The sequence below is a fragment of the Sorex fumeus genome, unplaced genomic scaffold (assembly GCF_029834395.1).
Source record: "Sorex fumeus unplaced genomic scaffold, SorFum_2.1 ptg000003l, whole genome shotgun sequence".
In the NCBI taxonomy this organism is placed as follows: domain Eukaryota; kingdom Metazoa; phylum Chordata; class Mammalia; order Eulipotyphla; family Soricidae; genus Sorex; species Sorex fumeus.
In genome coordinates, this window is record NW_026606060.1 from 44,196,218 (window position 1) to 44,268,306 (window position 72,089).

The following is a 72,089-nucleotide window of genomic DNA, read 5'->3' on the forward strand; positions in this document are numbered from 1 at the left end:
GATCTGCATTCAGGAATCACTCCTGGTGGGCTCAGAGACCATGTAGGTTACCATGGATTGAACCTAGGTTGGCTGTGTTCAAGACAAATACCCTAACCACCGTACTATCTTTCTGGCTCAAAAACTTTTCTATTTTCTAACTCTGGGTCTGAGCATCCTTATTACTCAATGTTTTCATTCTTGGAAATATTGGAGAACCTGGGAACCATGGACATACAGACATCTGTTTTCACTGCTCCTGTATCACCATTGAAGTAAAGAATTGTGTCCCTCAGAGGCTAATTCTTTAAAAATATTTATTTTTGGAGGAGGCTTCCCAAATATGCTCAGGGGATAAGGTGGCCACACCAAGAGATGCTCCACACCAGGAGAACTGGGATGGACTATTCAATATTTGAGTCTCCAGATATAGTGCTGCTAAGACCGTGGTGCTGTGGAGCAGCAGAGTCACACTTGGCAGTGCACAGGGGTATAAGACATAGAAGTTGGAAACAAAGTGTGAAGAAGACAAAGAAAAGGTTTTGTCAGGTATGTTTGGGCTGGATTGATAGCACAGCTGAGATGGCATTTGCCTTGCATGGGGTGAATCCAGGTTTGATGCCTGGCATCCCATATGGTCCCCTGAGCACCTGCAGGAGTAATTCGTGAGTACAGAGCCAGGACTGATCCCTAAGCATTGCTCGATATGACCCAAAAATCAGCCCTCTCCCCTCCTGCCCCCCAAAACCTTGTGGGCTTGGTGTGATCTCTTTTTGAAAAAACAATGGTATAAGGATGTAAAATTCTGAAAAATATCTTAAAAGAGAGATTGAAAGAAATGAATAGTCTTCTTTGGGAAGAGTCATGGTTATAGGAGAAATGAAACCTTTGGATTAATCAATATGGAGGACTAAATCCTCAAGGACAGAGGAGTAACCCAAATGGCTAGCCTAATCCCAATGAACTAGTTTACCAAGTGTTCTCCTTTGTTACTAAATACTTAGAGAAAGAAAAAAAACAATCTTACCACATCTTGACCCAGCACTTCAGATACAAAGATTCTGACTTGATCAGAAGTTGCAGCTTGTTTTGCTGATTCTTAAAAGACTTTCCTAGCAGATTCCTGCTATCTGGCTCTTCTTGGGATGGAAGAATTCATACAAGCTCATATAGACTAGCAAAGGGGGAAAAGTGGATGTGAGAAGATACGCATGGAGAATCACATGCCTGTGAATTTTAAAGAAAAATAGGGGAAACTAGGGAAATGTGTCCTGTGAAAAGATGACTATCTTATGGAGACAATATACCCATCAACATACTCATTCTGATGATACCCCACAGTTTACTCTGACTTAAAAGCTGGGAGTTGGGTGTCAGCAATTATTTCTCTGATTAGGAAAAGAGTTAAGGACTAAGGTAAGGAAAAGAGCTTCTGAGTCTCTTTGGTCTTCATTACTTTTAGTTTACAATAATCTGAATTTTTAAAATCATGGTGACCAATACCCAAGACCTGTAGAGTTTCTATTGACTGAGCTCCCCTAACTAACTTGAAATACCCACCCCAGAGCATGCCTACCCTGGGTATAACGAGAGAAGCCCAGCTGACTCAGGAAGATCAACCACATATATTCAGAGAGCAAACAGTCTGTGTGAAGGACATAGACCATTAAGTAAGGCAAGGGAGTAAATTATGCAGTGTTTCATATATACATCATATTTTGTTGAATTATTCAGAATGTGGAAAGTGCAAGGAGAGAAAAATATAGGAAGGGATTTGAAATAAGGTGATAGGGGAAGGTCTTGATGAGAAGATGATGTTGTATAGCCAGGAGGATATAAGAAGGGAGAACATTTTGAGAAGGAGGATTAGGAAGTACAAAGGTTTGCAGGTCATAAAAAGTGAGATTAGATAAGAATGGAGAAGGGTTGCAGATCATAAAGTCTCTTTGTGACCAATATTTAGATCAATGTAGAGTTAGCTGTTTGAGGTGGAAACCAGTGGAAGGTTTTGAGTGACATAATCTGATATATCTTAAGAGGATTATTCTGGCTCTTCTGTTGAAGATAAAGTGTAAAGGGATAAGGGTAGAGGCACCATGGCCAGGAGGGAGGTCATTCAAGACAGGTATGACTATAGTTTGGAGCCAGGAAGGTGAACGGGTGCTAAAATAGTGATGGGTACAGTGTTGTACGTGAGTCAATTTAGTTATAAAACAGTCTTGATATTTACCAGTTTTCTTGCTAGGAACTGGAAAGACCATTATGTAAGATGGATTCCTAACTCTGAGGAGCCCAACTATATAGGAAATACAACTATTAACGGCACTTATTGGTAACTAATACTAAATACCAGAGATAGTACAGTGAGTACAGTGCTTGCTTGCCTACATGTCACCAATCTGAGTTTGATCCACTTTACCACATATGGTTCCCCCAGGTTCTCCTAGGAGTGATTCCTGAGCAGAACTAAGTGTGTTCCAAGAAACAAAAATGAAAACCACAACAATATGTTAGAGTGAACACAATAGAAATATGTTCAAAGTGCAGACCTGAGTCCCAAATGGAACTGGTAGTAGCAGAAGCTCCGTCAGAGTTGTATTTTGACAGAGGAGAGCTTCATTGGTTCCTTTGTTCCCATGGAGAAAGACATTTTCTGTGTAGAGACAACAAGATGTAGGGGGTAGTGTAAGCTGCTTAGTTGTTTGTCTCTATATTACTGTTAGCGGTACAATAGTCTTCTTGTATTAAAAAGTCACTCTCTGTCCCCTGAGTCCTTTTGGTTTAGTTCTGTCTTTGGTGGACTGGGTCTTAGGCAGGGCAGGGAGTTTCAGGCAAAGTAAAGAGCCAGGTAAACACCTAAAATTTAAACTGATTTTGTGATAAGGAACCTTGGAGGAAACTGGTCTAAAGGTAAAGGGAGCACAGGATGCAGAGATCCAAGATGCTCAGAGGGGTTAACTAGCTACTTAGAGTTGACACAAAGATAAGGACAGGATATTTCCTGCACTATAAGATTATTTGCTTGTAAGTAGGTGGTCATGGAGAGTATCATGCTAAGTGAAATGAATCAGAAAGAGAGGGACAGACATAGAATGACTGCACTAATTTGTGAAATACAAAATAACACAATATGAGACTAACACCCAAGGACAGTAGAGACAAGGGACAGGAAGATTGCTCCATAGTTGGTAGCCTGCCTTATGAACGGGGGGAGAATGAAGCTGGAAGAGAGAAGGGATCACTAAGTCAGTGATGGTTGGAGGGATTGCTTGGGATGGAATATGTGTGCTGAAAGTAGATAAAGGACCAAAGTTGATGGTTTCTCATTATCTGTATTGAAAATCATAATAATCATAAGTAGAGAGAGAGTTAAGTGCCACAGTCCAGCTGAGGCAAAGTTTCAGGACCCCTGAAGATGGACTGGTAGAATCAGCGAGAGAACACGAACAAACTTTTTCAGGTATTGAAGGAGATATCTGCTTTATTCCATTCTGTGCCTATATTTATATTCACTTTCTATGTATGTATTTAACTTATGACTTTATTACAGCAGGAGATTAGGCAAGAAGTTTTATGTCTCACTTGCTATGGTTGCACAGAATTAAAATAAGTTTCTCAAGCATAGCATGCAGGATTCACAAATACAACTCATAAATTGCATCAGCTTAGCACAAAGGGTTCATCAGACATTGATTTATACCTAATTATATTTTGAATAATATTTTTCATTCCATATCCTAGGACTTCACTCATGAATGAGGCTTTGCTTGAGCTTGTGGAAAGTGGCCTGGAGTGTGGCAGCGGTTGGGTAGTGGAGGTTGGCATGAGTGAAATCCCATAGAACCCAGGTAATGCGGAACTTTGTGACCTTGGACTCTGGGCCCAACGGGACCCCGGAGCAGAGATCCTTTGCCTGTTTCCCCCAGTCTCAGGTGACTCAGGGATTATACCCATATGTCACCTCCTGACGATGCCAGATAATCTCATCGGCCACCCTTCAGAACTCACAGCTGCTTCTCATGGAAGGGAGCATAAAACAAGGCCCCCATAATATGCCACCAGTCTCCACACCAGGCTGTTTTCACTTGGGGCGCCCCAGAGGGGTCGGGTGAGAGCCCTCCCTGCACCAAGGAACCCAACCCTGACAGCCAACCTCCACTACCCAACTGCTGCCACGCTCTAGGCTGCTTTTCACATGCTTAGGCAGAGCCTCACATATGAGTGAACATATTCCTGGACACATCATAAGACACTCCCTACCCATTTTCCATAATTACCACACCATAGGCTGGAGCAATAGCACAGCAGGTTGGGTGTTTGCCTTGCACGTGACCAACCCAGGTTTGATTCTGTCCCTCTCAGAGAGCCCTGCAAGCTACCGAGAGTATTCCACCCACACATAGAGCCTGGCAAGCTCCCCGTGGCGTATTTGATAAGCCAAAAACAGTAACAACAAGCCTCACAATGGAGATATTACTGGTGCCCGCTTGAGCAAATCAATGGGCAAATGGGAGGACAGTGCTACAGTGAACAATACTACCACACCATATTTGATGGGGTTCAGACAGTAGACAACAAATCATCACTGTATCACGGTCATACCATTGTTCGTCAATTTACTCGAGTGGGCATCTGTAATGTCTCTATTCCTTCCGGCCTGATATTTTAGCAGCCTCTCCTTACTCGTCTTTCCCAATGCTACCATATTGGAAGCTCTTTCAGGCTCAGGGGAATGAGAGCTGTTATCATTACAGTTTTTGGCATATCAAATACACCATGGGGAGCTTGCCAGGCTCTGCCGTGCAGGTGGGATACTCTCAGTAGCTTGCCGGTATCTCTGAGAGGCATATATATTTCTCTCTATGATTTTGTTGCCTACTGTCTGAACCCCATCAAATATGGCATGGTAATTATGAAAAATGGGCAGGAGGTGTCTTATGATGTGTCTGAAAAGTGACCTGGAGTATGGCGGAGGTTAGGTAGTGGAGATTGGCTGCTGGGGCTGGGTCCCTGGGAGGGTTCTCACCTGCCCCACTCTGGGATGCCCTGAGTTAAAATAGCCCAGAGTGGAGTGTCTTATATACATAAGAAATGAGAAACAGTGGGTTGTGGCAAAGGCAGGCCCACGTGCAGGCTGGGAATGGCCTCTCCAGGCTCTTTCGGGACAACAGGCGAAGGATATTCCATCATTCTAGTCTCCTTGAGAACCTTAAAGTCTCCGAAATCTCAGTTTTCCTCCTCGTCTTCTTGTTGTCTTCTCTTTGTTGCTGTGCATTCTTTCTATCTTCTTCCTTTGTGCTCTGCTTCTATGTGTGCCGTTGTGCTCTTTTCTCTGTCTTCCGTCAGTGCTGGCTTTGTAATCATCTGACTTCTCCCAATCTTCTAAACTCGTAATCAATATAAACTTCTCACCTCATAACTTTGTAACCTTCTCTCTTTGTTACTCTCTCTGTCTCCTGCTCTCTAGTCTGCTACTGTTACCTTCTTCTTCAGTCACTGGTCTCTTCTTCTTCTGACCACTTCTAATCCTGTGACCGTGTAACCTTCTGACGACCTTCTGATAACGACCTTCTCACCTAACTATCTGACTTCTTGGCCTTCTCACCTGGTAACAAATAAAAAAGGGAAATATATATGCCTCTCGAGAGCCCGGCAAGATACCGAGAGTATCTCGCCAGCATGGCAGAGCCTGGCAAGCTACCCATGAGGTATTTGTATGCCAAAAACAGTAACAATAATGGGTCTCATTCCCCTGCCTTTGAAAGAGCCTCCAATATGGCAGCATTGGGAAAGATGAGTAAGGAGAGGCTGCTAAAATCTTAGAGCTGGGACGAATGGAGACATTACTGGCACCCTCTTGAGTAAATCATGAGCAATGGGATGACAGTGATACAGTGATCCTAGGATGCTTTTTAAGGCTTTCAGGATATCCAGGTCCTTTCATTCTTTCTTGTTAAACTGTAACCAACTCTTTTTCCACCAATGATTCCAGGTTCTAATTTGCCTTATAAGATCAATCTTTCGTTTTATGTTTAACAAACACCACAATAGCATGCTGTGCCTTATTTTTTGCCAAAGGTTCAATGTGTTATATATTTAGCATTATGGTGAGCATTACACTCCTCCTAATTTGGGGCTCATACGGGGCATTTTAGTTTCTATTTTATCTTCCCCTTTCTGGGTGCCTAACACATATTTTAGGTGTTTGTGTAAATGTTAATTCACATTTCTGTAAGCCATTCATAGGTTTCTTCACAGGCCCATCTAGTTTATATATCATATCACATATTTTTCAAGGGAAAAATCTCCAATTATCATTTTTCTGTAACTTTCAGGGCTAAAATATACAGATCAATCATAATGCATATATATAAATACATTGATTAAAGAATTGGGGGGGTGGCGAGAGGTCGTTCTCTTGTTCCAGGAAGAAACATTCCTTGAATGTCCTTCCACCATGCATGGATCTTGTCACACTGCAGGGGTGGTGGATATGGCAAGTAAGAGGGCAATTGTCTGCTGTAGAGGCAGGGGGAGGAATGAGATGGGGGGAGGGAGGGATACCAAGAACATTGGTGGTGGAAAATATACACTGGTGGAGGGATGGGTGTTCGATCATTATATGACTGAAATGCAAACTTAAAAGTTTTGTAACTGTAGCTCACAGGTGATTCAGTAGCAATAATAGAAGAAAGATTATAAAGGTATCACATTATCACACAGGAAGGGAGGGTACATGTTTTCCTGGGGGTAGTAAAGAAACCATGGGGAACAATGCAACTTTTTAGGCCCAGAGGGCTGCTCTGTGAAAGAATTATGAGCAGGAATTAAGAGTTTTAGGCCCCAAATCCCAGCCACCATGAGCTGTAGAGAAATTTCTTTTTGTGCCCTTTAGGGAGCCTCCCAGATATGCTCAGGGGACCCAGCTCAATGCAAGGGCCCAATACTGTAGCACTGAGGTGCCAGGGATTTCCTGGGCCACCCCAGTGGTGCTCAGGGCCCTCCAAAACGTCATCCTTTGATGCTTGGGGAACCATGCAGTGCCTGGGATCAAACAGGAGTTGGACACAAGCAAGATATGTGCATCTTTCAGGCTCTAACAACTCTCATACTTTTCCCACCTGCAAAATGTGGCTGATAAAAATAGTATCCAGGGCTGGTGAGATATGGAAGGAAAGGATTTGTTTTACCTGTAGCTAATCCCTGTTCAATCCCATCATGGCATGGTTCCCCAAGCCAAGCCACAGGTGCCTGATTCCAGAGTCATTCATAGCCCCTGAGCGCAACCAGAACATCCTAAATTCTCTGACCCACCCCACCTCATAAATGAAGAATTCTTCCTAAAATTTCTCTGAAGAATATTACAAGTGAATATATGCAAAATTCTTAGAACAGTCTCAGGCCACAGTAAGCACAGCATAAGAACATGCTGCTATTATTTTCCTTTGGGGGTAAGCAGGTGTACCTGGCCTTTGGTAGACTTGACAAAGGTGTTAAAAAGCAGGAGGAAAAGTAGCAATCAGGCAACTCCAGAGACCTGAGCAGGGTCTCTTTGTGTGTTCAATTTTGACAGAACTCAGTGGTGAAAAAGGACTGAGGATTAGGTTTAGAATTTCTGGCAACACTGGGAAAGGAAGCCTAGAGCAGTTTCAATTTTATTCTGAAAATAAAAAAAAAGAATGAAATGTGATGTTTCTCAAGAGTGTCATGAAAGCAAATTCTTACTGGTTACATCTGCTTTGGGAACTAAAAGCAGCTATAAATTGTTGAAAGATAGATTCTAAGGTGGGAATAGGTAATGAGCAGAAGGTGATCAGGGTTCAAATCAGGATATCAGATGGTCTTCAAGTGACCTTGACCTTTATGTCACAGACACTGGCGACTCAGAGAAAGAATTTATGTAAAGGGTACAAAAAACAATTTGATCGTTAATATCTTTGTCAATGGCAGCAGCTCACATGTAAAACTGTAAAGATAAGAGATAAATTAAAAGACTTGCAACAAGTCTAAGGAGGAACTCTAAAAGCCGGAATTAATAGGATCAAAGAAGGTGCAAGTGGACTGAGAAATATTTTGAAGATGTGGATCTGATGTTGGCTGCGTGCAAGGCAAACGCCCTACCACTGTGAGCGATAGCAGGTAGGGCGTTTGCCTTGCATGCAGCCAACATGGCCGACCCGAGTTCGATTCCTCCGCCCCTCTCGGAGAGCCCAGCAAGCTGCCGAGAGTATCTCGCCCGCACGGCAGAGCCTGGCAAGCTACCTGTGACGTACTCGATATGCCAAACACAGTAACAACAAGTCTCACGATGGAGACATTACTGGGCCCGCTCGAGCAAAATCAATGAACAACGGGAGGACCATGACCGTGACCGTGGATCTGATATTAGCTACAGACCAACCAAGCTTCTGGGTTTGGGTAAGGAAGAACAGGAGAGCAAATAGATTTGGGGAAGACAGTGAGTTGTTAAATTGGATCCTGCTAGCTTGAGATGCCCACGTTCAAGGGGAGGTGCCAAAATTGGGCTAAGGTAGAGAGGTCTGGAATTATGAGCATAGATATGGTTAGAGAGAGAATGGGATTTCATCCCTCCCTCCCACACAATCTTTTTTTTTTTTTGCCACATCCTATGTCATATTTCATCCCTCCCTCCCACACAATCTTTTTTTTTTTTTTTGCCACATCCTATGTCATTCAGGACTTACTCCTGTTCTCAGGGATCATTCCTCAGGGGCCATATATGATCTCAGGGATTGAATATGAATTGACCATGATAAGGCCTTAGACTACATAGTATATCTCTAGTCCTGGAGTGGGATTTCTTTTATTTTTTTAAATTTCCTTTAATAGTAAGTTTTGAAAGTCACTGAGCTGCTACAGGCACAATTAGAAAGCATAAGAAAAAAAAGTACATGAGAAACAGCAAGAAACAGATATATCCTTCACTCTACAATAAGTACAGAGTTTTAATAGTGTCTTCCCAATAGGGAAGGCCTAGCTCACCATGGGGTAAGGAATGCTCTTTATTATGCAGAGGGATCAGACAGCATCCCCCATATAGTGATGTCAAATTAAGTGTGTTCAGAGACTTTTGAGATCAAGGTCTATTGTTCGGGACCTTAAATTGAGAGGGGGTTGGTCACTCTTGCCCTCGTCAAGGCTGTGCTGCATCCCACAGCCGAAGTAGATAGCATAACCAATTAGCATCCAGATCACAAATCAGGCCCGGGTACCAGTTGTCATCTACATCATAAGGTAAATATTCACAAACATGCTCACTACTGGGAGGAAAGGCAAGGCAGGTACCTTAAAGTGCAGGGGAGTAGAGTTCTGTGACTGTCTGTAGATGACTCCAGTGAACCCAGTAATGAGCATCAGTAGCAGCACCATCACTACAATCCATATTGGGTCTCCAGAAAGCAGCGGAGCTGACCACTGCGCCAGCACAAGGCCAAGCATAGTCAGCACTAGAGCAAGCAGTGAGGAACAAACATAGACAACTTGGCCAGAGAGTGGAAGTAGGAGTGGAGTTGAGTGGACAAAATAGTGCTTCCAGGGTCAGCTTCTCTGCTTCACATAGGTTCTCATCCTGTGACTCTGTATCATCTTCTCCATTCTTCATCTCCTGGTCAGGCTGATATCTGAGGATAAGAACACAAATAGCTACCAGAGAGTAACCAAGCAGGGTCCCAATTGACATCAGGTCCACAGGACCTATTAGTTCAAAGAGGAATGCCATGAGTGTTGTGAGAATGCCAAAGACAATAGTGGCCACAATGGGGGTGCGTGTACCAGTGTGGATGGATCTGGCAAGGGCACTAAACAGGAGGCCATATTATGCCATTGCATAGATCACTCGAGGCATAGGGAACATAGAGCCCAAGAGACTAGTAGAAAGTGCACAAAGCAAGTCAATAGCCACAATGTATCAGGCAGAGGACCACCCAACATAGATAAATGCTGCAGGCAGGGGGCTCTCCGGTTGAAGCAGGTAGTATGGCATCATGAGCGTGAGTGCTGATGAGACACCAACATATATGAAAAAAGCAGACTGACAGTGAAATCACAATGCCATGGGGATGGAACGCTGAGAATTCTGGGCCTCTTCCCCAGTAGTAGCAATACAGTCGAAACCAACAAATGCATAGAAACAGGTTACTATTCCTCAGAGAAGCCCCTCGAAGCCAAAAGGTAGAAATCCTCCAGAGCCCAAAGTTCCCAAGCTATCAGTGTCATTGAGTCCAGCCTTAGCCACTTCACAGTCCTCTTCTGTGAGCGTCCAGTTGTTCAAGTCTCCTTTGATGATGCCAGGGATAATGATGAAACCAAAAACCAAAAGGTTCACCACTGTGAAAACTTTGGTAACCAGGGCCGACTCCCTAACCCCCAGAGCAAGCAATCCAGTGAATAGCAACACAAGGCCCAGGGCAAAGAAGTTTGGATATTTTGCAAGGACTTGGGGTGCATTAAGTGAGATGCTCCCTGCAGGGCCCGAGATATGTGGTTGCCAATCAAATTATCAAAAGCTGAACTCCAGGCCTTGGCCACTTTGGCTGTACCTATGACGTAGGAAAGGATGAGGTCTCAACCAGTGGTAAAGGCCCACAGTGACATAACATAACTGTAGAGATACGCAGAACTAGAGTGGGGAAGGCACTCTAGGCACTAGCAGGCACCAAACTCTGCTTAGCACAGTGCAGCCAGCATAGAAGATAGGGCAGCTACCAAAAAGCAGATCACAATGCATGGTCCTGCTTTATCTTTGGAACCTCACCAGCCAAAACATGCACGCCTGAACCCAATGTGCTGCCCACACCCAAGGCAACCAAATCCAGAGTGCTCAGGCATCTGGCAAGGTGAGTCTCAGCCAAGCCTGACTCCAGTTTGCGTCTGCCTACCAGTCTTCGACCAAATCTGCTGAGTGCCTGCCACGGCATTCGGGCAGGAATTGAAGAGGATGTTAAGATCTGGTGAAAAACAAGAAAAAAGACCTTCCTTCAATGGAGCTCATTATCCCTGGAGTGGGTTTTCTTAAGGCAAGGCAGTATGATCAGAAATGAACTTTAAAACACTGTGGACCTTGCTGAGGAGGACTTTTGTAAAGTTCAAAGGGAATAAATGCTAAAATTGATAAAGACAACAAGGAGATGGTAGTTACTCAGCACTAGAGGAGTGGTTACTGGGCAACCTGGTGATTAAATAAAGATCAAGAACAGAGGCACATGTCAGTAGACTGGTAGAAATAGTCTTCAGGATGAACGAGAACAAGACTGTATTTGTGGTGGACATGAACTCCACTTTGAAGAAACAAAATACCAAATATAGATTTACTCTTACCCACACAAGGTTCAGTTGAGATTATTGCCCATACAGTCTTCCAGTTTTAGAGCTTTCTACCCAAGCCATGGAGACGTTCTTAGCAGAGAGGCCCTATTGTGTATTCATGAACACAAACCACACACGCACACACACACACACACACACATACACAATGTTTAAAAATTCTTTCTCTAAAAACAAATATTAAAAACACTGTGTGGGGGTCAATACTGGTTAAACTCCTCAAGAAGAAAACATCCAACCCCGTCCAAAAATGGGGCAATGAAATGAACAGAAACTTTCTCAAAGAAGAAATCCGAATGGCAAAAAAGCACATGAGAAAATGCTCTACATCATTAATCATCAGGGAGATGCAGATCAAAACCACAATGAGATACCATCTCACACCTCAGAGACTGGCCCACATTCAAAAGAACAAAAGCAACCGATGCTGGCGTGGATGTGGTGAGAAAGGGACACTCCTTCACTGTTGGTGGGAATGTCCACTGGTTCAGCCCTTCTGGAAAACAGTATGGACGATTCTCAAAAAATTAGAAATTGAGCTCCCATTTGACCCAGTAATACCACTCCTGGGAATATATCCCAGAGAGGCAAAAATGTATAGTCGAAGTGACATCTGCACTTGTTTGTTCATTGCAGCACTCTTTACAATAGCCAGAAACTGGAAGAAACCTGAATGCCCAAGAACAGATGACTGGTTAAAGAAACTTTGGTACATCTACACAATGGAGTACTATGTAGCTGTTAGAAAAGATGAAGTCATGAAATTTACATACAAGTGGTACAATATGGAAAGTATCATGCTAAGCGAAATGAGTCAGAAAGAGAGGGATAGACATAGAAAGATTGCATTCATCTGGGGGATATAAAGTAACAAAGTATGAGATTAATACCCAAGAATAGCTGAGATCAGCACCAGGAGGATTACTCCATAACTTAGAGGCCAGCCGGGTATCCTAGAGGAAAGGGCAGCTCAGATAGAGAAGGGAGCACCAAATAAAGGATGTTTGGAGGATCCTCCCAGGAGGGGAGATGCATGTCGAAAGTAGACTATGGACTGAACATGTTTGCCACTCAATGCCTCTTTTGCAGACCACAACACCCAAAAGGAGAGAGAGAACACAGGGGATTGCTCTGCCACAGAGACGGGGGGGATGGGGGGATGGGGGTGGGGTGATATTATCCATGGTGGTGGAAAATGGGCACTGGTGGAGGGATGGGTATCTGATCATTGTATAATCGAAACCCAAGCACAAAAAATTGTAAATCTACAACTGTAAAAAAAAATAAATAAAAAATAAAGGGAAAAAAACACTGTGTGGGGGTCAGAGTGATAGTACAGTGGGTGGGACATTGTCTTGTACATGGCTCTCTGGGTTCCATCCCTGATTCCCTATACGGTCCTCTGAGTCTGACAAGAGTAAGCCTAGAGCTCTATTTGGTATGGCTCAAAAATAAAATAAAGTCCAAGACACTTGTATTTTCTAAAATATTTGCTGGATAATGTCTGACACACGTATTTTCTAAAATATTTGTTCCATGGTAGTAAGTGACACACTGAAGTAAGCTTCATCTCATTGTACTGCTTTGTGCACCTTGCCCCATGAAGTTCTTTGGAAACACTCACATTTTATATTAAAGAACATAGCCTAACCTATGGCACACCTGAGAAAATATAAAGCCTTAGTCAAGTGACAAAAATCTTGACCAGTGACAAAAATCTGTTTTTATGACTCAGAAAGTGCACATGCTTCATGGGGAAAGAGAAGTGGAGTTTTACTTTGGAAAAGATGTGAGAGCATAGTGGGAGGTATATTGGGGATAATTTTAAATATAGTTTTTCCTTGCACGAACGAATCCTAGATTGTTAGTTAGGAATATCTAGAAATGATACAATTATCAGCAAGAAAACGCTTGGTTGCTTCACTCTATTCAGTCATTTCTTTTATTAACTGTCCACCTACCACTCTCCAGCCCAGGCTTCTGTCTCCAGACACAAAGGAAGGAAGCTACCATAAAAATTATTCACTAACGCCTCCAAGTAATAAAATAATAAACTATAGAAACCACTTTCAAGAAGCTGCATTATTTGAGCTGAGAGAATGAAGTCATGATATTTGCTTATAAATGGATGGACATGGAGAGTAACATGCTGAGGGAAATGAGTCCAAAGAAGATGGACAGGTATAGAATGACTGCATTTATTTGTGAGATATAAAATATATTTTATATAATATGAATAAGTAAAAGTAAAAGGCCCTCCCGTTGATCATCGATTTGCTCGAGCGGGCCCAGTAACGTCTCCACTGGAGACTTTGTTTTACTGTGTCTGGCATATCGAATACTCTCGGTAGCTTGCCGGGCTCTCTGAGAGGGGCGGAGGAATCGAACTCCGGTCGGCCATGTTGGCTGCGTGCAAGGCAGATGCCCTACCCGCTGTGCTATATATAATATTTCTATACATACATACTAATATCCAAGGTGAGGGTAAACAGGATCCAGGAAGGGACAGGTCAATGGTTCAAAGATTGCCACAATAGTGTGTAGGGGCCACAGGTAAAGGTAAACCTGATGACCTTTTGTGAGAGAAAGGCAGAGGAGGAAGAGGGGAAGGGGGATCAGGAGAGAGAGAAGGAGAGAGAGAGAGGAGGAGAGGGAGAGAGGGAGAATAAAAGTGCCTGCCATAGTGGCAGGTGGTGGGATGGGGGTGGGAGGCAGGAGGGAAACTGGGACCATAGGTGGTTGGAGAAGTACACTGGTGAAGGAGCAGGTGTTAGAATATTATATGACTGAAATTCAATCATGAACAACTTAGTGAATGTGTATATCACTGATTCATTAACATATATATCATAAAACTGCATTTTTCAGTTCTTTTGATGCAATGACATGTATTTGTTTTAAGCCACTGGTTTTTAACTTCTTGTCCACAGACTGCACAGGAATTTCTGCCTTTGTGGTCTAGGAAGTATTTCTCCTAGTTATACCAGTCTACAAGGTATAAAAAGAATGAAAGTCACTGCTCTACACTGTTGAGGTATCAAATATTGATGATGGGGCCTATATATGCCAGGGACTGTGCAGTCTCTGGAATTATGGTGATGACTCAACTGGATGTGTTTCCCTGGCCTAATATTGTTGAAAGTTTGAGTGTCAAGACATTAAAAAGTAATTGCAGGGCTGGAGCGATAGTAAAGCGGGTAGGGTGTTTGCCTTGCACACGGCTGACCCGGGTTCAATTCCCAGCATCTCTTATGGTCCCCTGAGAACTGTCAGGGGGTAATTCCTGAGTGCAGAGCCAGGAGTGACACTGTGCATTGCTGGGTGTGACCCAAAAGCAAAAAAAAAAATAATTGCATACATAGGGAATAAAAGGGAAAGTGTAGCATGAAGATGTGAAATGTAGGCTTAAAGAAATCAACTCCATCTCTCTTGTACTCTTCTGAAGGAGAGGAGAAATGTTGTCTTGTGTTTCCTGACATATCTGCATATGGAGAGGTAGCCACAGACCATCCTGCTTGTCTCTGTGGTTGGTGGATCTCTCAGACTACAGTCTCTTAGTGATGAGTTTGGTGGAGTATCCAGAGGTACCTGTCCTGGGTTCATCCCTGTCCTGGCCTGACTTGCCCCTATCTAAGACAAATCTTCAGAGGTGACTTCAACTGCTAAAAAGCAAGCAGATTCCCTATATTCTCATAGGAAGAAGGATTTCAGTGATGAGTCATAGAAGGCAGAGTCAGGCAGTTTCGAGACATGATCCTTCTACTGTGGGAAGGATCAGGATCTTTCTAATGTGAGATGGACCAAGTGGCAAGTCATGGGGGAACTAAGCTTCTGGGTTTTATTTTCTTGACCATGGGAATATTAGTTCTCACTTGCATATGTGTTTACTCTCTTAGTTACAGCATGTTGTGACACTTCTAGGGTTCAAGTTGTGGCTGAATCATAGAGATGTTATGATTTTTCCGTTCGACTTGGTGGTGCTCATGGCTGCTCAAAGGTCATTCCTGACATTGCTCAAGGGACCATGTAATGTGGATTGAACCACGGCCTTCTGCATGCATAGCGTGCACACAGCTTGTTGAGTGATCTTTCTCATCTTTACATTTTTTAAAAATTACCCTTCAGATAAACAGAGTAGGTCATATTCTTCCCTTGCAGTAAACACACAATGGGGTTTGCAGATAGTAAGGTTAAGGTTGCCACTCAAAAGGCCTCTGTCTGGGTTATTCTGTTACTGGAATGAGGTTTTCTGGAAGTCTGGTGGGGACTGGAATTATCTGAAAAAAAAATAAAGCTTCCTCCTTCTATCTGAACAGCAACAGTGAAGGAATAAAAACCAAGAATGCCTGATTTACTAGAGCAGAGATTCCCTAGTGAAAATATGAAATATTCTTGGGATAGACATGCATTAGAGCAATATTTCAAAGCTCAAATTGCACAGATACAGAAGGTAAAATAAGTTTTCTTCATTCATTGTAGATTTTTTCAAGTGTCTTTTATGTGTCAGATATTAGAAACCTATCCTTGAACAGAGAAGATAAAAAGATTTTCTCTGTGAATTTTGTATTTTGGTAGGAGAATCAGATAGTAAATGCATTAGTGTGTTAGAGAGTGATAAATGCTATGGAAAAGAAAATCTATCAATGTAAGAGGGATAAGAACTTCCTGGGCTGGAAGGGCTGGTCTTGGTCAAGGTGGAGTTTGTTGAGAAGATGACATTAGAATAAAGATTGGGAGGGGGTAAAGGAGTGAGGTATGATATCAGTTAATAATACAAGTTGGGTAACAACCAGTGTAAACAACAGATAGCAATAACTTATCTGATATATTTTATGAGAAACAAGGAGACCTCTGAAGTGGTAGAAGAGGGAGAATATTAGGAGACGGGTTTAGAGATATAATAAGGGGCCATGTTGTATTGACCCTTTAGGGTCAGTGAGAGGTCTTTGATGCTGAATAAAGATTTAGGGAGGCTTTTGCAGAAATTCAGGAGGTTAAAAGTAGCTTGGAGTAGGTGGCTATGAAGAGTGGTCAGCTGCTAAGTGTAGAAGATAGAACCAAGAGGATTCCTTGACTGGTTGGCTGAGAGATGTGAAAGACTTGAGGATGACTCATGATTTTGGCCAGACAACTGGGAAGATAGAATTTAGAGATGTTTCAACCGTCATTAGATTTAAAACAGTGACTTGTGCCCAAAGATAGGCTGAAGAAGAGATGCGAGATCTTAAGGAGTTAGCTGGCAGAATTTCAACCTTGAGAAGCTGTCTTTTGGAAAACAATAAAAAAATTCTCTCTTAAAGTTATGGATAAACCAACTCAAAAATCAAGTGGAAGTTTACTTTCATTCTTTCCCCCCAAGAATTTTGACAGCTATCCTTTTTAATGGGCTGGAGTGATTGCACAGTGGGTAGGGCATTTCCCTTTCACCGGGCGACCCGGCTGACCAGGATTTGATTCCTGGGAGAGCCTGGCAAGCAACCGAGAATATCTTGCTCACACAGCAAACCCTGGCAATCTACCCATCACGTGTTGTTATGTGAAACACAGTAACAACAAGTCTTACAATGGAGCCATTACTGGGCCTGCTTGAGCAAATCAATGAACAACGGGAGGACAGTGCTACAATGCTACATCCTCTTTAATGACAGATAATCTGAGACATTTAGGGAGAGAAGAACAGGAAGGATGGTGTAGAGTTCTTAAGAAATTACATGTTGTTTCAAGGTGATATAGAGATATAGGATCATGCTATCAAAAATATGCCATCTGTAAGGATAATCCAAGAAAGAGAACATCGATGGTGATGGGCTGCATGTTAATTGTCTGAGTCTGACTTAGCGATAGGTCTGGTGGGAGCATGTGTCCAAGACGATAGTATTCCATTAAGAAAATCAATGACTAGAAAATGCAGGCAAGATTTGTTTGAACAACAAAGACTATTGGAAGACTTAGAATTCACAGGCATGATAACTCTCTCACTACAGGAATATCCCACTAGACTCTTTACAAGAACATGTTAGAAAAACAAATGCCTTGGCTATCAAAAAAGGGACAGTACAAGAAAAATCTGATATTTACTTGTATAGGGGACAAAGGAACCAATTTAAGAGATTAAAACTATGATGAAAACCACTGTTAAGAGACTCTGCAGAAAAATATAATTCAGAGGCATGATTCTGACTACAGATTATGTTGCATGTGGAAACTCTGCATGATCTGGAATATTCAAACGTTAAGAACGTGGGTAGGGGCCTAAAAGAGCCTGTGGTAAAGAAATCAGCACCCATTAGGAAACCAGGGGTTCATATCTCAAGGGCTTCCATTAAAAATCTGCAGAAGTTATTCTGCAATTAAATCAAAGATCTGTTGGGGAGATACATTCTCTGAGGTCTGCCTTTGCAATATCATACCAGACCAGCTCTATGGCACAAGATAGAGATATTTGCTCTTGGGAGACACTGAAGTGGAGACCACTAGATTCACACTGAGATAATGAAGAATGGGTCTGAGGAAATTTTGAATAAATATTATGTTCAAGGGTCTTAGGCATGTTCAAGGGTCTGAGGCACATGTATTTTGGACCCCTGGCAAGGCACTGGTGGACTACCTAGAATATTCTTGACCAAAGTATTCTTCAGCTACTCTTCATCCTTTGTACGGTACTGAGCCTGTGCTATATATTTTGTAACTCTCAGCACTTTCTTCTAAGCCTCTAATTTTGATGAAGATGAATATATGATGTTGGGGATAGGCTTTTCTGATAAACTTGGTGGGAATGGGGTCAAGGATAAGGTGACAGAGAAGGTTAAGGAGCTTGCTTTGCACATGGCCAGTATGGTTCTATCTCTAGCACCACAGGAACCATGAGCAATACTAGATGTGATCCCTGAGCACAGAGCCAGGAGTAAGTCATGAGCACTGTTGGTTGTGGACCTAAAACCTCAAAATATATACATAGATAAGCTTTTTCTTGTAAATCTTATTAGCTTAGTTTAATAATCTTATAAATCTTGTAAATCTAATAATAAATCTTATTAACAGTTTTGCATATGTGAAAGCTATTCATCTTTGATGGACCTGAAAGATAATAGCTTTTACTGTGAGGGTTAAAATGGTATAAAAGGTATAATGAATATAGAACACCTAGCACAGTGAGAAAGATAATAACACTATTTCAACAGAATAGCTCTGCTATGCAAAAAGAGGTTTTGTTCTCCTGAGTTTTCTGTGTCTTAAAAAAATGGTGGAAGATCAAACTGGAGGGATTGAAGAGGGAAATCGGGCAGAGGAGTTCAGAATTGATCTTGAACAACTTGTGGAAGAAACTTCAGGCTGGAGAGTCTGGCGCGAGAGCATCTCATCTGGTGGCAGTGTGATGGTTACTTGAGCCTGTGGTAAAGAAATCAGCACCCATTAGGTGGTATGGTGACAGGCAGTGAGACACGTAAAAAAACAACAACCAATAGTGGAGTCACAGTGATATGGGAAGAGGTAGAGAACTGACAGGGCTTGGTGAAGAAATGTAAAAGTTAAGCAGGAGGGTGTTATGAAGAATTATATATGTGATTTTTGGCTGAAACAATTAGGCAAATTAGTGATTTCATTCAGGAAAAGTCAAACAACTTCAAGATAGTAATGGTAAGAGAGCCCTTTGGATATATTTTTTGAGAATATCTGACATGCACCAATGTGAGAGTTACTGTGAGAATCTGCATTTTACAGAGATAAAGACCAGACCCAGAAATGCTAAGGAGTGGACAACTGTACACATATAGAGATTGGTGAAATATAAGTTTAAAATCAGACAAATTTGGGCTCATATTCAGAACTGCCTAATTTGGTCTAATCTGATATCTAGCTCACTTAACCTGCAAAGACTCAGTGAAATGATATTTGTAGGAAGCACTGCACAGAGGACTGGCATGAAGGAAGCACAAGGAACATAAGCACAAGGAATGTTTTGTGCTTTATATCTTTTTTTTTTTATTAAAAAAATACCTTTCCAGTGTCTTGAAAATCTACCTGTCCCCAGTGAAGCTAGAAACTACATGGTGTCCCTAGATAATTTTTGCATGTGTGGCTGTGTGGTAAATTGGACCTTGAGGATTCTAAGCTCTTCATCTGCTATTATTAATAGCAGTGATAGGTTATAATCACCTGGGTTCCATTTCCAAGGCAGTTTGACTATAGGTAATCTTTCTTTTGCTCCAGTCTTATCTCGCTCCAGCCTTATTACACATCTATTTCTCTCTCCTCCCCCCACTAATCTAAGAAAGCATTGTGTATCTCTCCTATTTATTTTTTCTTTCAGACAAACTTTACTCCATGCCGAGCACTGTGTTGGGAAAAATAATAACAAATCAGATGGGCTGCCTGTCGTTTTGCTTTCACTTGATGAAAGAAATCAACTTATTGAAGGATACCCGCAACCCTCTGTAGCATGATGGTGGTGAACAGGATCCTAGGTAGAGTACACACAGATCTGGAGCTGAGGACACTACACTGTAGTTAAGGTGTATGTGTGTGTGTGTGTGTGTGTGTGTGTGTGTGTGTGTGTGTGTGTGTTTGTGTTGGGAGGGTTGGGAATATAGAGTCATTAAAGTTGACTGAATGGAGAGGATATCACTTATACTTTTATTTTCTCTGAAAAATAAATTGATTGGGGAGCAGTGCTGGAGGGTATAGTAAGTAGAATGTTTGCCTTGCATGCAGCATGCCCAGGTTTAATTCCTAGTACCCCATGAAGAGTGTTTCCCTTAGCCAGAAAAATCCCTGAGCACAATCAGGTAGGGCCAAAAAACCAAAAGAAAAAAATTTTAATTGAAGTTTCATAGTTTATAATATTGTGGTTCTTTCTGGAAGAATTCTTTGAATGCAGAAAGTAACAGACATGGAAGGAGTCTGTGGATGGATGTCAGAGAGTAGTTTAGCTACTAAAATCACATCACAGTTGGATTCAGGGATGGGGTTCCAATCCCTGGCAGTGCATATGGTCCCCTGGGCACTGCCAAGAGTGATCCCTGAGCACAGAGCCAGGCTTACTGGTTCTGAGAACTCAGAGGAGTATTCCCCAACCAAAAGTCAATCAATAAAATCACATCAGAGGTTAATAAACCTCAGCGCTCAGACTCCACCCAATATGCACATAGGACCTCCTGAGGTGGGATCTGAGAACAGATGGCTTCCAAAGTCCCCTAGGTACTCTAACCGAGGCTCAGTCTTGTGATCCATTGTACCATTGTCCCTACTATGGTAATGGCAGTACTGGTAATGACAGAACAAAAATCCACAAAGGTTCTTGGACAGAAAATAATAAAATACATTGTCCAAGTCATGCTGCTCACAGGAATCTAAGCACCATGAGGGGAAAGTGTGTGTAAATGCGTGTGTTTTGCTCACATGCACATTCCCAACCCCAGAACAAGATACGATATACGGTATTCACAAAGCAATTTGCTTGCTAATGAATGTGGTTTAGTGATGCCATCCCATGGTGTGGGACACAGGCAGCAGTGGGTACAGTGGCAGATATAGCACAGTGGCAGGTCTGAATATGGATGATTGTCAGAAACAAATGTAAAAAGTATGACCAAAGAGGAATCATAGTACACTGCCACTCATGACACTCAAATCCAAGCCAAACCAAGCAATAGAGTATTTAGTTATATCGATCCATGTGTCAGGTCTCTATGTTTACATATAAGAAGGGTAAGGGATTGGTCTTCAAGATTGTAATGGCAGGGGTAGAGGTGTGGGGCCCCAGAACTTTGGGGCAGAGTCCATAGAAACCTCTTTTGGAAATGTTACTTTAGTTGTTGGGTGGAAGACTAGAATAATCTTCCCTTATGAGCCACTCATCACACATATTTACATGAAACTCCCCGTAATGTAGGCAATGTTATAAAAACCACATATTCATTAGATAAATAAAACAAGAATCATAGTGTTTCATCAAAGAGAGGTGGATAACAGAAGTAGCAGCACAGCAGAGATGAAAGTGGGGGCTTTGTTTTCTTTTTGGTTTAGGGATTCCCTTTGAATGGTTATTGGAAACCCTTGAATCACTCATATTGGGTGGACCTTTTAAGGAGAGAATGTAGGTGGCTCCCTTGGATTCCTTGAAGTAAGGTCATAAAGGGAGAGATCAATCCCCTATTCTGGTGAAAAATATAACCTGGAACCAGCGGAAAAGGAACACAGCACCCAAAAGGAGAGAGAAAACAGAGGGGAATGTCCTGTCACAGAGGCAGGGCGGGATGGGAGGTGGGAGGGATACTGGGATTCGTGGTGGTGGGAAATGGGCACTGGTGGAGGGCTGGGTATTTGATCATTGTATAATTGAAACCCAAACACAAAATTTGTAAGTTTACAACTGTACCTCATGGTGTCTCACTAATAAAAATTAAAAAAAAAAAGAAAGAACCAACATGAAAAAAAAAAAAGGGATGCTTCCCCAGTTAATGTTGGAGAGGATGCTGACCCCAGGCCTCTTGGCTGGAAAAGGGCTCCCAGAGATGAGCTTTAACCAGGGACTTTTTTTTCCTTTTTGGGTCACACCCAGTGATGCTCAGGGGTTACTCCTGGCTCTGCACTCAGAAATTACTCTTGGCTGTTCTTGGAGGACCATATCGGATGCTGGGAATCAAACCCGGTCAGCTGCATGCAAGGCGAATGCCCTACCTGCTGTGCTATCACTCCAGCTCCCTTAACCAGGGACTTTCTGGTTGATCCGCCTTCTAACTTATGGTGCAAACTTGGTAGTAATACTTCTCTGAACTTCAGCTTCCTCATCAGTATAATTTTGGGAAAAGACAAGAGCAACTGTCTCCACACCATGCGTGTAACTTTCCTTGCAGGAACCCAGGGATATCTGAGAGACCAAGCTTGTGCCTTATAGATATAAGACCCATAGTCTGATCCTGGCCTTCCCCAGACAGGCATGATCCTGGTCATTGCTTGCTTACAATGCCCAGCAGTGACGTCAAGGTCTGTGATCATCAGCGCTCTGTAAGCATAGAATGCTTGAGAGACACAACTGAAATGTATGACTTTCATCATGACACCAAACAACAATGACAAAGGGAACCAAAGGAGGGAGAGAGGGAATGAAAATCCTTGCTATTGCTTAGCCGCTTAGGAGAGAGACCATGGTTGGAAAGGAGGCCCCGACCTTGCCACACCCACTTCACTCAGGGAACTATGTTTACAGATTTTTTTGTGTAGGTTCAGCTTGAATTTCATTTCAGGGTAGAGTTCTGCTACCTTACCCTTGTTTTACTGAATCAGTATTCTCATAAGTGGGGTTTCCAAGGCCATTTGTAAACAAGCTCCCTGGGAGGATCTTTCAGGGGCAGCCCGTCTCTGCATCGTTTCCTGGTTTTGGAAACTTCTATTTGGGTTGAAATTTTCTAAATACTAACATACTATGAGTATGTGTTTATATTCATCCTGTGTATAACACCTTCTGTTCCATTTGTTTGTTTTTTCCTGATTTCTACAAAACAACAGCTTTTAAGAAGCAAAATATCAAAATGAAGCTGCCATCCTATTTTTTACCCCATGCACAAAATATAGTCTTGTTTTTCTGTCTTTTGCATCCCCCCCCGCCCCTCAGAGAACATTGTGTATAAAAATAGGCTTTTTGTTTTTTCACAAAGTGCCTACCACTGTAGTTCCCACATGCTTTTGGAAATCATGCCATTCAAGTTTGAATAGATACTAAAGGAGCCCAGGGAGTAATTTCCCCTTGCATCATTTGGGCAACAAAATATTTCCAGACTCTATTCTGACATTGACTTTGAAATATTTCTCCCTTCCTGTTTGCCCCATCTCTTGAAAACATACAAGCATGCTTGATCGAATAGCCCGCTGGAGAGAGTTAAAGATAAGACAGGAACACCTGCTCTTGAAATAGTGTCTGTGCTGAATACCCCTTAACCAAGAAATATGATTCTTAGAAGGGCCAGTGAAGGGCAGATGAAAGAATTAAGGGACTAGGTGGGCTGAAACATGAGGTCAAACTAAGAAGATTAAGACTTTCAGCCCACAGAGATGAAGAACTGCACGGGGAGATGATCAAAGTCAATGAAGCCATGAAGGACATCAATATGTTTGTGTTCACCAAATTCCAAAGTACAAAAATAAGCAGAGAAGACTCTTTGAAGCCTGAAAGTAGAGAAATTTTGGACAAATAGAAAGAAAAACAGTTTGCACTGTGAGTCATAAACTTTTGAAACAAGTCATTCCCAAGATAGTGTCTGGATTGAAAATAATAAAGGGTCCCAGAAGTGTCATGGGCTCCTGAGTCAGAGAGACACAAGTGGTTAGTTGAGACTGAATTATACTGTCCTGTAGCATCTCCCTGGCATTTTGTATTTGGGTTAGTGTCATGTCTGTGGCAGGGTGGTAAACTATGTTTATGCCGCAGGTGATCTATGATGACAAAATTTATGTCCTTACAGGAAAAACACCTTATTGAATTACATACCTTAAAAATGCCAAATAATGTAAGCAATTTACTCACTCTGTAGGCAGGTCTGGTTTTAAAAGAGTTCCTACTGGTCTTGAAGAATGGTGTGTTATCAGCTTTGGGAACCTGGGGTGGGACTGAGCAACTGAATGGTCAATAATACATCATTAACCTCTAAACGGATAGATGAGCCAATTAGGGAAAAGACCAGAAGAGACTTCCATCAATGACATCATACCCCATACTAGTAAGTGAGCCATGTGACTCCTGCTCAATGGTACCTATGGAAATCCCTTTCGAAGACAGGAATCCCTTTTTTTTCCTTCCTTTTCCCTCTTCAGTCATGCAAGACTGGCAGCTTAAGCAACAAACAGGGAAGCAATGCACCCTGGATGTTCAAGGCAAGGTTAGTCTATATTGATTTTCTTTTGAGAATGTGTCATCTTGTCCTAATTATTCTTTTATTGAATAATTTTGGGTGGTAGCCCAGCTATTTTATGTATTCCATTCTGAGTCTATGGATTCTTTTATTTCTGTAAAAAAATGTTACTTTCTATTTTTTTCCTTTTAAGATTTTAACTCAGTTGGATACACACTGCAAAATTTATCTCTTGGATAGCAACTCAAATTTCTGCTCAGCTCTTTGATTCTTCGCTGAGAGGTTTAGACTCTGAGCTGTGCACGTGTAGTTTAGAGGTTAGGAAGATATGCATGTCTAGTTCATATACAAAATGTTATATAACCTTCTATCACCCCTCAAAGCTTACTAATTACTGATCTCTTAATTACCATGAACTTTCAGTTGATTTATTTGTCTCAAAGTCTCATCTCTGAAGCCTCAGAAGATGCCAAGTTTTCTGCTGGAGTTGTAGTCAGTTACTCTATGTGTTGAATTAGTCTGCCGCAGACCAGCAACTATGAAACGGAAAGTTCAACCTGTATCACTTTCTCTTTTGAGTCTTGAACTCTTCCCAAATCAGCCTGCTCCTTTTGCACACTAAGAACTTCAGTTTTACTTTTTGTTGTTTTGTTTCTATTTTGTACTATGTAGCTTTTCTTCATAATTACTCATGTAGATGAACTTATTTCATTGTAGAAATGGCACTCAAACTTTTTTTCAGAATATTAAGAACTATTGGGGTCTAACTCCTATCTACCCTCTAATGTCTCATTTTGTTTCATTATCCCACTTGCTCATTAGTAAATAACTGTACTGGCCTTCCATAAACATTTCCAATTAGTTCTCCTATAGAATCTTTCTATTTGCTACTTTTATGCCCGATGTTTCTGTCTTTTGTTTGAAAATCACCTGATGATTTTCAGGGCTTACTCCTGCCTTTTTTCTCAGGTATCAATCCTGGTGGGGTTGGGGAGACCATACATGGTGCTGGGGATTGAACCAGGCTTGCGTTCTTGCAAGGAAGACAAGTGCCTTACCATTGTACTATCTCTTCAGCCCTGACTGATATTTATGATTCCAACTCTTCACTTAAACAGTCATTTATTTTCATTTAATTATTTAATGAATAAAGTAAAACATGTCTCTAAACCTTTTCACCTCATAGTGCTTTTATTAACTGATATTCATATTATGACCTTATCTGGTACCTGATATTAAACACATGATACCAAATTGATCCTCCCTGTGTGAAAAGTTTTGGGGATTTAGGATTTTCCATCAATATTTATATTTAAAAGGTACATTTTACCAGGCTATGTTTAAAAGCAATTCTTCCTCTGTTGGGAACCAGAATTTTTGGAGCTCAAAGATGGACTGCCACCCTGGAATGATATCCAGGCTGGTGGTGGATGTCCTAGAAGAATTTCCCCTGAATTACATCATGCTATGTTTAACCAAACCTATGTTTATATTTATGTTTGAGCAATACTCTCAGATATGTAAAAGTCTATTTTAACTAAAGAATGCTTGTAGTTTTCCTAATGTTTACTAATTCTAAGCAATAAATACAGCAAGCTAAGAACAGGTAGGGCTCTCAATCACCCCTCCCATCCCATCCCTGACCCCACGCTTTTTCTCTCTTATTTCTATTTCTATCTCTATTCTTAACTCACACTCCTGCTTCAGGCCCGTTCACCTGGGCTGGCCCCTGGCATTATTTCAGCTATTTTCTCTGTAAATAATTCAATGTTATCAATTGATGACCCAATCTCTCTTGAATTTGGGAGTTTTTTCTTTATATCTTCTATTATTCTGTGCAATTTGTATCTGATCTGTTTTCTTTAGAAATGCCTGATATTCATGGAAAAATTACCTATTCTCTTCATGTTTATTAACTTTGGTCTTATCATATTTATATTTTTGATCATTTCCTCTGCTTTCTGCAGTATTACTTCAACTTTCTCTTCAAGGTAAGAAATGCAAATTTGTATTATCTCTGTTATGGTTACATTCTTTTATACTTCCAAAGATTTAAAAAAAACATTTTTTATTTCTTTTACTTGGTCATTTTTCAAATAACGCAGTAGTCCCTATCTTTCAAGTTGCAGAAACTTTCTAAAGTCCCTACTTGATTTTATGTGCCTATTGGTCATTCTTTTACTAAAGAGAGTTTTTATCCATTTTTTCCCTTTTGATGGATAGGTTGCAAATGTTAGTTACATTCCCTTTTATATCCCCCAATAAACACATTCTTATGCATGCAAATATATAAACTTGTGGTAAACTGAATTTAATTTTCTAATGTGGTTATTAGAATATCTACCTTCCCATCTATTCTTCTACAATCTAACCTTCCCACATTCCCCAATAAGTGGTTGAGTCTAATATTCCTTCTATGAGTATGGGTTGATTTCAGCAGTTAACTTACACCAATATATTGCAACAAAAGTGAGTGCTTTATGGTTTCTGGTTTCTGGAACTGGACTTTGGAAGAAAAGGTCATGTAGCTTTTATCTTCTTGATCTCAAGATTCTCATACCTGAAACTCTGCTGCTGTGCTCAAAGAAGCCACACATGTGGAAAGGTCATAGGTAAATATTCCAGTTGACATTTTGAGTTGAATCCAGGCTCCAGATCATCCTAAGCTGGGAGTCAACATGCGAGTGAAGAAATATACAGATGATTCCAGCCCCCAGACACTTAGAGACAACATTTATCGTAGAGAAGTGAGTAACCAACCAAATTACTGATTCATAAAACCCATGGACAAAAGTCAGTGGTTGTTGATTTAAACCATTATGTTTTGGAGTATCTGTGCAATAGATAAACAGATCAAACTGCTAATTAAATTTCTTATGACACACTGCTTAATAGGCTGAGGCAAAAAATTCAATTCTTGGTCTTGCTCTTTGGTACAATACTAAATTAAAATTATATAGGATAATATATTTGTAGATTATAGGTATATGAATACAGTCACATATATGTATACAAATACAGATATAGACACATATTTGTAGCATTAAGGATCAAAATCCATGAACTCAAACATGTAAGGCTTGTGTTATACCACCGAATTGCCTCTTAAACACTACAAATAGATGATATATTTCATTAGATATATGAAATATATCTATATATTAGATTTATATATATATTAGATATATATAAATCTGAGAATTTAAGAAAAGTTAGCAATACTTGCTCTTATGCTCCTTTTTTTATCATCAGTTCTTTCTATGGTTGACTTCACATACCAGGATATCATGCAAAATGTTGAATTGAAAAAGATTATAGCAAACATCAATTAAAATTGCATTCATTGAGCTGACTGGTCCGACCCTTTTGGAAAACAGTATGGATTATTCTCAAAAAATTAGAATTTGAGCTCCCATTTCACCCAGCAATATCACTCCTGGGAATATATACCAGAGAGGCAAAAAAAGTATAGTCGAAGTGACATCTGCACTTGTTTGTTCATTGCAGCACTCTTTACAATAGCCAGAATCTGGAAAAAACCTGAGTGCCCGAGAACAGATGACTGGTTAAAGAAACTTTGGTACATTTACACAATGGAGTACTATGTAGCTGTTAGAAAAGATGAAATCATGAAATTTACATACAAGTTGTACTACATGGAAAGTATCATGTTAAGGGAAATGAGTCAGAAAGAGTGGGTTAGACACAGAAAGATTGCATTCATCTGGGGAACATAAAATAACAAAATGGGAGACTAACACCCAGGAGTGGCCAAGATTAGTACCAGGAATTTTGCTCCATGACTTGAAGGCTAGCCACATGTGCTAGGGGAAAAGGAAGCTCAGATAGAGAAGGGAGCACCAAATAAATGCTGTTGGGAGGATCCTCCCAGGATGGAGAAGCATGCTGAAAGTAGACTATAGACCAAACATGATTGCCACTCAATGCCTCTCTTGCAAACCACAGAACCCAAAAGGAGAGAGAGAGAGAACAAAAGGGAATGCCCTGCCACAGAGGCAGGGCGGGATGGGGGGGCTGGGCAGTGGGAGGGATACTCAGACCCGTGGTGGTGGAAAATGGGCACTGGTGGAGGCTTGGGTACTTGATCATTGTATAACTGAAACCCTAGCACAGTCTATAACTGTACCTCATGGTGTTTCACTAATAAAAATAAATAAATAAATTTTAAAAATTGCATTCATTGATAGAATGGAGACTATGCTAATAATGAATATATCTAAAATATCTAAAAGAAATTATTTTTTAAAATGCCAAATGTAAATTTTAGAAGGCAAACACATGAAATAAATAAATCTCTCAATAAGAATGCAGATAGGAGAGAATCAATAAGCATAAAAATAGTGAATATACATTATTATTCTCCTTTGCTTGTACATTTTATATTTTTTAGGTATCTGGTTACTTCCAAGAAATATTTCTTTTTTTAGATGTCTCTTAAGAACTTTTTGAAGGGTTAATTTAGAAGTAGTAAAGTTATTGTTTATCTGAAAAGTTCTTTGTTTCCCCTTTCAAATCTGACTGGATAAATTATTCTTGATTGGAGGTGTTTTCCATTCAGAAATTTATATATATATCGTGACTCTATTTAGCTGTGATGTATTCAATATGCCAAATACAGTAACAAGTCTCACGATGGAGGTGTTACTGTGTCCGCTTGAGCAAATGAATCTTTTGACCTGTAGAATTTCTGTGTCAAAATTTGTTGTGAGTCCTTGGAAGTTCTTTTATATGTAACTCCTTGCTTTTTCTGTTGCTGCATATAGGATTACTTTTTTGATTTTTGCCATTTTAGTTGTAAAGTGACTTATAAAAGTCTCTGATTTTCCTGTATCTGGATGTATAACTCTTTTATCATCTGGGGGAATTCTCAGTTTTTATCGACTCATGTAAGAATTCTGCTCCTAGGACTGGGGAGATAACTCAAAGAGTAGTAATACATGCTTTGTGTATAGGAGACTTGGGGTCAGTACTGATCATAGCATCCTACCCAAGTACCGCTAAGAGTGACCACCAAGTACTGAACTGGAGAAGCCCTTGAAAACTACTCAGTCCAGCCTAAAAACCAGCACCCATAACAAGAATAAATCATATCCCTTTCTCTCTCTCCTTGAATCCTTGTGAGGGTTGAAATCTTGTTACTCTGGATTCTGTCCAATATAAATCTTCTGCTATCTTCATTGTTTTATTCTATTTTTTTTTTGGTAGGTGTTTTTTCCCCCTACTACATTGCCTTATAACTAATTGATGTGATTTTTGGCTTTTTTCATTCTGGGTTATAATCTTTACTGCATTTTTAGTTCAGGTAGATATTCTTTAGCTCTTTGATTTCTGGTTGAACTTTTATCAATCTTTGTTGTTGTTTTGTTTAATTTTTGTTTTAGTTTTTTTTTTACATTAATCTCATTTCAATGATTATGATTAGAACAGTTGCTTTGAATTCTTTTTCAGATAGCTTGCAGAGCTCTATTGTATTAGAAGTTCTTTTCAGGCTCTTGTTTTGATCTAACGCTATGAGTGAATTACTGTTTCCCTAATATGTCTACTTTTCCACATGGGTTTAAGTCGGCCAGGAGTATGTATTCAAGTGAGCCTGATGTTGCCTGGGGAATTCAGTCTGAGTTCCTGGCCCCATCTGTTCATTTGAGCCTGGGTGTTACTAAGAGACTACAGCTATGAGTACCTGACATTTGCTGTAGTATAAGCTGAGCAAGTTTAGGTGGAGACTAGGGTTTGAGTTTGCAAAAACATGGAGGAATTCAGATGCTAAGTTTGACCAGATTTTATTAGTAATCAAGCATTGTAGCTGTGAGTACCTGGTGCTGTGTCGAAGTTGAGTGGGCCTACCAGAAATGCACAGTCATGAAAGCCCAAGGTTGACTGAGCTCTGGATTTGAGAGCTAGGGCCATGGCCTAAGTATTGAGGTTGTTTCTGCCTGCAGATAACTATGGGTCAAGCTTGAACATGTCTGGATGACAACAAGGGATATATGATTACCAGTATGCTGAAACAAGGCTGGGTGATGCCTGGAATACCTGTGCTGGGTCAGATTTAAGAAGATGGTATTATACCACACAGTGACTGGCAGCAAACAGTATCTGATTGGCTCATCTGGCAAGTGAGTATGATAGGCATTGGGGCCCCTTGCTTTCTGGTTATGCTTTGGGAAGTCCCAGGGTACTCTCAGTTTCTGGACTTGTGTAGCTTGCTTTCTAGCAGTCACATCCATGAGGGGGAAATCTAAAAGCATTTTATTTCCCTTCTGTTATTTCTGCTGCTATTGTTGCAGTGACCATGATTGTGTTTCTCTAGATGTGGTGCTCACACACCTGCTTTAGGTCTCAGGATGGTGAGATGGCATATGGGGTGGTGACAGGGAACAAACTCGTTTTGCATAATTGCAGAGCAGGCACCCTACCACTGACTTATCCTGGGATCCTTCAGAGGAAGGTGGGAAAATTTAGCTTTTCATGCAAGAAATTGAACCCAGGGTTTCACACATGAAAAGAAAATGCTCTGTTGCTGGGATGTACCACCAGTTTAAGTGAGAATTTTCTTGCGCAGTATAGATTCACTTTTTAATTAATGTGTAAAAGCACCAGAAAAATGTTCTTAAATACAGAAGGATTCAGAAATATGAGTGCTTTCTGAAATGTTATTCAAGATATGCCAGATGACTGAAATGAAAAAACATTATGGAGCCTTAATCATGAATTTTAAATTTCAAATTGGATGAACAAAGACTGATGACAAGTGGGGGGGGGGGTACCAAGGTGCTGTCTTCCACTTATGTAGTGAGAAATGAAAAATGTACATTATCCACTTGTAGAAAGCAAGTTAAACATTAGTGTAAGGGGATAGAGAAAACCCCAGCCACATTTGCCTAGGCGAGTGCAGCTGTAAAGCAGCAAGTCCACCAGCAGTATTCCAAAGAAGAATCTAGACTTCTAGTTCAGAGATAAAAGATAGTAAAGAGAGAGTTGCAGAGAAAGCATTAAATGTTTATGCTTAAAGAACAGTTTAAATAAGGACACATAGTCTATTTTTCCCTTGCGAAAGTCTAGCAAGTAATATTTTCCTTCAGGCAAATAATAACAGCAACAAAACAAAAACCCAGAGAGGAGCTCTTTTCTTAATAAATTGAATAGGGATCTTGGGAAAACCTGGGTTGTGTGGGTGTAATCGCCCTGAAGTAAAACCCTTCACTGTCTGTCTCTGAGATGGACCACAAATGAAACTTTCTTACCTCTGCACCCTAAAAGGAACCCTATGAGTGGGCACCTTTTGCTCTCAATCAGCATTGTAGCTGAGGAAGCTCAGAGAATAGAGAAGATGAAAGATCATAATAAACAACAAAAATTGATCCCTGAAGGAAGAGAATTCTGGGAGTAGACGATCATTTAAAAACAGCAACAACGACAAATCTACTGTCCTCAGAGATTTAAGAAAAAAGGAAAGCTCTTGCACCATAAAAGGAGAACAGGGTGCTAGGAAAAGGAAAACTACAAGACACAGGGCAAGCACTTGGAAAACAATTTTAGAGTTGGTTGCCCACATAAAATGTCTTTTCTGGCATAATTGGGAGAAAAAGTTGAAAAAATGTTCTTTAACATAGTCTAATGAAAAAAAGATAAAGGTCAATTGAGGTGAGGACTTGAGAGCACTCAGTAGATGAAATTCAGCAAAAATGAGGCCTTTGGTGAACTTGCCAAAAATTGTTTCAGGGGAGTAATAGAGTGAACACAGCATAAATATCCAAATGATGTGATTCTGCTTGGCTGGTGTAAGAAGAATGGTTCAGTGATTCAAAATTAGTGGACAAGGATCTTCTGTCTCATGCCAAGTATATGTCTTAACTCAATATAACCTGATGGATTGTGGCTTCACAATCTTGATTTCAAAATTCAAAAATAATTTACTATAATATTTGCTACATCTAAGCTAGGGGTAATCTGGACCAAGTATTTTCAGATTAATGATTTTTCAGGAATCTATGTTATAAAACCATTAAGAAGTTTAATGCTGTTGTATCAAAATTTTGTGGGCTCTACTAGAAGATGTGTTTTTACTAGTTTATCATGATCTTATCTTGGTATTAATTTCTTAAATTGACTATTAGATACTTTTCTGGAGTTTTGTTTTTGTGCCACATCTCGCTGAGCTCAAGAATCACTCCTGGCAGGGCCTGGGGGACCATCGGAGATGCTGGGGATCTAACCTCAGCCAGCTACATGCAAGACAAGTGCCCTATCCAGTGTACTCTCACTCAGGCCTCGATTTTCTAGAGTGGTTTTATAACATATAAATTAACTCAGACAAATAGGAAAAACAAATGAAGTTTAGGTAACAAGAAAAATGATCCTTACACTATAGTTCTTAAAGATTTCTATGAAGTATTACTTGATCCTAAAGTAGCAAATCACCATTTCAAATTTCTAAGAAAAAAAGCAGCTTCTATATTGATATATTATATTTTCAAGGTGTGGGGGAAGTTGCCTTCCAGAAAAAAAAATATCTTGATTCTCATTGTTTAACTACAAATGAAGGGTTTCCAACTCTGCACTCTTTAACTTTGTACTATTGGCAGAATGGAAAATGATAATAGGTAATAGCTAAAAAGTCACTTTTTATATAGCAAGTAAGCTGGAGACTTTCAGTTCTCCAAATTAAGTTAAAATGAATGGCTTTTGAGCAGCACATTGGGTGACAGGAAGTTTATAAATGTTCTGTCTCCTGAGGTGTTCCAGTAATAGTAAGTTTGGGCAGCATAAGCCTTTTCTGTAGCAGTCTCCTTGGAAAGACCAGCAGTCTCCAGAGAGACTGGTTAATAAGTCAGCTACCTGAGTGGTGGAATTGAAATAGAGAAGGTAGGGGAATATAAGACGACTTTGAAAGAGAGAAATGACGTTAATTTAGCCAATACAATGTTGCTTTTGCCAAGGCTACTTGCATTGTCTTAGGTTTACCCCCATTACCATTTGTATGGAAAAACAAAGGTCCTTAGGAGCAGCCTCCACAAACACAGGCTTTTGTGTCTTGGTGCTGAGAGGCTGCTCAGGAGAAGATTGATGTAGGGAGGGAGAAACATGCACATAGTGTGAGGAACCATTAACTCAGAATGAACAGTTCAGTGGGAAGAGGGTGTGGCCATGAACTACCCTTGCCCTGTTTTTACATTTGAAGATCTCCCAAGTTGTTGGCAGCTTCGTAAGCAGTGTATCTGTACATCATGATCTGTCACCCCTACAAAAGCATTTTAATTTTCTCCCATAAAGGTACTCTCCGAGGAAATACAATTAATTGACTTTCGAAGCTCCCTGACACTTCAAGATCATTGGATGAATAGTGCTATAACATGACAGGATGTGCTAGAGATATGAAAGAGAAACTCCATAAAAATATCAGTGTGGTTTACCTGGAGTTTTATTTTTGTCATGTCCTTGGCCTGGGGTAAGGTTCTAAAGCTGCAGTAAAAGACAAGTAAGGTCACTTCAGATGTCTCAGGCCACCAGTGCAGCAAATTCCATGACTTCCTTTCCTCCACCTACTCTTACACATGTTGACACACAGTTTCTTTTATTTCCTTGTGTCTCAGCAGGTAATCATATTGTTGTTAAATAAATGAATGTATTAATTTTAATGTAAAATGATTTTTGAAAAGGTGTTTTTGCAGGAAAGCTTCATGCAGTATTCATTTTTCTATCACTACCTTGTAACTTTATTTGCTAGTTATAATCATTCTAAGATTTAGTTTGTTTGCTCTTTGATTATTTTGACTGAGAGAACAGAAAGGACAAGTCATCTCTTTATCTTCTACCTTCAATTCTTTTTTTCTCTGCTACAAGGCAGTTGTCTCGGTTTGTTTGCCTCTTCTCTTGCCTGGACTCCTATAGTTACCTTTTTCCAGCTGGGCTTCTTACTCAAGTGCAGTCTCTAAATCCTTAGCACAAAACTGAAAGGTCCTTAGGAGCAGGTCTGGGGATTGCCCACTCCTTCCACAATGTTTAAGCCTATGCTAATCTCATGTAAAGCCATTCATAAATGGACTAATTCAAGTTCTCTAAGGATTTTATAAAAGATTGTCTTTTAGGTCATATCCCTCAGTGCTTGGGGAGTACTCCTCACTTGGTGCTCAGAGATTGTTCAGGAGATCATGTAGCACTGGGAATTGAACCAGTGCTTCTGCAAGTAAAGTGTGAACTCCAGTCTTTGAGCCATCTCCTCAGTCCTTTTCTACTGATTCTTAAACAGAGAGGTCAGTTTTTCCTCCCAGGAGACATTGAAAAATGTCTGAGAACATCTTTGATTATTATTCTCTGTGTTTGTTTTATTGATATCAGTGGGAAGAACCCAGCATTCTACGATGCCTAAGATAGACATCACCACAAAGAAGTATACAACCCTAAAAGTCAATAGTCCCGAGATTTAGAAACCCCTCAGTTATCTAATCTGCTTGTTTTTCTTCTAGGACTTCAACTACAGGTAACTACTGCCCCTCTGTGAATAGACCATGCGTTTTCTCTTGTCCTCATCTTTGCACACACAGTTCCCTCTGACTAAAGTGCCTTTCTCCTCTTTTACCATCTGGAGGTAAAGTGGTATTATCCCTAGGCTCTCTGGTACCTTAGATATCTCTCCAATTTGTGCTTATGCTACACTAAAATGTTGATTTAATTTTTGCCTTGCTCCCTTCTGGGCAGAGCAATTCATGTCAGGCAGTATGTCTGACATCTTTCTATTTGCACCATCTGGTACATATCTTGGCATATAGTAAATGTGCGACATGCTGGTTTGTTGGGTATTTGGCTGGGTGTATGCATGAATAGAATCTGTATTTAGATCTGATAGTCATAGTCAGAATCTAATATTCTAATATTGTTTATAACCCCAGGCTACTAATATTCCAACTTGTAAATCATTTTTTGGCATATCGAATATCGAATCATTTTTTATTTTAGCCCATTGCTTTCAATGTTACTTTGTTCCACACTGATTCTGATATATTGAAGTTAGTAGGTAACAGTAATTATAAAAGGCATGTTGGCCACAGGTCTCTGTTTAAACATTGGTGGTATTAGATAAATCTTAGTTTTCTCTTTAGAAAGAAAGATAGTAGATTTTCTGCTTAAAAAATCTATCTACCTCTATCTACCTACTTTCTTCTTCCACTACACTGTACTTCCTGAGTCCCTCCTTAGCCCAAAACAACTCAGTACACTATAAAGGTTTATGTATAGGATTTAAGATACGTGTAATTGGAAGATGTAGTATCTTACTAAAGTTTCAGCAGTTTAACTCAGTTCACCCCCACTCAAGTTTGGGGCTTAAAAGCCTCTTCTTACTAGTATAGTTGCTTAGCTCTCTCTTCTTGAGTCACAGTTTCTTTGTTAGGTTCTGTCTTCATTTGTAAATGTTGGTTAAATTGCTTTATTTCAACCTTAACTCCCAAGTGGTATGCCAGAGAAATAGCTCAGTAGGTTGAACATAGCATCACGAGTCTTGGATTTTAGCCCCTTCCCTCATGGGAGTAACTTGTTTTGTCTATTTGTTTGTTTGGGTGCCACACCCACAGGTGCTCAGGGCTTCTTGACTCTGCTCTCTGGGATCAATCCTGGCAATCTAGGGGAAACATATAAGGTTTCGGAAAAAACCCAAATTGGCCACATATATAGTACAGAGCAACTGCCTTACCCACTGTACTATAGCTCTGGTCTCTGGGAGTAATTCCTGAGCAGCTCTAGATGTGACTCCCAAATAAACAAATCCCAAGCTCAGCTATTTCTTTAACTATTTTTCGTCATTTTTAAGTGAATGGTATGTCAAATTTGTCATGCATGTCCTTTTTTCTCCACTCAGAGATAAGTTTAACTAGGAAGAAGTCTTTTCTTGGGGCCTGTGTGAGGTGAATATTATACTCATTTGTTCAGCCTCCTCAGTCTCATAATTTCCTCTTACAACAAACTACTGATAATTCTTGGTTTGAACCCATTACTATTTTTATTTCATTTTATCCATTGTGGTTTAGAATGCTGTTAATGATAGGGTTTCATACCTAGCATAAATCTGGCATCACTGCCTCACCCTGAGTATTCACTTCATTCCACCATTGCCCCAGTGTCGCCTCCATTCTAATCCTCCATCCCTTCACTCCCAGTGGCTATATTCCTACTGAAGACCAGGTCTCAGTTTCTCTTATTTTGGAACATTATACCCCTATTTTTTTTGTTTGTATCCCAACATATGCCTGAGTGCCCGAGAACAGATGACTGGCTAAAGAAACTCTGGTATATCTACACAATGGAATACTATGCAGCCGTTAGAAAAGATGAAGTCATGAAATTTGAATATAGTGGATCAACATGGAAAGTATCATGTTAAGTGAAATTAGTCAGAAAAAGAGGGACCAGCACAGAAAACTTGCACTCATTTGTGGAATATAAAGTAACAGAATGGGAGACTAACACCCAAGATTGTTAGGGATAAGTGCTGGGAAGCTGCACTCACATACTGGGGGAAAAGGCAGTTCAGTTAGAGAAGGAATAACCAAGTAAATGGTTCTAGGAGGATCCACAAGGGATAGGAGATGCACCCTGAAACCAGAATATAGACTGAACATGATGGCCACTCAATGCCTCTTTTATAAACCACAACACCCAAAAGGAGAGAGAGAGAGAAAAAAAAGGGAATGCCTTGCCACAGATGTGGGGTGTGGGGAGGGGGGATGAGGTGGGGATGGTAGGAGGGATGCGGGGACCATTGGTGGTGGAAAATGGGCACTGGTGGAGGGATGGATACTCGACCATTGTATGACTGAAATGCAAGCACGGAAGTTTGTAAGTCTGTAATTGTACCTCAAGGTGATTCACTAAAAAAAAAAGTGATCACTCTGTGTCTGTTCCTCTTCTAGCTTCACTCAGCATGTACTCCAGACCCATCCACTTAGCAGAAGATTGCAGGATTTCATACTAAAACCAAGTAGCAATCCATTGTATATATGTATTACCATTTCCTTTAACCAATCATCTATTCTTGGACACTTGGGGTGTTTCCTGATTTGGGTGATTGCGAGTAGTGCTGCAAGAAATATAAGAGTGCAACTGTCTTTTCTAAATAGAATTTTGGGGCCCTTCATGTAGATGCCCAGAATTAGAGCTTCTGTCATATGGAAACACAAATCCTAGAATTTTTGTTCTGTGTTTTTCTTTGTGGGGGGCACACAAAATGATGCTTGGGGGTTATTGCCAGCTCTGCACTTAGGAATTACTACTGACAGTGTTTGGGAGACCATCTGGGATGCCAAGAATCAAACCCCGGTTGATTTCATGCAAGGTAAACATTCAACCCAATGTACTTTTCCTCCAGCCCCCACACTCCTATTTTTTGAGGAGTGTCTGTATTACTTTCCAAAAAGTCTGGATCAGTCAATATTCCCATCAGTAATGAATAAGGGTCCCATTTCCACCACATTTACTCCAACTGGTTGTTTTATTCTTTGTTTTATATCAACCTTACCAGTGGATCACAGTTGCTTTGATTTGCACTCCCATGATGATAAGTGACATAGAGTTTTAATTTTTTCATATAGTTTGACCATCTGTATGTCATCGTTGTATTTTTTTTCTTTCTTGTGAAAGTATGCCACTACTTTATATATCTTGTATATTAACTCTTTATCAGATGAATGGTGGGTAAATATTCTTTCTCAGTTTGTGTGGTTTCTTTTGATTCTGGTTGTCATCATCTTTTACAGTGAAGAATCTTCTTAGTTTGATCTAGTTTAATTTGTTAATCTTTCTGTTAATTTAGCTTTAATGTTAGAGAGTGTTCTACCTATAGTATTGTTTTTTAAATTTCTCTATTATTTGTATATAGAAAACACATGGATTTATGTGTGTTGATTTTGTAACCTCACACTTTACAGGTCTATTGTTTGTGGAAATATTATACACATATATATATGTACTTTATACTTATGTATATGTACTTATACTTTAGCATACTTCTTTAATATACTTCTAAGTATATTAGAAGGATGTCATCTGCAAATAGTGAAAGTTTCCATTTTCAGTGCCCATAATATTTCTTTATTGTCTAATATTTAAGGCAAAGATTTCTAGTACTATATTGAATGGTACTGGTGAGAGTAAGTAACCCTGTCTTCTGCCTTAATTTAGAGGAAAGGTTTTCAGTTTTCACCATTGAGTAAAATGTTTGCTGTAGGCTTATAAATACCTTTAAATATGTTTACTGACATTCCTTCAACTCTCATTTTAACGATAATTTTATCATGAATGGATATTAGATGTGTTAAATGATTTCTCTGCATCTAATGATATGATCATGTAACTTTTATTTTACTGATATTGATATGGAGTATTACATTGACTGACTTTTGTATATTCAACTATATTTGCATCCTTGGGATGAGTCTTGGTTGTTTATAGTTTATAAGTTTTTATTATATGTTTTAGATTTGATTTGCTAGTATTTTGCTAGTTGAGTATTTTTGTCTCTATGTTTATCAGGGATATAGGTCTATAGTTTTTTTTTCCTGATGCGTCTGTCTACTTTTGGTATCAGGATAATGTTTGCCTCATAGAAATTGGGAGTACTGGGAGCAACTGGTTCTCAACTTTCTGAAAGAGCCTGCAAAGGATTGAAAGTAGGTCTTTAAATATTTGCATAAACGCACTAAAATTCCATCTAGGCCTGGGCTTTTTGTGGAAGATTTTTGATTACTATTTTGAGTTTCTTGATAGTGACCAATCTGTTCTGGTGCTCTTTTTCTTTTTGATTCTTCGGAAGTTATAACAGTTTTTTTTCCCTATTTCTTCTAGGTCCTTCCATTTCATGACATACAGATTTTCTAAGTAGTCGCTGACAATCATTTACATTTCTATGGTATCTTTTATTATTTCTCCCCTTTCATTTTTTATTTGGTTTTCTAGGGTTTTATCTATTTTTTGTGGGTCTTGCTCATGGTTTATCAGTCATGTTAATTGATTTATTTTTAAACAAACTAGTTCTTGATTTTATTGATCTGGATTATTTTGTTACCATTTCATTAATTTATGCTCTAATTTTTATTGTTTCCTTCCTTTCTTTTGATTTTTCTGGGTTTCTCTTATGGGATTCTTCAGTTGCATAAGCTGTATAGTTAAGTTATTAATGTGGGTCTTTTCTTTCTTCCTAATGAATGTTTGCATTGCTATGAATTTTCCTCAACACCACTCTTACTGTGTTCAAAATGTTCTGGTTACTTGTGTCTTCATTCCCATTTGTTGTTGGGACTCTTGATTTCCTCACTAACTTCCTCTTTTTAGTATATATATATATATATATATATATATATATATATTAGGGAAATGAGATCCATTTATTACTGGATTTGGCATATCAATTTGGTCTATTTGGCATAGACCATGGATAGCTTGCCAGGCTCTGCCATGCGGGTTGGATATTTAAGGTACCCTGAAAACTTAGAGAAAAGTAAATAAATAGTCACACAGCTGCAAATGCGGCTGCGCGCTCCCGGGAGCTTGTTGTGATAATCTCTGGATCCTGGCCGTTGTTGGGGTTACACGGCAGTTGGAGGGTGTAACTGTCTAGCTACTGACAGGTCCAGTCCCAAACCGTGCAGGCTTGGAGATCTCAGCCCCGGGTCCCACACACCTGGGTTCCTCTGCCAGTTGTGTTATGTCTGAGGCTTATCCAAGTGTGTGGAGAGTGGCCCCAGTAAGGCCTTGGTTGGGGCCTGGAGGTCTTCAGCTGTTGGGCCCTGGCGAGGATAGTCAGACACAGGGTAGGAGACTCTGCCTTGTGCTCTCCCGGGAGCTTGTTGATGTCGATGAACTCCACATCGGAACCCATGGCCGGGAATGGAACGAACAGGGTGACAGACTGTCTGAGTTCATCATGTCAACCAAAACCTTCCATGGTAACTCACAATTCCAAAAGGCTGAATCTAAACGTTGGACATGGGAGTCTCCTGATGGACGGTTCCACAATGAAATAGACCACATCATATTCAATCGGCGGTTTTGCCTAACCGATGTTGCTGTTGTCCCAAAATTCCAAACGGGATCAGACCACCATCTTCTTCGTGCAAAATTCTACCTCACAGAACGAGGAGAAAAGAATGCAAGGTTTAAGAAGAGGACTCCCAGAACAACCACCAACTGGGAGCTCTTTGGCTCTATTGCGGCAACATGGGAAGATGCCGTCATTGACAACATTGATGAGGAATACGATCAAATGATTCAGCACCTCCATGATTGTGCAAGGAATGCCAAGAGAGAGATAACCACAAAAAACCGTCTTTCTTTGAACACTCTTGAACTTATTCGCCAACGTGGCTTGGCACATGCCTCAGGCAACCACAAGCGAACATCCGAACTGGCAAAACAGTGCAGAGAAGCCATCAAGGATGACCTCAAAAACAGGAGAGCAGCAGTACTGGTAGATGCAGCAGAAGCTGGGAAAAACATTCGTAATGCCCGCCTGTCCTTCACCAACTACAAAACCAAGATGACTGCCCTCCGACATCATGATGGATCTATCACATCTTCCAGAAGGGCAATGGAGAAGATTATTCATGACTTCTATTCTACTCAGATCTCTTTAATAGCCACATCCACTTGCCCACATACCACATACCACATGATGGATATGTCGTTCCCAATGTTCTCCCTTCCGAAATCCAACATGCCATCTCATCGGTAAAGAAACAAAGAGCACCTGGCCCAGACAAGATCAGACCTGAACACCTGAAGAACTTACCATCAGTACTCATCAATACATTGGCTCGACTCTTCACACGCTACCTGTCTGAATGCAAGGTTCCATCCCAATGGAAAACCAGCAGGACTGTACTACTATACAAGAAAGGAGACATCCACGACATTGGCAACTATCGCCCAATCTGCCTATTGTCTGTCATCTACAAACTATTCACTCGAGTCATCCTGAATAGGATTAGCAGAACACTGGATGAAGGACAACCATGTGAACAAGCTGGATTCCTAAAAGGATTCAGTACCATCGACCATATCCACACAATAACCAAGCTCATCGAGGTTTCTCGGGAGTTCAAGATGCCGCTCTGTCTAACGTTCATTGATTTAAAGAAGGCCTTTGATTCTGTTGAGACGGAAGCGGTCATGGAAGCCCTAGCCAATCAGGGCATACAAACTCAATACATCAGGATCCTTCGTGAGCTCTATTGCGGATTCACTACCAAGATCTCACCATTCTACAAAGAAGTAATCATCCATATCAAGAGAGGGGTTCGGCAGGGTGATACCATTTCACCAAAACTCTTCAGTGCCACCCTCGAGAACATCATGCGACGACTAGAATGGGAAAACATGGGAGTGAAGATAGATGGTCGGCAACTACACCACCTCCGCTTTGCTGATGACATCGTTCTAATAACACCAAACATCAGCCAAGCGGCACAAATGCTGAACGACTTTGACCGTGAATGTGGAAAGGTCGGACTACAGCTGAATCTTACGAAGACAATGTTTATGAGAAACAGCCTTGTTCCTGATGCTCCATTCGCTCTCAACGGAACCACCATCTCCGAATGCAACAGTTATATTTACCTAGGTCGAGAAATCAACATGATGAATGACCTGGCACCTGAGTTGCGCAGGAGGAAGAGAGCGGCTTGGAATGCCTTCAAGAGCATTGAAGAAATAACTAAAAGGACAAAGAACCTCCAGCTACGAGCACATCTCTTTGATTCCACTATTATTCCTGCATTAACATATGCCTCAGAGACCTGGACCCTACGAAAACAGGATGAGAATGCTATTCGGGTCTCTCAAAGAGGAATCGAAAGAACTATGCTTGGAATATCACGATTCACTCAAATGAGAGATAGAATCCGGAGTTCTGATCTTTGTCAATGCTCCAGAATCAGGGATGCTGTCTCATTTGCCAAGACATCAAAAATCAGATGGGCTGGACACGTAATGAGGTTTACAGACAACCGCTGAACTAGAGCCATTACTGATTGGATTCCACGGGACATCAAAAGATCACGTGGACGCCCACCTATAAGATGGTCAGACTTCTTCGTCAAGACCCTAAATGATCGGTTTGAGGCTCTGCATGTTCCTAGAATGAACAGATACCATTGGGCTATGCTAGCACGCAACCAGGATGAATGGAGATGTTACTGGCACCCGCTCGAATAAATCGATGAATAACGGGGATTAAGTGATTAAGTGATTAAGTGATATATATATATATATTTCCTAAGCCTATACCTTCCATTTCTTCTTTAAAACCAGTGTTTCTTTGTTGACTTTTAGTCTAGGTGATCTGTCTAGGGGTTATAAATCAGTTTTGAAGTCTCCAACTACTATTGTGTTGCTATCATCATTCACGTTTATTAATAGCTGTTTGAAGTACTTTGATGGTCCCTCATTAGATATGTAAATGTTTAGGATTGTGAGTCCTTCCTGATGTTTCTATTCTTTGATCATTAAAAAATGACCATCCCTGTGTCTTACAACTTTTTATAAAGGTTTAAGTTTCTGTATTCATTTGTGGTGTGTGTGTATATATACACAGGAGCTAGGAGAACTGGTCAGTGGTTGGAACCAACCTCAATTGTGTGGTGGTGAGGGGTAGGTAAGATAGAGAAGAGAACAGTATGACAATAATAGCTGGAAATGATCCCGTTGGATAAGAACTGAGTGATAAAAGTAGGTTAAAGTATATTCCTGATAGCCTTTCAGTATCTGTGTTGCAAACCATAATGAGAGAGATAGGTGAGAGAGGTGAGAGAAGAGAGAGTCTGCCATAGGGGTGGTGAGGTGGTGGGAGGGAAATCGGAGACACTGGTACTGGGGAATGTAAACTGGTGGAGGGATGGGTGTTGGAACACTATGAATGAAACCTAATCATGAACAACTTTGTAAGGGTTATCTCACAGTGATTCATTAAAATTGTAAGAATATGCTGAAATCTGTGTTGTCTGATATAAGTATGACCTCGCTGGCTGTTTAAAAGAGATATTTTTTGAAATAATGTTTTCCAGCCATTGGTTTGGGCCTGTGTTTGCCTTGACTGTTCAAGTGTGTCTCCCATTGGCAGCAGAAAGTTGGGTCAAGTTTCAAGTTTTATAATGCATACTGCCACTCTGTGTCTCTTGATTGGCACATGTAGGCTATTGACATTGAGTGCGATTATTGAACTTAAGTTTTTTGCCATCTTTCTGTGAGGTTAAGCATGTTTGTGAGATTTATCTTGTCTCAAAGAATTCCCTTTAAGTGCTTCTTGCAAAGTTGGTTTCATAACTATGAAGTGCCTGAGTTGTTACTTATCTTCAAAAATGTCTCTTCTTTCAGATCTGAATGTTAATCAAGCTGGGTAGAAAGTGTTCTTGGTGAGGAGTTCATTTCATTGAATATTTTAAATCCTTTTCTTGTGGTCCACAGAGTATTACTTGATAAATCTGCTGTGAATCTTAAGAATGTTCCTGTGTATGTAATTTCCTTCTTTGGTATTGCTGTTTTCAGTATTCTCTCTCTCTCTATACATAGCATTCATCATTCTGATTATTGTGTCTTGAAGTATTTTTGTTTGTGTCTCTTTTGGCTTATACTCTTTTGGCCTCTTGAATCTGGATATATGCATTCCTCAACTCTAGGAACTTCTCTGCTATAATTTCTTTGACTAATAATTTGTAATCTGAATTGCCTTCCTGTTACTTAGGGATTTCTATGATTCTTATATTGTTCCTCTTTAATGCATTCCATAGTTTACTCATGTGTTGTTCATTTATCTGGAGATCTTTTTCCATATTCTGTTGTTTTCTAGAGATTTCCTGCATCCACTGATTTTATCCTTGACTGCTCTTGTTCTGCTGCTAATACCTCCCAATAAGTTTTTATTTCACCTGCCAAATTCTATAGCTCTGTCTCTTCTGATTATAGTTTCCTCATTTCTAACCTGATGCTTTATTGCACTTGCATTATTTTTTGTGAAGCTCATTAAACAGCCTCAACATGTTTTCTGTAAATTCCTTATTAAAGAGGTTGTAGAACTGATTAGTACAAGTTGAGTCTTCTATGCTATCTTCACTCATTGATTGTGGTGGTCTTCCATACTGCTTCCCTATTGCAGTCTGCAGGGTGAGTCTTTCTAACTCAATAGTGCCACTGTCGGGGACTTTTTCAGAGGAACCAGGTAGGATTGCTCTCTTCCTTCCTTTTTAAAGTTATTCCCACCAAACTTGTTGTTACTAGCTGTTTAGAGTTTCACATGATGGTTTCAGGAATGCTGCCACTATTCAAACTATAATTTAGAGTTCTAGCATTTCTTACTACCACGGTTACCTTTGTGGTTTTTTGTGAGAACAGAAAATCAGAGCTAGGATTAAGTCAATGGGAGCACCAACCTGCTCTAGACGAAGTTCATTGGAAGAACATAATGTTTGTTACCCTTGAGATATGAAGAAGGGTTCACACCTGACTATGTGCAGAGCCCACTTCTGATTCTGTACGCACGGCTCACTCTTGACAGTGCTTAGAGGACCATATACAGTGACAGGGATCAAATCTAGCTTGGCCGTATCTAAGTGCCTTTTCTGCATTACTATTCTATCCAGCCCCCAAGGTGTTTCTTTTAAGATTCCTCTCAATCCAGGGAAATAGCTCAAAGGACTAGAGTGTGTTACTAGGTTGGAGCTCCAGGTTTTATCTCAGCACCTCATGGTCCACCAAGTATGGTGAGAGTGACAAATTTACCCAAAACTGAAGCAGAAGTAGCCCTTGAGCACCACTGTGTGATCCTCAAACAAACACCTCAAAACAAACAATAAACACACACACACATGCACACACACACACACACACACACACACACACACACCTCTCTACTCTCTCTACTCTCATCATCGTGTGTTAGTGAAGTTTATTCACTCTCATATCTTCATGAAAACTCAAAGTAACTTTATATGGTTTTTTCATTCCACATAGACAGTGGATCCTACTTTAAGCCAAGAAACTTACAAAATGGGAAGTATAATGGTAAGAATACACTTCATGTTTCCACAATAAGCTGTGGAATATTACTATCTCCCCACCCCCTTCCCTTCTGCCTTGTACTTTTGTATAAGTAAACCTCTTTTAACCAATGCCTAATTAACCATAATGGTTTAATAGTTCTAGTTACTACTCTTCACTGTTTTTAATATTTTCTCAAAAATTTCATCAGTAAAAGGTCAAATATTAAGAAAATGGATGGTAGCAAGACTTAGTACTTAAAAGATTCTGAAAACTATTTATGATCAATGAATAAGTATTCTGGGATTAGTATAGATTCAGTTCAATCTCCTTTACATGACTTAAATCAGTAGCTATGGAAACTCCTACTTGAAATTTATTATAATAAGCCTGAAATGATGACCTCAGTCATCCAAGAAAGACTCATCTGTGCTCAGGATGGTAATGAGCTTAGGCTGGAAAGGGAACTAATAATACCTCCTAGAAGGATTTAAAACAAAGGTCAAAGCAAAGGTTCCAAGAACATTTTGAATAGCTGTTTAAAAAACTTATTAAAAAATTAAAACATCTACTGCACTGCACTGCATATACACATAGAGAAAATGATATAATGATCCAGCAGTTTCATAAAATTTAAATTCAGTAGGCAAAACAAGAATATATCCTGGGAAGTGTCCTGTACTTCTAGGTTGCTTTATGTCATTAAGATATAAAGTCCTATTGTCCCACTTAAGGTGATACTAAAACTCATGACTGACTTGGTTGTTTTTTTCCCATCCTTCCATTGTAAGGCATCTGTTCCTTGATGGAATTGTCTTGATCAGAGTTCCTCAACCTTTTTCCCACCCTGGCCCCTTTCCAAATTTTTTTCCTCCAAGACTTGTGCTGTGGCCTAGCATTTATGCAATTTTTAACCTGCGTGCCCCTCTCCCCCCTTGGAATATACTGATATTCCATATTCTCCTTTGTTAAGAAATGCTGGTGTGGCTCGGGGCCTCACAGGATAGGGGGTGGAACTGGCCCTTCTCCCCGACCTGACGAGACTCTGAGACTCTGAGTTGCCGCCCACAAATGGCTCCTCTGGCTCCTGAACGGCCATGATCCCAGAGGCACACAAACCAATCTTGGAACCCAGAGGCTTCTAGCAGAAATCCCCCTGGACTTAATTACTAAAATATTAGAAATCCAAAATCACACTGCCACAACATCATATGCTCTTCATAATCAGCAATAGAAAACAAATTATCTAATGATGCCTTTTTGGCAGGTCTGATTGTTGGGGGGAAATTCCAAATAATAATGGTGACTCTTCTGTCGAAAAATTGAATGTAATCAAAGTAGAGAGGGAGTAAAGTGGAAATCATCTGCCACACAGGCAGGGGGAGGGGTGGGATGGGGAATATATTGGGGTTCTTTGTGGTGGAAAATGTGCACTGGTAAAGGGATGGGTGTTTGATCATTATATGACCGAGACTTAAATCTGAAAGCTTTGTAACTGTTCTCACGGTGACTCAATAAAAAAAAAAATGCTGGTGTGAGGCATTATCTAATGTAATAGCTCATAAAGGTGAGTTCTATTTTTACCATCCATTCATTTTGCATTCATTCATGGAAATTTCTCCATTGAAATTTCTCTCATTAGCATTTAGAACACTTGAGACGGGAAGTACCATTTTATAGCACTGGAAGGTCAGGGTCTTTTCACCTTCATTCCTACCCTTTCTCAACCTGCCTTCATGGTGGGGTCCTATCATTCAAATTCATGGTCACTCAAAACAAATCTTGGGGGAAGGCTGTCTTTTTTTCATTTTATGCATTTATTTATGTACTTATTTATTTGTTTGGGGGTTACACCCTGTAGTCTTCAGGGAATTACTCCTGGCATTGAGCTTCGGGGTCACTCCTGGAGGTGCTCTGAGGACAATGTATGGTTCCAGGAACCTAGCAGGAATCAGCCAAGTGCAAGGCGAGTGCCTTACTTACTGTGCTGTCTTTTTGGTTTGGGCAGGGTAAGGCTTGGGGGACATGTCTTTAAACTCTGCTTGCTAAGGTCATTTGTGAAATGCTTTTGTCCCTGCACCCTAGTGTTTATATTATTTTTCTTGGGAAAAGGTGTATCTCTTTCTTTCCTACACATACCTTTCTCTTTAATAAAAGCTCCTGAAACCAATCAAATAGAAGTGACAGTAGAGGTGCTGCACTGAAGGAAGAGTTACGGATTTTGCGTTCATTCCTCAAGTATTTTATGATTTGTGCTTAATACAAGAACCTCCCAGAGATGACATTGCAAGGATAGGTGTAAATATAAATTCTAGATGCTGAGAGGTGATATATGGTTTCCTCCTTCCTTTATGGCAGACTTATTGTAAAGATGTGCCCAGTTATTGATATATGGACAGATAGCTGCTGTGGCACTGGGCCTTGTGTATCTTGGTAAGGATATACTTGATGTTTCTACAGTACTCCTTTGGTCCTACAGGAAGGAAACTTATCTTATGTCTATAGGAGATTCCCACTGTGCTATTAATTACATATATAAAATACCCAATTCAAGGGATGTTTGGCACCTTATTGTACTTTATTTTTGCGGGTACAGTGATACAGAAGTAGGAGCAGATTGGGAATTATTTGAAAGAGAAAATAAATACAGGTATTATTTTTTCTATTTTCTATCATCTCTTGAGTCGTCTCTAAACTTAGAACTTGGTGACTCCTTTATGGCAGAGGAAAATATTTCTGGGATATAATGTTTGGATATAAAGGAGAGAAATTTCATTCTCAGAAACTTTTTAGGTTGACTCCTTTAGGGAAGAGGACTAAAGACAATATTTAAGAGAGTTTGGCGAATCAGGTCACCAGATAAAATGCAGGCTACTAAGCCTAGTGCTGAATTTTACATAACAAGGACATATTTTTAGTAGGTTTACCTCCAATATCAGCAGCACATATACTAAAATTGGAATGATACAGAGAAGATTAGCATGGCCCCTGTGCAAGGATGACACGCAAATTCATGAAACTTTTCATTATTTGTTCTTACCAATATACCATACAGGCTGGAGCCATAGCACAGTGGGTGGGGCATTTGCCTTGCACATGGCCAACCCGGGTTCGACTCCTCCATCCCTCTCAGAGAGCCCAGCAAGCTACTGAGAGTATCTGCCTTTATAGCAGAGCCTGCAAGCTCCCTGTGTCGTATTTGATATGCCAAAAAACACAGTAACAACAAGTCTCACAATGGAGCCAACTGGTGCCTGCTCGAGCAAATTGATGAACAATGGGAGGACAGTGCTACAGTGCTGTTGTATGTGAGATTTTTCTACCAAAATTTTCAATTATTTATCTGAAATTCAGTCTGAATTTTACTCTTATACTTTTATTTGATAATTCTGGAAATTCTATTGGGAGGACTGAGGACACGAATATGAAAGTTGTTCGTGATGCCACATGTAGAGTCTCCAGTCTTTAATTATCGTAGAAAAACTCAGAGGAGTGCTAGTAACCATGAATATTACTATACAACATGCTGACATTCATCAGAGTAAAGCATGTTGTTCCTTAATAGATAAACCTTTTAATGACCCTCTTACTGTTTAAAACTGAACATCAATAGCAGTTGTTTTATTGGGGAGGGGGTTCTTCAATATAATCAGTCTTTCTCACTGAGTAATTTCTCAGGTATTAGCTTGAAAACAATGAAAACCTAGGAGCCAGGATCTTTAGCTTTCACCAGGTGAAATGGATATTAAATAAAAGCTAGATTAACTTGTTTGAAAATCCATGGAATAACACACTCTGAAACTTGATTTTTTTATGACATGGTAAAGAATTAAAGAAGTTAAAGGAAGCATTAGTATATATTTGCTTTAAAAGTTTTTGCATGGAACAGATCATATCAAATCAATACTATTGGTGATTCCCTGAGAAATTCATATCGGACTTTTTGGATGTTCAGTATTAGAATTATCAATCATGTCTAGAGATATTCTTGTCCTACTCCCATCTTATAGTATATGTTGTCCCATTTATTTTTGTAGTGTATGTCAGCCTGAAATGGAAACAGGGAGATGGCTGCCCAACAATATTTATGTGAGGCGAGTCTTTCTTGTAAGATAAAGAGGTACGGTTTGATACCATTGAGCATTCAGGGATTTAAGGCTTTATCTCTGCTTTTGCAAGCCGTATTTCCTTTGTGTCAATCTTGTGGGTCTCTCAGAGCCTATGTGTTTATAAAACATGCCTGAATGCTCAGGTTGTTGGTTAGGGTGGTGAATAGTAACTCCTCTAAAACTGGACCAATCATAATACTGCACTGTCCTTAACACTTCCTGTAATTATTTAAAATGTTTCCAGTATTTTTTTTTAATTAACAAATTCCTTCCCCCCACCCTGCCCCACCCCATACCACTGCAAGCCAATAACTTCAGTTTGGATTTCTAAGACTTTCAATAAAAAAAAGCAGTTATACAACCAGAATTTTAAAAAAATTAACAAAATATGATATATAGTACTCACTTCGGCAGCACATATACTAAAATTGGAATAGTACAGAGTAGATTGGGCATGGCTCCTGTTTAAGGATGACATGCAAATTCTTGAAGTGTTCCATATTTTTGTTTGCTACTCAATGCCTCTTTTGCAAACCTCAGCACCCAAAAGGAGAGAGAGAATAAAAGGGAATGCCCTGCCACAGAGGCAGGATGAGATAAGGGAGATGGGGGTGGGTGGGAGAAATACTGGGATCATTGGTTGTGGAGAATGGGCACTGGTGGAGGGATGGGTACTTGATCATTGTATAACTGAAACCCAAGCACAAAAATTTTTAAGTCTACAACTGTACCTCATGGTGTTTCACTAATAAAAATTAAAAAAAAATGATGTATAGGGGCTCAGAGATAGCTCAATGACTCGCTGGAGTATGTGCTTTGCATGTGAATGTATGTGTGTGTGTGGGTGGGGGGAGGGAGGTGGGGAGTGGAATCTCTAAACTCAATCCCTAGCACTGCATTATCCCTAAGTACCACTGGGGGTGACCCATGAGCACAGAGTGAGGACAAGCCCCTATGAAAGGTCCATTCCACAGTCTAGCTTCATTTTTCTTTTGACTCACAAACAACTCAATTTTTTGATATTATCGTCACAGTGGAAAAACTCCACAGCCACATCCTTGAGTTGTTTGTGGGTCAAAAGAAGAATGAAGCTAGACTGTGGAATGGACTAGATTCTTAAAGCCACTCAGGAGAGAGATACTTTGTGGGATGAATGTGAAAAAGGTCCTGCAGGAAATAAAATAGTTTTTGAGGGGAAAAGATGTGGAACTTGGTACACCAGCAGGGAGTTCTAGATATCTACACAAGTGTGATTTTTTGATGGGCCCCTACTATGAGTCTCAGGTGTACCTTTCTGTTCTAAAGTCTCCGGATGATTTTTTTTTATATATAATGTAGGAGTACTATTTATTCAGCATTGATTAAGCTGATTGAATTGGTCATGAACTCCACATTACTTTTTTATTATTCAGAATGTTAATTTTATTTTATTATTCTATTATTATTCCCCCCTCTCTTTTTTGATTCACTGTGAGATAAGTTACAAAGCTTTTATGTTTGAGCTTCAATCACTATATTCTATTCATAATAAGCAATACAAAACAAATTATCTAGCATTGCCTTTTTGGCAGGTTTAAGTAGTCTCTGGATGATTTGTATCTCTGAGGAGTCATGAGCTCTATGGTGAAAATAACCTCAAAACACCTTTTTGAAGTAGCAAGTGGGAGGACCCATTTCCTTGTCCAGGGACCAGAGATGAATATCAGAAGTTGGCCTTCTGAAGGAGGCCAGCAGAAGTAAAGGCAAGCAAAAGAGAACTTCAGATGAATATAAGGAAGGAAGAGTACAAGAAAAGATGTATGGTTGACTCATTCCATCCATGCCAAATTAAAGAGAAGACAACTTAGGGGCATATTCCTTGAAAAATCTAGTCTTATTGATAAAAAAAACACATGCACCCTCATAGATTAGTATCATGGTAACTGTGTGATAGTATAAATTATATTAATCATTTGACAATAGCTACCCAATTATTTGACAGCTAAGTCTTTCTATTTTTTACTATTCTTAATAATTGGAGTATATTTTTAAAAATAATTTTAATGCCCATGTTATCTATTCAGATTATCTATCTCCAATTATCTATTCAGAATAAATTGTAGAAGTGAAATGAAATTCAGAGTATAAATTAATTTAATGGGTCTTTATACCTACTTCCATTGTAGTAATTTATGTATATGTCAACCCAGATTACATAATAGTTCCTATCGTAATTATAGTATTATAAGTCTTGAGTATTATTTCTAAAACGAGATTCTTTGCATGAGTGAAAATGGATTTGTTTTGAGTTTTCCATATAGTTTTTGCTCTATTGATATAATTTATTAATAATTCTTTATTACACTTCTTAGATAACCCTTATTTTGTGGTAACGGAATTGTTTTTAAAAGAGCAAACTGGTTTATATTTTATAACAGAAATATTTTCTGGGTAGAAAGTAAAGATAAATATAAAGTAGAAATTAAAGTTTACCAGCCATCTTCTCCCCTAGAGACAACTACTATTGAAACTTTGCTGTAATTATATTTAGTTTTTTTTTAAAAAAAACAGTTAATTTCAGGTGTTTTATAGCATGATTTGTTAATCAAAATCAATCAAGGTACTAAAAATATGCAAATAATCAGATATCATTTGTGGAAATTCACAAGCATGAGGTCTTAAAAACTGTTTTTATAGCTGTGTTTCATGGTACTGTATTTAACATAGCAAGAGATGATTAACATTAAATTGATAACTAATTTTATATTATAAAACTAACACAAAATTGATAATTAATTTTGTTAGTTTTATGTTTATGTCAAGCCCTGTTGTTTCCTTGATGTATTTTTGTTGTCTATAAATAACGATGTTATACATGATCATGAAATTCCTGAATTGTTATAGCTACCTTCTAATTCAGTGCCATCACCATCTTTTTGGCTCTAGTGCAAAATCCTTATTCAGAATCAAAATGGGGTCATCACATAATCCATAGTTTAAAATCATTTAGCACTCTTTTATTGTTCTTGTGTTGATATCCAGAATTTTAAACATAAATCACTATGTTTTCTGTGACCTAGCCTTCTGATAACTTTTTAAGTCCTAAAGCCCTCCTTCTCTTAATCTTCTGATCTTGATGCTCCCTCTGCTATATGATCCCTGAATATATAAATATTTATTTCTCCATTTGCCCCAAAGAAAACTTTTTACCTACTATAATTATTTTTTTACAATGCAATTTATTTAGTGAGTTTTTGCCCAGTTGTTTGAAGTCTGAACTTCTCTATATTATCTTCTATAGAGTCCCATGCTTTGAGGGAACTCTTTTCTCTAGGTCTGGGGAAACTTCTGAAGTCAAGCTCAGTTTTCTATAGCACCATATCTAAATCATTATGGCTTTATGCTGACATCTTATATATACTCTTCAGTTGCATATTCCATCAAACCATCTGTATTTTTTCAGCATTATGATATAGGTGGGTGCCAAGTATTTGTTGGAGTACATTCTTTATAATGTTAATGATTATAAAAGAATAAAGTGCAAGTGGTTGATAGTTGTCCGAAGTCCAGCCTACACCACCTTAGGAATGTTAGTAAGATTCATCCTGGACATTCTTTACTTTCATCCTGGATTGATGCTCTTTCTGTCTTAGGAAAAGTTATCAAATGCAACATAGACAGGGCCTTTTCTCTGAGTCTACCTTATCTTCAGGTGATGATAGAGTTTTCCAAATTTTGCCATGGGAATGCTGTACTTCTTTGATCTTGAAGTTTTCTCCCATATTTATATGAAAGGAAAGCTTGAAAGAAGAAACATATTTAATGCCAACTGACCTGAAAAAATTGCAATTATTTTCATTTATCCACTTTACTGGAATATGCTTATTATGATCCTCTTATACACAACTGTCTGATTTCTAACCTTTTATTTTTTTGTTTTGATTTTGGAATATGCCCAGTGGTACTTAGGGGCTAGGCTACTTCCACACTCAGGGATTACTCCTGGTGGTGCTCAGGGAAAAATATATTGGCATATGCAAGGCAAGTGACTTAATCTCTTGTACTATCTCTCCAGCAACTCTAGCTTTCTATTTTCAGTTAATTTTTGCTTACGGGATATATTTTCAGAAATAAAGTGTCATAACTAACTGGAATGTCTTTATTTTGCTTCATATATAAGTAAAATTTTTATTAAGTAAAAAAATATTAAAAAATGGGCCAGGCATATGATTCAGTGGCAGATTACTTGCTTCACATGTATAAGGCCTTGGTTTCAACTACTGACACTATATGATCCCCTCTACTGCCAACAGTAAGCCCCAAACCAAAAAGTATTCATAAGTTGTGTAGTAACTTTCCCCCTTCAGACTCTGTTTATCTGTTGTTCTTTGGCCTTTTTTTATAAAGAGAAAGCAAACTTCATGTTTTCCCCTGGTAACTCACATTTTTATTTTCCTGTGAGTCTAGTGTGATTTATTTTTATTTATCTTGATTATTATTTTTCTAATAGGTACTATTGGTTCTTAATTTTTCCTAAAATTAAGTAATCAAATCATTTAGTTTGCATTCCCAAACCTTTCTCCACCTACAGCTCCCATTTTTCTGGGAAGTAATTCTCAGTCATATCTGCTGCGCTTGTTTATTTATATGGGTGTCTCTTCAGAAACATTTATAATTCTTAAATGGGATCTTCATGTAAATTTTGAGGGTTTTTTTAATGTCTGAGGGATGCTTTTGTATAGAGAATAACGGTTGTGCTGTTATTCAAGATGTCAGTTTAATATTCACTCCATTAAAACCACAGAATTTTATGATACTAGTTTTTCTCAAACCTTTAAGTTCACCTTACATGCTTCATCATTTTATTTATGTATCTAGTAAATTTTAACAATTGCTTTCAAAGGAGTGTTTGAATAATATTCCATCAATTTAAGTTGAAGATTCTCAATTCCTAAAGCATGTCCTTTTACAACTTAGTTAATAAAACCCTCTTAAGTATTTAAAATTCATTTGTATATTTAATACATTCAGTCTTCTTTTTAAGCTTTTCAAATGTCTGACCTACCAGCCAAACCTTAACAACTCCAGCAAATCTAATAAATTAACTTTAACAAATCACATGTTCTCCTAAGCATTCCAATACTTCTGAACTTGATTAAATTCTCTAAATCTTTCAATTTAAAGGTAAAACTCTAAAAATCCATCACCCAATTTTCCTTTCTAAATTGGATTCTAGAGCTAATCCTTCATATCCACTAATATGCCTTATGTTCTTTTTTCTTCTTTATTTCTGTTTAGGGCCAGGCCCAATGGTGCTTAGACAGGGATCACTCTTGGCTGATTTGGGGACTATAGGGGGTGCCAGGGACCAAACCCATGTAAGCTGTGTGCAAGGCAAGAGTCTTACCCCCATACTATCTCTCTGCTCTTAATAGGCTCTGTGTTCTTAAACATTAAAACCGTTCAGTATACTATATACATTAATGGTATATAGTTCACGATTAGAAACCTATTCCTCAACTTCCCTAAAAACATAAATAGTATAGGTTTAATGTACTTTTAAATTCTCATACTTAATGAAAACCTTCCTGATGGGAATAGGTAGAAACTCATCAGATTTAGTTTCTAAAATTAATTAAGTTGGTCATTTTAAACAAGTTGGACTTCAGGGAGAACTAGGGCCTGTGTTCTATCAATTGGCAGAAAATGAACATTGACCAGAATTTTTTGAAAAGGATGATGACATGCTACTGGTGTTATGTCAATAAGGGGCTGACTCTTGGTCTGTTGCCTTTAGATGAAATGACTTCTTCTGGATTGTGCAGTTCTTCCCTTATATTTAACTTGATCAAGGTCTTGTAATAATAGATACAAGATTCTACCTCAGCAGTGTCATTGTGCTAACTCCGAAGTACTATTTATCTTCAACTGTTGAAATATGTTTTAAACAGCATACAAATACTATTGTAGTTAAGACCAAATGGGACATTGAATCTAACCTCTTTCGAGAAGGGTGACTTCTTAAATTTTGTAATACAACTTTAGTCACAGTCCTCCCGTTGTTCATTGATTTGCTCGAGTGGTCCCAGTAACGTCTCCATCATGAGACTTGTTGTTACTGTGTTTGGCATATCGAGTACGTCACGGGTAGCTTGCCAGGCTCTGCCGTGCAGGCTAGATACTCTCCGTAGCTCGCCAGGCTCTCCGATACGGGCGGAGGAATTGAACTAGGGTTGACCATATTGGCCGCTTGTAAGGCAAACGCCCTACCGCTGTGCTATCGCTCCAGCCCAATACAACTTTAATTTTGTAATATTTGTATGAGGACTGTTATCTTTCTTTCCAACTTCTTCGCTGCCTGATGGAAATCTTGACTCCTTTACAGCTTCTTTAAGCAGTTGCGAGTTACAACTGAGACAGACTCTGCTGAACTCTTATTCTTCCCTGCATCTGTTACCACAATCAATGCCATGCTAAGTCTATGCTGATATTTATCCTGTCTTCTTTCTTGGCATCTAGAGAGAACACAGAACTCATATACTTCATTCCTACGGTCACCTTATTTTCAGCAGTATGAATTCTACTGAACATCTTCAATGTGAAAGTTTCAAAAATTTGTTTCTTCGTTTTTGGGGGGAGGGCAGTAGCCCACCTAGTGGTGATTAGGGGATACTCCTAGCTCAGCCCAGTGTTCAGGGGTTACTCCTGGCAATGCTGTGGACAAAACTTGGGTCTTTTTGCATTTCAAAATAAACTATTTTATTTTTATAAAAGTTGTTCACAATAATTTATTATAATCACTATTCCAATACCAATCCCACCACCGTATTTATTTTTTAATTTTCCCAACTACCACCCAAACCTGTCCCTAAATAACCAAGCAGTCCCTAAATAATTTATTTTGTATTGCTTGTTATTAATAAATATCTTAAAATGATCAAAAAAGGTTTCCTAGAAGAAAGTGTGTGAAGATTATACCATCACCCTGAAGTGATTGATCCCTCGTATAAGAGATTACTAACATGTTGTTACAGGTTGAGCCTTCTGTGCTAATATTTTTTTAATTGAGATTGGTTGCCTTCTATTTTACACCCTAACCAATATGTGCTACTTCTGGTATATCAGTGGTATGGAGAATGAGATGTCACATGGCCACAAATGCAGCTATCTGCTCCAGTAATTCTAAAATTTTAAATAAGGTGATATAACTGGAGTTAAATTTTTAATTCGATAATGGCTTTGGGATCTGGAGGCATCACTGCAGCTTGTTAATCTCTTCTGAGATTTATTTGTGAGTTTTTGGGTCAGGCTAGTCAGTGAACTTATATGGTTCCAGAGGCAGTTCATGGACATGACAATCAGGCTCCTGAAAGAACAGGGGATCGTGGGGAAGTTGTCAATCCCTGACTCCATAAGAGCCTGGAGATTTTGGTCACAAAACCCAAATTCCTGGAGTTTTCAACAGATTCATAAATGAAACTCATTTGAGTCTTGGAGGTCAGCCATGAACATGGTGATGATTGGGTTCTGGAGGTTTTTGGCTGTCAGGGCTCTGTTTGGGCAGGTGGGGGAACTCACCCACCTGCCTCCAGGTTTCCCTCTCCTTGCTTTTAATGCAAGCTTACGCCATAGAGATTTCTCTCCTGTTTAGTGTGCATTGTAATTCTATTGTAATAATTTTAGTAAAATGTTCCTTAGGTGAGTTTCCCTCCCCACCCCGAGCAGATCTCTGGCAGCCAAAGACCTTCAGAACCAGCCACAACCATGCTGAGACCACTCTCCACATGCATGAAGGTACAGGCAGAGGAACAAAGGCATGCGGGTCCCAGGGCTGAGATCGCTAAGCCTGCTCAGATTGGGGCTGAGTATCCTCCACCAGATCCTCCATCCTCCAGTAGGCAGGGGTCACATTCACCAACTGATCCCCAGCACCGTGTAATCCCATCAATGGCCAAAATGCAGAGACTATAAAACCCAGCTCCCGGAAGCGTGTGGCCACAAATCTCATTCTTACTTTAGACAACCTGGCAGGCTACTGAATGTAACCTGCCCACATGGGAGAGTCTGTCAAACTCCCCATGGTGTACCCAATATGCCAAATACCAGTAACAATGATAGGTCTCATTCTCCTAACCCTGACAGAGCCTTGAATATGGCACTTTTTAAAATCTCAGGGCTAAGATGAAGGAGACGTTACTGGTGCCTGCTCAAGGCAATCGACGAACAACAGGATGATCGTGATTGTGATTGTTCCTTGGTCCACTCAAGTTCTTTGTATTTAGTTTTCTGATTTTTAAAATTTGTCCTGTTGTTTTTTCCTATTGACCCTTTATCCCCTAATAGTTTTCTTTCCGAGATCACAGGGGCCTCAGTCTTTTGGATTGTACTGATTAAGGATGCTGAATCAGTTCTTAGAACTTCTGATTTCTCTAAATAAAGCATATTTTTAGAAGTGTGTTCTTCCTCTGAGATCCTGCATTGCCAGCCAACACTTCCCATTCTTCTTGATTTTCTAAGCACCCTTGAAGAAGGGAAAGGTTGTTACCTCAGTATGCAACAACAAAATAGGAAGTAATATTTCATTCACTGTATAGTTTAGTCTTCCTATTTCTCGGGAGTTTTAGTTTGAAGAGAGGAAGGTTGAGAAAACAGGAGGATAGTGAGGATAGTAAATAGCCTCAAGCTCTCATGCTTGGACTGCTTTGGACAAGGATCACAGAGGCCCTATGAACATATATTTTAATTTATATCTGTGAGCCATGTATTCAGTGGAGATATTTCTCAAAGTTCAGTAGTAACTTGCCTCTGTATCTTTTATTGTTGTTGTAGGTTTTGTATACTTCTTGACTTTACCAACATTTTAGCTAGGAATTAGGAAATTAGGAAAGGTCGTCTCAGGAAATAACAGCAGGACTCCACTTGACCCAGACATATTTTGTTATGTTTTCCAACATCTTCTGTGGAATAGATTTGATATAGCAAATGGTTTATTTGCAAGAGTTCATAACGAACTTAAATTTATCTTATTTTCCCTTCCATATCTGAAAATTATTCTCAAGATCTTGTGTTTTCCAAATAACCAGAATTATTATTTAATTTCAGTTATTCATTTACAGAAACTAAGCAATTTAAGAAGAAATATAAAAAGTTTTTCTTACCTCCCTTTAGAAGAGACACTAGAATAATGCTGTGTTTTATTTTGTAAATATAACAACAAGGTGACAGTGGACCAGAATCAGAAAGGGGTGGGGGGAAGGAGCATTCTCAAAAACCATCTTTGGAAATCCCAACAGAAAATATCATTGTCTTTCTACAGTAGAGAGCAGAGTCTGAATTGTTTGACATTCAAAGCAACTACAACTTGAGTCCCATTTGAGTTTTACAGCCCTATTTTTCATCAACCTTTCTATGTGAGCCCTGCATAGAGACAAAACGGTTTATTGGGCTGAAATTTTCAGCAAATCTTATACTATCCTACCCCTCTGCTTTTGCTTGTGAAATCCCCTTGTCAACTGTTCTTCCTTCCTATATCTGCTCATCTTCCAAGATCCAGCTTAGAGCCTGTCTCCTTTGAGCATCTATATTCTCTGAAACACTCCAGGCATTTATAATATCTAGGTTCTTCTCTTATCTCTTAGCCAGATTGTACTTTCTAGCCTGACAAAGACCCCACATTGTACTCATGCTTGTCCTGAGGCCCAGCAAATTGGCTCGCACAGAAGCAAGACCACCATGAATAATAGGTCATTTGATTGAAAAGAGAGTTACCTACAGAAGGAAAACGGAAGGGCAAAAATAACAATAAAAAATAAAATAAGAAGGAGAGTTAGGGCAGACAGAGAAAAAAACAGAGATGACAGATAGGAGGAAAAATAAAAGGAAAGTAGCTGGGGAAGGATGAGATAGACATCATTTGCTTTAATTCCGAGAGATACATACATCTTTTTCCATTGAAATGCTTGTTAGCATGCCAGCTCCCTCGGCATTGGGGAAAAAGGCCCGTCTGCTTTTATTTACAAATTTCAAAGCTTATATTGAAAGTAAACATTTATTTTCCCATGGAATGCCACAGTTTTATATTGTGTCAAAGAATATGTTCGGGTTTTAGAAAGCATTTTGGAAACTCCGGGGTGTCTATCAATTTTCCAGTTATTCCTGTGAGTCTCTTTGACATTCACATTCTATCATTTTTGCCTATTCTTTGTTATTTGAGAGATTAGGGCTGTCTCGCTTCACAATACCTAAAAGATTTTATTTGAGACCAGCATTCATTTCATTATGAGTACATTTAGTTTTTCAAACCAAAGCTATCATTTTCTCAAATCCAATCACTCTGGGTTTTGTTTTAATTGTTGTATGGTGGAGTTTAGAACAAATCAAAAATAAAGTTAAAAAGAAAAACTCACCGAGAAGATAAGAGTTGTTCTTACTTACAGCTCTTTAACTGTCCTTTTTAAATCTTCAGGGCCTTAATGCCAAACACAGCCAGCTTAGAATGTTGGTTGACAGGTTATTGCTAATTTAATATGACCTCTTACCAGCTTTCTTCAAGTCAAAAGAAAGAAGGGCTAAATGTTATTTCTAGGTCACTTTGCAACAGGATGACTGAGGTTCTAGTTAGTAAGATATTGAACTCTGATGCAGCTCATATGTGGTATATCCTTAAATATGGTATGATATTTGGCTTCCTGAACTGAAAATTACTTTGTGGGGGGTGAATATCCAATCTTTTCATGAGTCTCATTTATTAAAGTGGTGATTATGGAATCTTGTTGGCATCCACACTTTTCCCTTTACTACCACTTGAGGCTGTTTCTAGAGGTAGGAAACATGAATCTGTAAATGAGGGCAAGCATCTAAAGATGGAAAAGACTTCCAGTGTTTTGGTAGTTTGGGATGAAAGATTACAGAAACCCCCTCTCTTCATATACTGCCTGTACATATAACATTTTGGAGATTAAAAAACCAAATCAGAAGGTAAAACTACAGGAGTGGAAATGGAGGATGGGAGGGCAGAAAAGATGACTCAGGTTGAGGTGTCAGCAGTAAGAAAGACTGAATTCCTGTGAAGAATTCTGTTCTGAGAAATGAGGTAGGTGGAATGTAGTTTGCAGATGGGGGAGAGTGAGAGAGTTAAGTCAGGAGAAATAAAGCAAGGCTGTTCTCCCACAAAGAGTAGATATTAGTACTTTGAACTTCAGAGACTAAGGTAAAGTGACTCCATGAAATGGAAAACCTTGTAGTGGGTGCATGAGGATTTAATTGGTTACCGTAGGCTGGCATAGCATTCAGAAGAGATTTAAGACAGGGCAGCTGCTATTCCATATAGAGCCTCTGTGTGACAAGATATTAGTTCCGGTAGATGCTGTCCTAGTTAAATTCAGTGGAGGCATAACCAGCTATTTCAAAGCACAATGACACAATCAACCATTTTGTTATGCTCATGGACCTTGAGGGTGAGAGATTCTGATGGGCTGTCCCACTGTGTCTAGGTCATCAGGTGGAGTGAAGCAAGAGCATGACACCACTGCTGAGTATCATCTGGATATTTCTTTGTACATGGTTGCAGTCTGGTATTAGCTAGTGCCCAAACTTTTTACTGCAACTCCCAGACAAACACACGAATGTGGTATACCTTCTAACCACGTTTTCTGGACTATCTCCTCAGTGTGGTGGGTAGATTCCAAGAGGAACTTTTCCAGAAGGCAGGGAAAAGAAACTGCCATATCATCACTTCTTCTACTCATCAAGTAGAAAAAAAACTTACATTCAAAAGGGCTGGATCATCCATCCTGTTTTTTGGGAAGAGCAATATAAAAGATTTTGAGAGCCATTTAAAAATATTACAGCACACAAGGCAGGAAAATTAGTATATACTTGACAGACACATTAGGGAAGAGAGAAAATTTACTTTTTCACCAAATAAGTTGATCCATTCCCATCAGCATAATTGGATTCAATTGCATGCAACACTTTATTAGGGATCTTTGTATAGTTTGTAACTGTCACACCCTGGAAATGACTCCTGAAAATCAGAAAAGGTAACTTTCTCTAATGAAACTTTAAGTCTTGCTCCCTCCAAATAATTTTTTTGTGTTGTTATTGACAACCTTAAAATTATTATCATGAAACTTATGACCCTAGACTCCCTTTGGGCAGTCATTTTTAAAAGGACTTCTCATGCCATATAACTAATTTGCTAATGTAAATTAATCATCCTCTTTTGGAACTTATTTTCAAACAATAGAATAGGTATGTTTCTAAAAGAACATGGATTATTTTTAGTTATTTGTACTTCTACTTTATATCTTTATTTTTATTAAATCTTTTAAAAATCCTATTCCTGTGTCTTAAAACTTATAGTGTTTAAATGATTACCAATTCTGTGCTTAACATTAAAAAAATTAAATACCACCTTATCATATATTTGAATCCTAAATCTTTCCTAGTGACATTAAAAGAAGTGAGCAGAGAAACAAGTTAAGGATAATGTGAATATGTTCTAGTAAAAAAAATGGTTACTGAAATCAATTTAATTGAGGTCTAAATAGCTTCAGAATAGAAAAATGAATGGGACAGCATAGTCACAATCCCACCGAGGAGTGGATGATTGGAGATAAAGGAATTTTGGATCAGAACACTTACTTGGTTCACATCATCAGACTGTAAACCAAGAATGACTTAAATATCACACAGATAGATGAGAAGTTAAGAGTGAGAAGTGGTGGCATCACTGAACAAAATAACATGAAAGCTAATGGATAATATAAATATATATATGTACATATATATAGTAGAACAACTGTAAAATCATACTCTGAACAACTGGCAGTGCAATATCAATATGTATACATGAACATGTAATATAGTACTATATATATGTGTGTCACTGTCACTGTCCTCCCGTTGTTCATCAATTTGCTCGAGCAGGCCCAGTAACGTCTCCATTGGAGACTTTGTTGTTACTGTGTTTGGCATATCGAATACATCACGGGTAGCTTGCCAGGCTCTGCCGTGTGGGCGAGATACTCTCGGTAGCTTGCCGGGCTCTCCAAGAGGGGCGGAGGAATTGAACTCGTGTCGGCCATGTTGGCTGCGTGCAAGGCAAATGCCCTACTGCTGTGCTATCACTCCAGCCCTTAGTACTATATATACATACTATATTATGCTTTATAGTATTCTATGTGTTTTGGGATTATATATCATCCAAGGCTTGGGTCAGATTATATATTCCAATATCCAGTCAAAAGTAAGCTTTTAAGAACATTTTTAATTAAAATTCAACAGGGGTTTGTAAAAAGAATGGCTTTTACAATTGAAGTATTTTCCTTCATTCCTTTCTGTATATATATGTTCTCTTCTTTTCTTTAGTAAATTGTGAGATTTGATCAGTGTGGTAGGAGAAAGAAAGACAACTTTAGAAGCCACATTGTGAAAGCTGGTTTGACATTTCAAATCATCTGAAAACTCAAATTTTAAGAGTTGGAGTGTTTTGGTCACTCAAAGATTCTAAATCACTGTATTCTATGCATTAACGATTAGGAGATATTTCTTGGAGTGAACAAGAAATTTGTGCAGGTAGCACTTGGTTCTCTTAAGTGACTTTTGGACTATCGGAGATGAGATCAGACAAACCTAGTATTTAATGTGGGCCCCCCTGGGACCTAAGTTAAAGATTCTACTCAGTGTGTCCATAATCAAACTTTGACTTTCTTTTGGTACTAGGTTAGAGAATACTGGAAAAAGACTATCATTCTGGCCTAGGATCAGAGGGAAGAAGATTGACACCGTGGGGGTTCTCAGTAACCAGTGAGGTACGATTAAGGTAAAAGAAATCCTTTACTGTGTTTCTCTGTTAATAGATTTATACAAGATAATCAAATAGCTTTTAAACTATACTCAATGTGGCTTTCAAGACATTGCTTCACTTCCTTTACTCCATATACAACAGTAAAACAATCTAATAGGAATTCTGTTAACAAATTCATTTTTATGAACTTGTTAATTTATGAACTTGTACTTTTTTACACTTGTTTCTATTTCCCTCATATTTTTCTTTTTAATTATTATTATTTTTATTTAATCACCGTGAGATAGACACAGAAATATTTATGATTAGATTTCAGTCACACAGCATTCTAACACCCATCCCTCCACCAGTGCACATTTCCCAGCACCAGTGTCCCCAGTTTCCCTTCCATCCCTATAGTCTGGAAAAGTCAATGTTGGAACGTAGTTAATACTGGAATGATCAGTTTCTTACAACTTTTGTCATTGTTTTGGCTTTTTAATTACCTCAGTGACGGTGAAATGTTATTATTATTTTTAACTATGAATTAGGAAGGACAGGCGGGCGTTACAAATACTTTTCCCGGCTTCTGCCGCATCTACCAGTACTTCTGCTCTTCTCTCTTTGAGGTCTTCCTTGATCGCATCTCTGCACTGCTTTGCGAGCTCGGACGTTAGCTTGCGGTTGCCTGAGGCATGCGCCAAACCACGCTGGCGAATTAGCTCAAGAGTTTTCGAAGATAGGCAATTTTTTGTGGCTATCTCTCTCTTGGCGTTCCTCGCACATTCATGGAGGTGCTGAACCAGTCGATCGTATTCCTCGTCAATGTTGTCAACAATGGCATCTTCCCATGTTGCCGCAATAGTACCAAAGAGTTACCAGTTGGTGGTCATTCTGGGAGTTCTCTTTTTGAACTTTGCAGCCCTTTCTCCCCGCTCTGTGAAGTAGAATTTTGCATGAAGGAGACGGTGGTCTGATCCCGTTAGAAATTTTGGGACAACAGCGACATCGGTCAGGCAAAACCGTCGATTGAATATGATGAGGTCTATTTCGTTGTGGAATTGTCCACCGGGAGACTCCCATGTCCGTCGTTTAGATTCTGCCTTCTGGAACTGTGAGTTACCATGAATGGTCTTGGTCGACATGATGAACTCAGACAGTCTCTCACCCTGTTCGTTCCATTCTAGGCCATGGGTCCCGATGTGAAGTTGTTCAGCTGATCTTCTCGGTCCTATCTTGGCATTAAAATCACCCACAATGATCTTGTAGAAGGTGTGGTCTTCTTTATAGAACTTCTCTAGCTCCATGTAGAACTTTTCGATTTGTCTTTCATCATAATGAGATGTTGGTGCATAGACAACGAAGATAGAAACTGCAGGCAGTGAGCCACATCTATTCAAATGTAAACGTCCGATTCGGGTTGTTAGGCATTCCAATGAATCAATGCTCTTGGCCAAGTTTGTGCTGACAAGGACACCGATGCCTCCAACACCTCTTTTATCGCATGTTCCGAGGAACAATTCTTCTCTAGTGTTGAAAACGGCATGGTGAGATTCGTGCCTTCTTGTCTCGGTCAGACCAATGATGTCGTACTTGATCATTCGCGCTTGTACCATCAGGTCCTCGATGGATGCATCTGATGCTAGCGTACGTGCATTGAAAGTACAGACGATCATTTTTGTCTTCCTTCGTTGTGGCAGCCTAGGTCGGCCTTGAGATTTTGTTGGCCTCTCCTTTCTCATCCTTCTCAGTGCTGCCATGTCGGTGAAGCCTTCAGGGTCAGGTGAATGAGAGCAGTTGTAGTTACTAGTTTTGGCATATCGAATACACAACGGATAGCTTGCCAGGCTCTTCCGTGCGGGCGGAATACTCTTGGTAGCTTGCCAGTCTTTCCGAGAGGGATAGAGGCTTTTGGGGCGACCTCTAATCACCCTTGTAGGTGTTACCATATTTGAACCCTATCAAATACGGTACAACAATTCCAGAAGATGGGTATTTAGTGTCTTATGATATGTCGCGCGGCCGCTTCACCATTTCGACACGCCATTTCGTTGGTAAAGAAACAAACAGCACCTGGCCCAGACAAGGTCAGACCTGAACACCTGAAGAACCTGCCATCAGTACTCATCAATACACTGGCTCGGCTCTTCACTCGCTACCTGTCTGAATGCAAGGCTCCGTCCCAATGGAAAACCAGCAGGACCGTACTACTGTTCAAGAAGGGAGACATCCATGACATTGGCAACTATCGCCCGATCTGCCTATTGTCTGTAATCTACAAGTTGTTCACTCGAGTCATCCTAAATAGGATTGGTAGAACACTAGATGAAGGACAACCATGCGAGCAAGCCGGGTTCCGCAAAGGATTCAGCACCATCAACCATATCCACACGATAACCAAGCTCATTGAGGTTTCTTGGGAGTTCCAGATGCCGCTCTGTTTAACGTTCATTGATTTAAAGAAGGCCTTTGATTCTGTTGAGACGGAAGCGGTCATTGAAGCCCTAGCCAATCAGGGCATTCAAGTCCAATACATCAGGATCCTCTGTGAGCTGTATTGCAGATTCACTACCAGGATCTCACCATTCTACAAAGAAGTGATCGTTGATGTCAAGAGAGGGGTGCGGCAGGGTGATACCATTTCACCGAAACTCTTCAGTGCCACCCTCAAGAACATCATGCGACGACTGGAATGGGAAGGAATGGGAGTGAAGATAGATGGTCGGCAACTCCACCACCTCCACTTTGCTGATGACATTGTTTTAATAACACCAAACATCAGCCAAGCGGCACAAATGCTGGCCGACTTTGACCGTGAGTGTGGAAAGGTAGGACTACAGCTGAATCTTACGAAGACAATGTTTATGAGAAACAGCCTCGTTCCTGACGCCCCATTCGCTCTCAATGGAACGACCATCTCCGAATGCAACAGCTATGTGTACCTAGGTCGAGAGGTCAACATGACAAATGACCTGGCACCCGAGCTGCACAGGAGGAAGAGAGTGGCTTGGAACACCTTCAAGAACATCGAAGAAATAGCTAAGAGGACGAAGAACCTCCGGCTCTGGGCACATCTCTTTGATTCCACTGTTCTTCCTGCATTAACATATGCCTCAGAGACCTGGGCCCTACGCAAACAAGATGAGAACGCTATTCAGGTCTCCCAAAGAAGAATAGAAAGAGCTATGCTTGGAATATCACGTTTCACTCAAATGAGAGAAAGAATCCGGAGTTCTGACATCCATCGACGATCAAGAATCAGGGATGCTGTCTCATTTGCCAAGGTGTCGAAAATCAGATGGGCTGGTCACGTAATGAGATTTAAAGACGACCGCTGGACTAGAGCTGTTACCGACCGGAATCCACGGGATGTCAAAAGACCGTGTGGCCGCCCACCTTCCAGATGGTCAGACTTCTTCGTCAAGATCATGAACGATCGGTTTGAGGCCCTTCATGTTCCCGGAGCAAACAGATGCCATTGGGCTACACTAGCACGCGACAGGGACAAATGGAGACGTTACTGGCACCCGCTTGAGCAAATCGACGACTAACGGGAAGTTAAGTGATTAAGTGATTAAATGATGAATTAGGAATAGCTTAACATCAATTCAAAAGGCAGTCTGGGCAACATATTAGTATCACTTGGTCACTTGATCACTTGACATCCCGTTACTCATTGATTTGCTCGAGCACCAGGAACATCTCCATTCATACCTGTTGTGTGCTAGTGTATCCCAATGGCATCTGCTCACTCCCGGAACATGAAGAGCCTCAAACCTATCATTGAGGGTCTTGCCGAAGAAGTCTGACCATCTCGTAGGTGGGCGGCTATGCGATCTTTTGATGTCCCTTGGAGTCCAGTCGGTAATGGCTCTAGTCCAGCAGTCATCTCCAAATTACATTACGTGTCCAGCCCATCTGATTTTCGACGCCTTGGCAAATGAGACAGAGTCCCTGATTCTCGATCATAGATGGAGGTTGGAATTCCAAATTCCTTCTATCACTTGAGCGAAGCGTGATACTCCAAGCATAGCTCTTTTGATTCTTCTTTGGGAGACCTGAATAGCATTCTCACCTTGTTTTCGTAGGGCCCAGGTCTCTGAGGCGTATGTTAATGCAGGAAGGACAGTGGAGTCAAAGAGATGAGCCTGGAGTCGGAGTTTCTTCGTCCTGTTAGCTATTTCTTCAATGCTCTTGAAGGCATTCCACCCCGCTCTCTTCCTCCTGTGAAACTCAGGTGCCAGGTCATTCGTCATGTTGAGTTCTCAACCTAGGTACATGTAACTGCTGCATTCAGAGATGTTTGTTCTGTTGAGAACAAATGGAATGTCAGGAATATTGTCTGTGAAATTCAGTGGCAGTCCAACCTTTCCACACTCATGGTCGAAGTCAGCCAGCACTTGTGCCACTTGGCTAATGTTTGGAGTTATTAGAATGATGTAATCAGCTAAGCGGAGGTGGTGTAGTTGCCGACCATCTATTTTCACTCCCAATCCTTCCCATTCCAGTCGTCGCATGACGTTCTCAAGAATGGTACTGAAGAGTTTTGGTGAAATGGTATCACTTTGCTGAACTCCTCTCTTGACATCAATGATCACTTCTTTGTAGAATGGTGAGATCCTGGTAGTGAACTAATGAAATTCATGGAGGATCCTGATGTATTGAGTTTGAATGACTTGCTTGGCTAGGGCTTCGATGACCACTTTAGTCTCAACAGAATCAAAGGCCTTCTTTAAATCAATGAATGTTATACAGAGCAGCATCTTGAACTCCAGAGAAACCTCAATGAACTTGGTCATTGTGTGGATATGGTCGATCATGCTGAATCCTTTGTGGAACCCGGCTTGCTCGCATGGTTGTCCTTTATCTAGTGTTCTGCCAATCCTATTCAGGATGACTCAAGTGAACAGCTTGTAGATGACAGACAACAGGCAGATTGGGCTGGAATTACCAATGATGTGGATGTCTCCCTTCTTGTACAGTAGAACGGTCCTGTTGGTTTTCCACTGGGATGGAAACTTGCGTTCAGACAGGTAGTGTGTGAAGAGCTGAGCCAGTGTATTGATGAGTACTAATGGCAGTTTCTTCAGGAGTTTGGGTCTGACCTTTTCTAGGCCGGGTGCTTTTTGCTTCTATACCGATGAAATGGCATGTCAGATTTCAAAAGGGAGAATGTTGGGAATGACATATCCATCCTGCAGAATTTGGTATGTAGTCAGGTGGACATGGCTATCGAAGAGTTCCGAGTAGAAGTCATGGATAATCTTCTCCATTGCCCTTCTGGAAGATGTGATAGATCCATCAGGACATTGCAGGGTAGTCATCTTGGTCCAGTAGTTGGCGAAGGACAGGCGGGTGTTGTGAATGCTTTTCCTGGCTTCTGCATTGGCCAGGACTGTTGCTCTTCTCTCTTTGAGGTCTCCTTTATTGTTTATCTGCACTGCTTTGTCTTTACTTTCAATGCTGGTACATTGGCTTTGGATGCATCCATCGAAGATCTGATGGTGCAAGACCAGAAGATCAAGTATGATATCACTGGTCTGACCGAGACAAGAAGGCATTGATCACATCACGCCATTTTTGACTCTGGAGAAGAACTATTCTTCGGAACATGCAACAAAGAGGCATCTGTGTTGTTGGTATCCTTGTCAACATGGACTTGGCCATGAGCATTAGCCATTCATTCGAATGCCTAACAACCCAAATTGGACGATTACACTTGAATAGATGTGGCTCACTGCTGGCAGTTTCTATCTTTGTTGTCTATGCACCAACATCTCATTATGATGAAAGAGAAATCGAGAAGTTCTACATGGAGCTGGAGAAGTTCTATAAAGAAGACCACATCTTCTACAAGATCATTGTCAGAGATTTTGATGCCAAGATAGGACTAAGAACATCAGCCGAAGATCTCCACATTGGAATCCATGGCCTAGAATTGGAACGAACAGGGTTAGAGACTGAGTTCATTGTGTCGACCAAAACCCTCCATGGTAACTCACAGTTCCAGAAGGCTGAATCTAAACGTTGGACATGGGAATCTCCCGGTGAACAGTACCACAATGAAATTGACCACATCATATTCAATCAATGGTTTTGCCTGACCGATGTCGCTGTTGTCCCAAAATTTCAAAATAGGATTGGACAACCATCTCCTTTGTGCAAAATTCTTCTTCATGGAGCAGGGAGAAAGGGCTGCAAAGTTTTAAGAAGAGAACTCCCAGAACAACCACCAACTGGGAGCTCTTTGGCACTATTGTGGCAACATGGAAAGATGCATCGTTGACAACATTGACGAAGAATACGATGGACTGGTTCAGCACCTCCATGATTGTGTAAGGAACGCCGAGAGAGAGAAAGCCACAAAAAATCACCTGTCTTTGAAAACTCTTGAGCTCATTCGCCAACATTGCTTGGCACAAGCCTCAGGCAACTACAAGTGAACGTCCGAGCTCGCAAAGCAGTGCAGAGAAACATATTAGTATACCATTAAAAATGACAAAGGAGCCTCTGCCGAAAAATAGTAGGTTTGAAAAATTTAACTGAAAACTTATCAAATTTCAATATTTCTTTATAATGATGATTTGAAAATTGTTTTAAGCTTTCATAACTTTGTGCTAATTGATCTCTTTCCCATACATTTATGGATCTCTTTCCCATACATTCATTCCCATAGGTTTAAAAGTATTTTCCCATACATTTTGGTTGAAATATTCATTTCATTTCTTTCAAAAATAATTCATCAGTTTTCTTCTGATATCTTCTTTGGTTCAAGAATTTTATAAAAGTGTGTCTTGATTTTTTTCATAGTTGTACTGTTTGTGAGGAACAAATTTTTAATTTTATTTCCAAATGTATCACTTTATAATTGCTATGATTTATGTATAATTATTTAATATACTAAACTTTGTGGTGAAGCATATGATTAATTTTATAGATTATCCATAAATCATTCTTATCCTTTTAACCACACATAAATAAACACACATAATCATTTATTAAATTGTTTATTTGTGAAATTGTGATTTTTCTTTACTTTGCTTTTCTCCAGAAAGTTTTTGGTTTTGACTTTAATCATGATTGCTCCTATTACAACTTTTATTTACAAAATAAAACCCTCGGTTTTTATAGTATCATAAATTTTCACTAGCGATTCTATTTTCCTAGATAAAATGTTCTGTTTATATTGAATGTTATATTCCCTGGCTTGACTATAAAAATAGCTTTTATGCATTTATTTGTCTATTTTTGGCAACCTCACTGGGGATCGAGTCTCCACTGGAGATTTAAAGTGTAACAGCTCATGTGAAGTGATGGAAACCAGCTCACATTCTTCTTTATATTGTTGGTCAGCGGTGCAGCTACAGGCAGACTATGAGCTTCCCACAAGGTTGGGAAGAGGCTCTTGTTCCAGTTTTTGTTGGACTACAGGGGGTGGAAAAAGGAGAACTTTATCTACCGGTTAGCTACTTTCTGGAGGAGAAAGGAGTTGGGACTCCACATGGCAGTGCTCAGGAGCTGCTTCTGGTTTAGTGATCATTGAAGAGGCTTGAAAGGCTGTCTGAGTGCTGGGGGTTAAATTGGGGTTGACCATGTGCAAAACATGTACTATTAATCTACGTACTATTTTTCCTACCCTGTTTAGTTCTTATCCATTTATCTACCATTTTTTTTGCTGAGGATGGGAGTCATGCTCACAAGTGTAGAACCCACTCACTAAACCAACCTCTCTTTCCAGTCTCTTAGGGATTGTGATCCTTAGGCCAGAACTCTGAGGTGGTCTTTTATCATCCCCATTCAGGAAGATACTTCATATAAAACATGAACCTCCTTTGGGAGTTCTTTGCAAGGCTTCCTTCTCACTCAGCAGTTGCTGGACCTCAGAATGGCAGATAGATCAGCAGAGCAAGTACAGCTGCCTCAAACTTTAGCAAGGTAGCCATATTCTCTGAATCCCTGGAGTCCTATTTAAAAATGGTTACATTTTAAGTCAACAACGTGTTAGCAAAATGCAGAGTTTCCTAGCCTTTTAAATCAGGAGAAGTAATCAATCAGACACTTTATCTTTTCCTTAATGCATTTGGAAAGGAGAGCTTAAATGTCAGCTGATGTTTTTTATTTCACATGTGTGAGACTGAGGAACATTTATTGTAAAAGTTAAACAGAGTGACAGCTTGCTTTGGCTGATGTGTAAGAGTTCTTGACTGGATTGCTTTCCTTTCTTCCATAATAAGTAGTTAATAGAAATTCACTGACCTGCAGTGCAGACTTAATTTATCACGTATATCAAGTTGATTTAATAGGAATGGAATGTAGTGGAACAATAGCTTCCCTCTCTCCCGCCCTCTTGGTGATCCTCCGACATTTTGTCTGGAAAGAAAACCAGATTTAACACCAAGTAAAACCTTTGTGATTTTAAATAATTGGACCATGTTTGAAAAAAGTATTTAATCAATGGCAATCATCTGTTTATCTGGGAAAAAAAAACTGACTGGGGGGTGGAGCCTATTATTTGTCTTTAAAATTGTCACTTGCCGGGAAGGTTAAAGTGGTTGAGTACACTATGTGCTTTGAACTGTACAAAAGAAAAACTGAAAATCCTGAATTGCTTCTTTCTTTCACAGCCTGTTCTCTGTTTAGAAAATCCTTAATTAATTTTGTGTGAAAGCAGACGGTCAAAGGATTTAAAGAAGCAGAAAAACATCTTGAATTCCCTACTGCTGGCAGAGTGGGGAAAGTGAAAATGGTGAACTGATGAAAAAGAAAGTCATCTCGGAGTCCACCGTGATGAGATGGAAATAACAACCGCAACAAATCCAAAGCATTTAGAAATTTGGGGCAGGTTTTTTTTCTATTTGAAATGCACCCATCCCCCAACCCCTAACTTTGTTCTCTTGAGACATCAGCCATTTCAAAGCATGATATTGGAACTAACCCAGCATCACTTTTAATTAGCACAGAAATGCTAATTATGCTTTTTCTGGGTGATGCTTAATGCGAGCT

General features: G+C 39.7%; 2 non-coding genes and 1 pseudogene across 2 annotated transcripts; 2 read left to right on the plus strand and 1 right to left on the minus strand.

The window, feature by feature from the left end:
- Nucleotides 1-9,037: 9,037 nt before the first annotated feature.
- LOC130027005 (cationic amino acid transporter 3-like) lies at nt 9,038-10,916 on the minus strand (annotated as a pseudogene).
- Nucleotides 10,917-48,130: 37,214 nt separating this feature from the next.
- Nucleotides 48,131-48,242, plus strand: LOC130029091 (U6 spliceosomal RNA). The gene has a single exon (XR_008793273.1). It is a non-coding gene; the product is annotated as a U6 spliceosomal RNA (small nuclear RNA).
- A 1,474-nt stretch (nt 48,243-49,716) lies between these two features.
- On the plus strand, nt 49,717-49,824 carry LOC130029149 (U6 spliceosomal RNA). The gene has a single exon (XR_008793283.1). It is a non-coding gene; the product is annotated as a U6 spliceosomal RNA (small nuclear RNA).
- Nucleotides 49,825-72,089: the final 22,265 nt, after the last annotated feature.